Source organism: Lolium perenne, chromosome 4, assembly GCF_019359855.2.
Source record: "Lolium perenne isolate Kyuss_39 chromosome 4, Kyuss_2.0, whole genome shotgun sequence".
NCBI lineage: Eukaryota > Viridiplantae > Streptophyta > Magnoliopsida > Poales > Poaceae > Lolium > Lolium perenne.
Genome location: NC_067247.2, coordinates 357698008 through 357770096, shown reverse-complemented (window position 1 = coordinate 357770096; position 72089 = coordinate 357698008). Strand labels below are relative to the sequence as shown.

General features: G+C 44.5%; 3 protein-coding genes across 3 annotated transcripts; all 3 read right to left on the bottom strand.

The window, feature by feature from the left end:
- Positions 1-19316: 19316 nt before the first annotated feature.
- On the bottom strand, positions 19317-22113 carry LOC127296863 (protein SULFUR DEFICIENCY-INDUCED 2). The gene is made up of 3 exons (XM_051327092.2): positions 21738-22113; positions 20455-20829; positions 19317-19978 (listed from the first exon to the last, which is right to left on the bottom strand). Exons 1-3 carry the CDS (start codon positions 21855-21857, stop codon positions 19541-19543), a joined length of 933 nt encoding a protein of 310 aa, XP_051183052.1. The 5' UTR covers positions 21858-22113; the 3' UTR covers positions 19317-19540.
- A 6922-nt stretch (positions 22114-29035) lies between these two features.
- Positions 29036-32743, bottom strand: LOC127296864 (uncharacterized). The gene is made up of 8 exons (XM_051327093.2): positions 32490-32743; positions 31191-31271; positions 31028-31116; positions 30866-30940; positions 30644-30747; positions 30295-30573; positions 30015-30101; positions 29036-29389 (listed from the first exon to the last, which is right to left on the bottom strand). Exons 1-8 carry the CDS (start codon positions 32613-32615, stop codon positions 29268-29270), a joined length of 963 nt encoding a protein of 320 aa, XP_051183053.1. The 5' UTR covers positions 32616-32743; the 3' UTR covers positions 29036-29267.
- A 5113-nt stretch (positions 32744-37856) lies between these two features.
- LOC127296866 (glycerol-3-phosphate acyltransferase RAM2) lies at positions 37857-41717 on the bottom strand. The gene is made up of 2 exons (XM_051327095.2): positions 41013-41717; positions 37857-38880 (listed from the first exon to the last, which is right to left on the bottom strand). Exons 1-2 carry the CDS (start codon positions 41637-41639, stop codon positions 38002-38004), a joined length of 1506 nt encoding a protein of 501 aa, XP_051183055.1. The 5' UTR covers positions 41640-41717; the 3' UTR covers positions 37857-38001.
- Between the last annotated feature and the right edge of the window lie 30372 nt (positions 41718-72089).

Genomic DNA, 72089 nt, shown 5'->3' with positions numbered 1-72089 from the left:
CTAGTAGAGGCTCTGGCCAAGTTTTTGCTTGTAACTCCAAGAGGGAGTATTTATGCTCGATAGTGGGTTCATGCCTCCATTAAATCTGGGGGAGTGACAGCAACCTCTAAGGTTGTGGATGTGCTGTTGCCACTAGGGATAAAACATCAATGCTATGTCCAAGGATATATTTGTTGATTACATTACGCACCATACTTAATGCAATTGTCTGTTGTTTGCAACTTAATACTGGAGGGGGTTCGGATGATAACCTGAAGGTGGACTTTTTAGGCATAGATGCATGTTGGATAGCGGTCTATGTACTTTGTCGTAATGCCCAATTAAATCTCACACTACTCATCATAACATGTATGTGCATGGTCATGCCCTCTTTATTTGTCAATTGCCCAACTGTAATTTGTTCACCCAACATGCTTATTCTTATGGGAGAGACACCTCTATTGAACTGTGGACCCCGGTCCATTCTTTACATCGAATACAATCTACTGCAATACTCGTTCTACTGTTCTCTGCAAACATCATCATCCACACTATACATCTAATCCTTTGTTACAGCAAGCCGGTGAGATTGACAACCTCACTGTCACGTTGGGGCAAAGTAATTTGGTTGTGTTGTGCAGGTTCCACGTTGGCGCCGGAATCCCTGGTGTTGCGCCGCACTACACTCCGCCGCCATCAACCTTCAACGTGCTTCTTGGCTCCTACTGGTTCGATAAATCTTGGTTTCTTACTGAGGAAAAACTTGCCGCTGTACGCATCACACCTTCCTCTTGGGGTTCCCAACGGACGCGTGCTGTACGCGTATCAAGCTCTTTTTCTGGCGCTGTTGCCGGGGAGATCAAGACACGCTGCAAGGGGAGTCTCCACCTCCAATCTCTCTACTTTGTTTTTTTGTCTTGCTTTATTTTATTTAGTACTTTGTTTGCTGCATTATATCAAAACACAAAAAAAATTAGTTGTTAGCTTTACTTTATTTACTATCTTGTTTGCAATCTCCATATTAAAAACACAAAAAAAATTAGTTGCTTGCATTTACTTTATCTAGTTTGTTTTATTTACTGTTGCTAAAATGGGTACTCCTGAAAATACTAAGTTGTGTGACTTCACAACCACAAATAATAATGATTTCTTATGCACACCTATTGCTCCACCTGCTACTACAGCAGAATTCTTTGAAATTAAAACTGCTTTACTGAATCTTGTTATGAGAGAGCAATTTTCTGGTGTTAGTTCTGATGATGCTGCTGCCCATCTTAATAATTTTGTTGAACTATGTGAAATGCAAAAGTATAAGGATGTATATGGTGACATTATAAAATTAAAATTGTTTCCTTTCTCATTAAGAGGAAGAGCTAAAGATTGGTTTCTATCTCTGCCTAAGAATAGTATTGATTCATGGACTAAATGCAAGGATGCTTTTATTGGTAGATATTATCCTCCTGCTAAAATTATATCTTTGAGAAGTAGCATAATGAATTTTAAATAATTAGTTAATGAGCATGTTGCCCAAGCATGGGAAAGAATGAAATCTTTGGTTAAAAATTGCCCAACCCATGGACTGACTACTTGGATGATCATCCAAACCTTTTATGCAGGACTGAATTTTTCTTCACGGAACCTATTGGATTCAGCTGCTGGAGGTACCTTTATGTCCATCACTCTAGGCGACGCAACAAAGATTCTTGATAATATGATGATTAATTACTCTGAATGGCACACGGAAAGAGCTCCACAAGGTAAGAAGGTAAATTCTGTCGAAGAAACCTCCTCCTTGAGTGATAAGATTGATGCTATTATGTCTATGCTTGTGAATGGTAGGACAAATGTTGATCCTAATAATGTTCCGTTAGCTTCATTGGTTGCCCAAGAAGAACATGTTGATGTGAACTTCATTAAAAATAATAATTTCAACAACAATGCTTATCGGAACAATTCTAGTAACAACTATAGGCCATATCCTTATAATAATGGTAACGGTTATGGTAATTCTTATGGGAATTCTTACAACAATAATAGGAATACACCCCCTGGACTTGAAGCCATGCTTAAAGAATTTATTAGTACACAAACTGCTTTTAACAAATCTGTTGAAGAAAAGCTTGGGAAAATTGATATACTTGCTTCTAAAGTCGATAGTCTTGCTCCTGATGTTGATCTTTTAAAATCGAAAGTTATGCCTAATGAAAATAGTGATATTAAGTCATTTGCTACAGCAAACACCATCCAAGTTAGAATTAATGAGAATATAAGATTGATGGCCGAATTGCGTGCTAGGTGGGAAAGAGAAGAAAATGCTAAAGATAACAATGTAGCTAAAGTTTGGACTGTTACCACCACTAGTAATGCTAATGCTTCACATGTTGCTGCACCTCCTACTATTAATGGTAAAATAATTGGTGTTGGCAATGTTTCTACTTCTAATGCAAAGCGTGAAAAACTGCACGAAAGCTGCTAAAGCTACTGAAGCATACGTGATAAAACTGCTGAATTTTTTTCTAATGTTGGGGAGAATGATCCCATTGCTTTAGATCATAATGGTTTAGATTTTGATGATTGCCACATCTCTGAAGTTATAAAGTTCTTACAAAAAATTGCTAAGAGTCCTAATGCTAGTGCTATAAATCTGGCCTTTACAAAACATATTACAAATGCTCTCATAAAAGCTAGAGAAGAGAAATTAAATCGTGAAGCTTCTATTCCTAGGAAGTTAGAGGATGGTTGGGAGCCCATCATTAAGATGAAGGTCAATGACTTTGATTTTAATGCTTTATGTGATCTTGGTGCAAGTATTTCCGTTATGCCTAGAAAAATCTATAACATGCTTGACTTGCCACCATTGAAAAATTGTTATTTGGATGTTAATCTTGCTGATAATTCTACAAAGAAACCTTTGGGGAGGGTTGATAATGTTCGCATTACGGTTAACAATAACCTTGTCCCCGTTGATTTTGTTGTCTTGGATATTGAATGCAATGCATCTTGTCCCATTATATTGGGAAGACCTTTTCTTCGAACTGTTGGTGCTATTATTGATATGAAGGAAGGTAATCTTAAATATCAATTTCCTCTCAAGAAAGGTATGGAACACTTCCCTAGAAAGAGAATGAAGTTACCTTTTGATTCTATCATTAGAACAAATTATGATGTTGATGCTTCGTCTCTTGATAATACTTGATACACACTTTCTGCGCCTAACTGAAAGGCGTTAAAGAAAAGCGCTTATGGGAGACAACCCATGTTTTTACTACTGCACTTTTATTTTATATTTGAGTCTTGGAAGTTTTTACTACTGTAGCAACCTCTCCTTATCTTAGTTTTGTTGCATTGTTGTGCCAAGTAAAGTCTTTGATAGTAAGGTTCATACTAGATTTGGATTACTGCGCAGAAACAGATTTCTTGCTGTCATGAATCTGGGTTGACTTCTCTGTAGGTAACTCAGAAAATTCTGCCAATTTACGTGAGTGATCCTCAGATATGTACGCAACTTTCATTCAATTTGAGCATTTTCATTTGAGCAAGTCTGGAGCCTCTTAGAAATTCGTATTTACGGACTGTTCTGTTTTGACAGATTCTGCCTTTTATTTCGCATTGCCTGTTTTGCTATGCTTGATGGATTTTTCTATTCCATTAACTTTCAGTAGCTTTGTGAAATGTCCTGAAGTGTTAAGAATGATTATGTCACCTCTGAACATGTGAATTTTGATTATGCACTAACCCTCTGATGAGTTGTTTTGAGTTTAGTGTGGAGGAAGTTTTCAAGGATCAAGAGAGGAGGATGATACAATATGATCATGGAGAGTGAAAGCTCTAAGCTTGGGGATGCCCCGGTGGTTCACCCCTGCATATTTCAAGAAGACTCAAGCATCTAAGCTTGGGGATGCCCAAGGCATCCCCTTCTCCATCGACAACATTATCAGGTTCCTCTAGTGAAACTATATTTTTATCCCATCACATCTTATGCGCTTTACTTGGAGCGTCTGTTTGTTTTTGTTTTTTGTTTGTTTGAATAAAGATGGATCCTAGCATTCATTGTGTGGGAGAGAGACACGCTCCGCTGTTGCATATGGACAAATATGTCCTTAGGCTTTACTCATAATATTCATGGCGAAGGTTGAACTGCTTCGTTAAATTGTTATATGGTTGGAAACGGGAAATGCTACATGTGGTAATTGGTATAATAACTTGAATAATTTGATACTTGGAAATTTTTATGCTCATAAGGATCATGTTTAAGCTCTTGCATCATATACTTGCACTTATTAATGAAGAAATACATAGAGCTTGCTAAAATTTGGTTTGCATGATTGGTCTCTCTAAAGTCTAGATATTTTCTAGTAAGGGTCGAACAACAAGGAAGACGGTGTAGAGTCTTATAATGCTTACAATATGTCTTTTATGTGAGTTTTGCTGTACCGGTTCATACTTGTGTTTGTTTCAAATAACCTTGCTAGCCTAAGCCTTGTATTGAGAGGGAATACTTCTCATGCATCCAAAATCCTTGAGCCAAACACTATGCCACTTGTGCCCACCATACCTACCTACTACATAAGTAAATTGCTTGAGTGCTACCTTTAAAATTTCTATCCTTTATCTTTTCAATATATAGCTCATGGGACAAATAGCCTAAAAACTATTGTGGTATTGAATATGTACTTATGCATCTTATCTCTTATTAAGTTGCTTGTTGAGCGATAACCATGTTCCTGGGGACGCCATCAACTACTCTTTGTTGAATATCATGTGAGTTGCTATGCATGTTCGTCTTGTCTGAAGTAAGGGTGATTTACCATGAGTTGAATGGTTTGAGCATGCATATTGTTAGAGAAGAACATTGGGCCGCTAACTAAAGCCATGATCCATGGTGGAAGTTTCAGTTTTGGACAACTATCCTCAATCTCTTATGAGAATATTAATTGTTGCTAAATGCTTATGCATTAAAGAGGAGTCCATTATCTGTTGTCTATGTTGTTCCGGTATGGATGTCTAAGTTGAGAATAATCAAAAGCAAGAAATCCAATGCGAGCTTTCTCCTTAGACCTTTGTACAGGCGGCATAGAGGTACCCCTTTGTGATACTTGGTTAAAACATATGTATTGCGGTGATAATCCAGGTAATCCGAGCTAATTAGGACAATGTGCGGGCACTATTGGTATACTATGCATGAGGCTTGCAACTTGTAGGATATAATTTACATGATACATATGCTTTATTACTTCCGTTGACAAAATTGTTTCTTGTTTTCAAATTCAAAGCTCTAGCACAAATATAGCAATCGATGCTTCCCTCTGCGAAGGGCCATTCTTTTACTTTTATGTTGAGTCAGTTTACCCATTTCCTTCTATCTCAAGAAGCAAACACTTGTGTTAACTGTCCATTGATTCCTACATACTTGCATATTGCACTTATTATATTACTTTATGTTGACAATATCCATGAGATATACATGTTACAAGTTGAAAGCAACCGCTGAAACTTAATCTTCCTTTGTGTTGCTTCAATACCTCTACTATGAATTTATTGCTTTATGAGTTAACTCTTATGCAAGACTTATTGATGCTTGTCTTGAAAGTACTATTCATGAAAAGTCTTTGCTTTATGATTCAATTGTTTACTCATTGCATTTACATTGCTTTGGATCGCTGCATTCATTACATGTACTTACAATAGTATTGATCAAGATTATGATGGCATGTCACTTCAGAAATTATCCTTGTTATTGTTTACCTACTCGGGACGAGTAGGAACTAAGCTTGGGGATGCTGATATGTCTCCAACGTATCGATAATTTCTTATGTTCCATGCTACTTTATTGATGATACCTACATGTTTTATACATACTTTATGTCATATTTATGCATTTTCCGACACTAACCTATTAACAAGATGCCGAAGAGCCGATTCTTTGTTTTCTGCTGTTTTTGGTTTCAGAAATCCTAGTAAGGAAATATTCTCGGAATTGGACGAAATCAACGCCCAGGATCTTATTTTTCCACGAAGCTTCCAGAAGTCCGGAGAGGAAACGAAGTGGGGCGATGAGGCGGCCACACAACAGGGCGGCGCGGCCCAGCCCCTGGCCGCGCGGCCCTGGCGTGTGGGCCCCTCGTGGCGCCCCCTGACCTACCCTTCCGCCTACTTAAGCCTTCGTCGATAATAGTTCCAGTACCGAAAGCCACGATACGGAAAACCTTCCAGAGACGCCGCCGCCAATCCCATCTCGGGGGATTCAGGAGATCGCCTCCGGCACCCTACCGGAGAGGGGAATCATCTCCCGGAGGACTCTTCACCGCCATGGTCGCCTCCGGAGTGATGTGTGAGTAGTTCACCCCTGGACTATGGGTCCATAGCAGTAGCTAGATGGTTGTCTTCTCCTAATTGTGCTATCATTGTTGGATCTTGTGAGCTGCCTAACATGATCAAGATCATCTATCTGTAATGCTACATGTTGCGTTTGTTGGGATCCGATGAATAGTGAATGCTATGTTATGTTGATTATCAATCTATTATCTATGTGTTGTTTATGATCTTGCATGCTCTCCGTTGCTAGTAGAGGCTCTGGCCAAGTTTTTGCTTGTAACTCCAAGAGGGAGTATTTATGCTCGATAGTGGGTTCATGCCTCCATTAAATCTGGGGGAGTGACAACAACCTCTAAGGTTGTGGATGTGCTGTTGCCACTAGGGATAAAACATCAATGCTATGTCTAAGGATATATTTGTTGATTACATTACGCACCATACTTAATGCAATTGTCTGTTGTTTGCAACTTAATACTGGAGGGGGTTCGGATGATAACCTGAAGGTGGACTTTTTAGGCATAGATGCATGCTGGATAGCGGTCTATGTACTTTGTCGTAATGCCCAATTAAATCTCACACTACTCATCATAACATGTATGTGCATGGTCATGCCCTCTTTATTTGTCAATTGACCAACTGTAATTGGTTCACCCAACATGCTTATTCTTATGGGAGAGACACCTCTAGTGAACTGTGGACCCCGGTCCATTCTTTACATCGAATACAATCTACTGCAATACTCGTTCTACTGTTCTCTGCAAACATCATCATCCACACTATACATCTAATCCTTTGTTACAGCAAGCCGGTGAGATTGACAACCTCACTGTCACGTTGGGGCAAAGTAATTTGGTTGTGTTGTGCAGGTTCCACGTTGGCGCCGGAATCCCTGGTGTTGCGCCGCACTACACTCCGCCGCCATCAACCTTCAACGTGCTTCTTGGCTCCTACTGGTTCGATAAACCTTGGTTTCTTACTGAGGGAAAACTTGCCGCTGTACGCATCACACCTTCCTCTTGGGGTTCCCAACGGACGCGTGCTGTACGCATATCAGGCTTGCAGACAGAAGTACGACGAATCAATGAGAAAGTATATCCAGAGGTAGAACATAATCAAAAACTCGGCAGAGAACATATCTGATGAGAGAGCAATAGATGCGTTTGTCGCTGGTATTCGAAGAAGAGACTTTGTCGAGGATTTGGGAAGGACCAACCCAAAGACAATATCAGCATTGATGGAGATAGCGAATAGGTGGGCAGACGGAGAAGATGATGTTCACAATAAAAGGCATAGGTCGCCTGAGGAGGACCGCAGCCGAAACTTTCAAAATAGGCGACGATTTCATCGACAGTTTTCAAATTATGATGCTCCTGGCCAAATATCGGCTGGATTTCGAGGAAATAGCAGTGGAAACAATCGAGATGATTATCAAAAAAGTGGCGAGCAATGTAGCGACTACAAGGATGGCTCCCGTCCCAACAGACAAAATAGCGGTCCAAGGTTCCAAAGGCCATATATATCTCCCGAAGATATGATGAACGGACCATGCCAAATGCACTTTTATCTCGACAACAATGGGAAGAGGCAGTCAGGACATATACAGAAGGACTGTCGAACTTTCCAGGCGTTGAACAGATATGTAGGGCACGCTAACGCGCAGGCAGCACAGTGAAACCCTCAAGGGCCAAGGAGTGAGATCCACCTTCCACCGCCTCCCGCGATTAAGGATGAAAATCGACAACATCTGCAGATAGTGGCGGCTCCAAACCCACCTCCTTATATCGACACCAATGGCACGGTCTCGATGATTCAGGAAGCTAGGCCATCTAACAGGGCTCAGAAAGTAATCTCGCGTCAAGTGCTCATGGCAGAGAAGATGCCTCCACCAACAATCGAGTACCTGAAGTCCGGACAGGACATTGGCTTCACAATAGCGGACCACCCGCAGCAAGTTCCTCGACCAGGGCAATCAGCACTTATTTTACCAGCGGTGATCGCAAGATTCGACGTTTCTCGAGTATTCATAGATGGAGGCAGCAGTCTAAACCTTATGTATGCAGATACATTAAGGAAGATGAACATATCCCTGACGAACTTAAAACCAACTGACACACGTTTCCATGGTATCACACCAGACAAGCCAAGTTATCCGCTGGGGAAGATCAATCTCGACGTTCAGTTTGGAACCTGAGCAAACTACAAGATAGAAAAGCTAGAGTTCGAAGTTGTGGATTTCCCGTTACAATATCACGCTTTGTTGGGACGACCAGCCTATGCCAGGTTTATGGCGGTACCACACTATACATACTTGTTATGGAGGCTCCCTGGACCCAAGGGACCAATTACAGTAAAAGGCAGTTTTGCGCTAGTTGTTAAATGCGACAAGGATTTTCATCGACTGTCAGAGACTTTCGGGATGCCGGCAGAATACATGGCGTCAAGGTTAACAACTGATTATGATGTGTTGCCAGATGCAAGGAGGCCACTCAGGGAACCAACCTTCGACACTACTAAGGATTCTAAGGAGGTCCAGATTCATCCGACAGATCCCAAGAAAACGACGTCTATTTCAACAAACATGGATCTCGCATAGGAAAGCGCGCTCGTCGAGTTCCTCCGTGAGCGCTGGGAAATCTTCGTATGGTGTCCAGCTGACATGCCAGGAGTACCCAGGGAACTTGCCGAGCACCACCTTAATTTGGATCCAGTGGCGAAACCAATCAAACAACCCTTGCGGCGTTTTTCGGAACCAAACCGCAAGGCTATGCTATCAGAAATCAATCGACTCAGAGAGGCTGGCTTTATCAAAGAACTGCATACGGAGGCCACATGGGTAGCCAACCCAGTATTGGTCCCGAAGAAAAACACGAAAGTCCTTCGCATGTGCGTCGACTTCACGTGTCTCAATAAACATTGTCCAAAGGACCACTTTCCCCTCCCGAGGATAGATCAAATTATCGACTCCACGGCAGGATGTGAACGGCTTTCCTTTCTGGATGCATATTCTGGTTATAACCGGATCAGACTAAAAGAAGATGACGAGGTCAAAACAACTTTTATAACACCTTATGGTGTGTTATGCTATAGAACAATGCCTTTTGGTTTGAAAAACGCGGGAGCAACATACCAGCGGATGATGCAGAAGTGTCTTGCAACACAGATTGGTAAAAACGTACAAGTGTATATCAATGATGTCGTCATAACAACAAAGAAGGGGTCAACTTTGATCGAGGATCTGAAGGAAACTTTCGACAATCTTGATAAGTTCTGCCTTAAGTTGAACCCGACAAAGTGTTCCTTTGGTGTTCCGCGGGAGAACTTCTCGGGTTCCTAGTTTCAGCAAGAGGGATCGAGGCCAATCCAAAGAAAATCCAAGCCATTGTAACAATGAGGAAGCCAACAAAGTTGAAGGAAATACAACAGTTTACTGGGCGAGTCGCAACTTTGAGCAGATTCGTCGCCAGGTTAGGAGAAAAGGCGCTTCCGTTCTACGCTTTGATCAAGCAAGGAGAGAAGTTTCAGTGGAACGAAGAAGCAGACAGAGCTTTCGAGGATCACCTTCCAAACAGCGGTACCCGCGGTACCAAAAGCTAAGATATGGAGTATTTACAACAACAAGGAAATTGCGACACTATTTTTTGGCGCATCTGATAATAGTGGTTAATGAGGCGCCTTTATCCAATATATTAAACAATCCAGAAGCTACGGGTCGTGTCTCCCTTTGGGGAATAGAACTTTCCCCTCGGGACATCACATACGAAAAAAGAAAAGCAATAAAGTCACAGATCTTACCAGACTTCATCGCAGAATGGATGGAGCTGCAAAATACGGGACCTCCGGATTTATCGAGAACGTGGACTATGAATTTCGACGGATCCAAGAGACTAGAGGGGGCTGGAGCAGGCGTGATACTAGTATCACCTCAAGGCGACAAACTGAAATACGTACTACGGATGACGTTTCCAAACGCATCTAACAACGAAGCAGAATATGAAGCACTATACATGGGATGAAGATGGCGAAAGCCTATGGTGCAACTCGACTAAAAATCTTTGGCGACTCACAACTGGTGGCTCAACTGGTGGTGAACCAATGCGACGCAGTCAATGATAGCATGATAGCATACAAGGAAGTTTATAACGAGCTTGAGAAGCTGTTTCGACGGATGTGAAGTTAATCATATTAGCAGGCTCAGCAACGATGAAGCCGATGTTCTCGCAAACATCGGGTCGCAATGTCTCGCAATACCACCCGGCGTGTTTTGGGAAGAAATAGCTGAAAGATCAACCAAGGCGAAGAAGCAGCAGAAGAAGGAGAAGGATGAGAAAGCCTCGGTGGCTCTAGCAACACCATCGGAAGATGAGGAGGAACCGCACGTGATAATGGTTGTACAGATTCCTTGGATGCAGGCGTACATAGCATACATCTTGAGGAAAGAACTACCCGATGATCCAGTTGAAGCAAGGCGAGTTATCAGGCGTTCCAGAGCATTTACTATGGTCAAAGGAGAACTATACAAACGAAGTATTTCGGGAGTGCTACAAAGCTGCGTCACACCCGAGGAAGGAAGGCTAATTCTAAAGGATGTACATGAAGGGGTGTGCGGACATCACGCAAGTAGTCGAGCTATAGCAGCTAAGGTTTTCAGAGCAGGATTCTATTGGTTAACAGCGATTGAGGATGCAAAGGATATAGTACGTACCTGTGACGCGTGCCAGAGATTTGCTGCAAAACCTCATTCTCCGGCAGCAGAGTTGATGCCAATACCGTTGTCATGGCCCTTTGCTCAGTGGGGTCTTGATATGGTGGGAAAATTACACAAGGCTTGACCAGGAGGATACGAGTATATGCTCGTAGCTGTCGACAAGTTCACGAATTGAAGTGGATAGAAGCGAAGCCGATAAATTCACCAGATGCATCATCCACAATAAAGTTCGTGAAGAGTATCATTTTTCGATTTGGAGTCCCTCACAGCATAGTCACAGACAACGGCAACAATTTCACATCTAAGGAATTCAAGGCATATTGTGCAGAGGTAGGCATTAAACTACACTTTGCATCAGTTGCGCACCCGCAGACCAACGGTAAAGTCGAGAAAGCAAACAGCATCATCTGCAATGGTATCAAAAAACGCCTGCTAACACCATTGGAAAAAGCTTGACACACATGGCCAGAGGAGTTGCCCAGTGTGTTATGGAGTATTCGAACAACACCAAATACAGCGACGCAGGAAACTCCGTTTTTTCTGGTCCATGGAGTTGAGGCAGTGCTACCGATAGAAATAGAACATAACTCTCCGAGGGTAGCGGAGTATGACGAAGAAACTTCAAGAAAGGCATTGGAGGACGATGTCGATGCACTCGACGAAGCTCGAGACGAAGTATTGTCACGAGTTACCAAGTACCAGCAAGACCTGAAAAACTACCACAGTCGACGTTTGCGACCAAGATCCTTCCAGGTAGGCGACTTAGTTCTCCGGCTTACGCAAAATAGCCATGAGAAACTTGAGTCGCCGTGGGTTGGCCCTTACATCGTCACAGAAGTAATCGAAGGAGGAGCATACAGAATAAAGGACAAGAAGATAGGAGTCGCCGAAACAAATCCTTGGAACGTGGCGCAACTCAGGCGTTTTTACGCCTAAAGTCGAAATATAGTCTTCCTTGTAAACATACAATGTACTGAAATGCCCGCGAGTTTTCAGACGCACTCTTTTCCTTTCAGGGCACCGAGTGGGGCTGAAAGGTTTTTAATGAGGCGGGCTCGCGGTGCTGCAATATAATAAAGATATTGGTGATATACATCTTTTTCATCGATAGGCTCAGGAGCTCATAACCCGTGACAACAATATATAAACTCCCGCAAAATAGTAACTCACCATGGCGTAAAAATAGTTCGCAAACCAACAAAGATATAAGCACTAGCCAACAAAAGGCTCAGGGGCTTGATGAAAAGGAAAAACGTATCAAGATGCTTTACAATATAGATTATGTTTACAATATACATAACCTCACCATCAAGAAAAATTCGACAAGGATAAGTAAATTTTCAGTTGCCACCTAGTATATCATCTATGTTTACCCTCTCATTGCTTGCAGCACCAGTCCTATGTTCAGCATAGCTACCCCTTACGAAGAATTCGGCATCTAGCCGAAGCAGTTCGTCCATCATCTCTTCTGCTACAGGGGTCACAACATCGTTGATTTTAGCGATGTTCCTCCTCCTCTTCGCCAGCTTGGCCTGGCACTTGGCGACAATTCGAGTCATGTCTAGCTTCGGGTAGCAGACCTGTATCATAATCATGGCAAATCTTGCTCCAACAGACAGTTGGGCCCGAACAAATTCATGGATTCGAGGGGCATCCCGGAACTTATCCATCAGAGCAGGAAGAGTTTCTGGCGTTTTGTTGCGCGGAAACATGGTGTTTATAAACTAAAGACAATGTCCTTGTGCAGAAGTCGAGAAAATCGCGGACTTGACCCGCGCGATCTTGAAATCTGACGATTTGGCGGGTACGTTCAGGCATAGCCCAGAAATTAGAACCATGCTCTAGTGCAAGCTTGAGAAGCACATTAGACCGAGCTTCAACACGTTGATCTTCGGCAGCAGTATCCAAAAAAGAACCTATTTCCGCAAAAGCATCAGCGAGGAAGAGAAAACAGTAAGAAATCAAATATGGCCAAGATCAAGAAGTGTACCCGTCATATCCAAGCTGGAGTCGTTCATCAGTTGAAGCATATAATTTTCCCGTGAAGAAGCTTCGGCAGCCTCAGTAACCGCGGCTTCCTTCAGTGCCAAGGCCTCCTGAGCCTATTGAAGAGCAAATTTTTTCCCTTGAGAAGATCTTCGAGACTGTTCCATTATCACGAGAGTTTGTTTCTTCATCAACTGAAGTTGTTGTCGAAGTTCGTTCAAATCTTCATTCTATACAGCACTTGAAGAACCTTCAATAAACTCGACAACGGAGGTTTTTCTCGAGTAGGACGCGGCTGGTAACGCATCCGAGGAACGAGGCACCACGGTATAGTTGTCAAAACTCAACTGGAGAGAAATATTTCGACATCGATAACTTGATAGAAATGACATTGTATTGCTTCATTTGGATATTTACATAAGCATTACAAAGAGGGTCCCTACTGAACCAATGGTAAGCTGTCGCAAAAGCTACTACGGCAACAGTAACAAAAAAGGAAAAAGGAAAAGAGACAAGACGGTCTACTTGACCTCCGGCTTCGACGAACTAGGGGAATGAGTTGGTTTGCATTCGAAGAAGGAGAGGATCTTCTTCGAGTTAGGCTTGGCAGCCTTAATCAAAGATTGCCACCTCTTCGTCTCCATCTTCTTAGCATCGCCAACCTTAGCCCAATCGACGTTTTGTTGGCTGTCAGCAACCAACACGATGGTACCTTCAACGCAAATCTTCAAGCCCTCTTGGCGGAGGCCCAGCCCAAGATCTTCTTCGGGGATGAAGTACTTGGTCAGGGCAGCAAAAGTGTCGGGCTCCTTTTTCTTCGCGAAGAAGTAGGGAAAGAGTCACGACAGCCCCGACCTAGCATCAGCAATGCTCTGGCGAACTTCGTCTCCATGAATTTCAAGGAGAGAAAGCGCGTCCAGAAGGCGATCGTTTTCAGGTGTTTCAAGTTCAAAATCTTGGTGCGTTTTCCCTGCTGAAACAAAATCTACGAGTTGTCAAGAGGTTCCTGAAAAGCAAACGTCCACGATGAATCAAAGTGGTTAGAGCACTTACTAACAAAGCGTGCGTCGGTTCTCCGACTCCAAGCGAGCGATGATGTCTTCCTCGCGAACAGACTGTTGAGTTGTGTTTTCGCTCAAGGCATTTTCCGCGTCATGGAGTCTCTTTCGAAGACCCTCGACAGTGGCAGCATCTGATTCAGCCTTTTCGCGAGCTTTTTCACTTTGTTCAAGCTTGCGAGCAAGATCATCAGCACGCTTATTTGCCTCAGAAAGGGATTCTAGCAAAATAAAGGGTGACACATGTTACAGCAAAATAGAAGAGGTGAATCTACTTGATGAAATGCAGCAAGCAAAGAATACCTTTCAGCTCATTGGCAAGGTCACGGTACCCGATAAATTGGGTACCGAGACGAACAAATTCCTTCATCAAAGGCTGAAAAGTAACACGGAATGAGAAAAGGTTGTAGACATTCGACAACAAAAGAGTTGGAAACATTCGACAGCAAAAAGAAAACGAGAAAGGCACTTACATCGTCCATAAGAGGAGTCGCCGAGCTGTCGGTCAAGAGATTTAACTCTTTGCCCAGTTCAGTCCTTGCTCTTTTTGGCGATGGAGCACGGGGGATCACGACAGGACTGTGATGCCCGATATCCTGTTGTGGAGGCGAGGTTTCGTCCGCTTCAGGACGAGTCTCGGAAATAACTAAAGTACGGGACGTGCCCGTTCGAGCAGTCGCGTCAACAGGAGGATTTTCCTCCTCGTCGCCACTGTACATCAGGGAAAAATATAAGAAACAAAGACAGGCAAAATTATCGGATGCCAAGGAAAAAAATCGATAGAAACTTACGAGCTGACAAGGGCATCATCGTAAGGGTTGAAGGGTCTGTCCTCCTCTTCGGGTGAAGTTTCCTCCAGAGGGGACTTATTAGTTTTGGAGGTACCGGAATCTGCGACATCATCCCTTTTCCGCTTGTTCATCGGAGAAACAGCAGAGGGGAGGGAACGCGTAGACTCGGTAGCCTCAGAATCAACTTCTCTTTCAGAGGAAGCCGCGGATTTGTGAGAACCCGCGACTTCGCTCTCAGGGCGAGAAGTACCCTGGTTTTCGTCGGCAACGACGGTTCGTTCTTCAACTTCCCCTCCTTCAGGAAGAGGGGGAAGGGAAGATAAAACTTGGTGTTTCTACAAAGAAGACAACATATATCGACAATAAGTTATACTGGGGAGTCAGCAAAAAAGAAGACGACAAATGTTCAAAATAGCGGTAAGGACAATGGAAATTTACCTTCGGGAGGGTGTTGGCGCCGCTATATGGCTCCACGCGACAGGCGGATGGAACGACATCTTTCTTGCTAAGCGATGAGATTCTTCGGACAAGCTTCTCCAAGTCCTTCACTGCAAGATCTTTGGAGAGCCGGTCGACACCTTCCTCTCCAGCGTACATCCAGAGGGGATTCTTGCGAGCCTGCAGAGGCTGCACCCTAATCCTAAGGAAATACGCGGTAATTTGGATACCCGACAGCTCCTTGCCACGAGTATTTTGGAGCTCGCGGATACGGGACATCAGCGCCTCTGTTGCCTTTTTCTCTTCTTCGGTGGCCTCTGCGTCCCAGGAGCGGCGGCGAAGAATTTAGGCACCTCCATCGAAGGGGGCGATGTTATACTCCAACGAGTTAGGGCATTCCTCGTGGACGTACAACCATTTTTTACGTCACCCTTGGACGGAGTCGGGAAATTTGACGTCAAAATACTCGACATCAGGGTGAACGCAAATAACAACACCGCATATGTTGTAGGCGATGTTGTGGGAGCCATTGCAGCGGAGACAGAAGATGCGCTTCCACAGAGCCCAATTAGGATGGACTTCGAGGAAGCACTCACAAAGTGTGATGAAAATGGAGACATGAAGGATGGAGTTGGGAGTCAGCTGATGAAGCTGCAACCCGTATACGAAAAGAAGACCACGGAGAAAATCGTGGATGGGAGCAGAAAGGCCGCGGATGAGATGGTCAACAAAGCTAACCCGATATTCCATAGGAGGCGTCGGGTAGCTCTCCTCGCTGGGGAAGCGCAACGCGTCCTTCTTCTTCATCAACCCAAGCTTCTTCATTAGGTTGATGTCTTGATTGGAAATCTTGGATCTTTCTCACTCTGAGGTTCCCAGATCTTGCGCCGCCATCTTGGATTCAGGTGTGCTGTGCCGCGTGAGCTTCGACCGCGGTGGCATCAACAATGGCGCACGCGAGAGTGGGAGAGTGGTTGAGCTCAATGGGCTTTGGTTGCAATGGAGGATTTTAGGGGAGAAAGCAGAGATGCGGCGCAGCGAAGGGGAGAACAGAGGAGGAAGATGACACTTTATAGGCAACTTACAAATCGACGCACCGTTGGATGGAGCAGTAATGAACTTGATGGGTTACACGCGGCTTAATGGGTAAAGTTGTATTTTCACGAGAACGGAACTGGACAGGCGCTACAGCGCGCGTGCCAGAAAAAGTGGAGAACGTGTGTCCCCACTTGCGCAACGTGTCAAACTGCCGCATATTTTGGGTCCACCAGTCAGTGACAGGACATAGTTCGTGTTTTTCAGATATAGAGGTCGTGGCTAACGTCAGCATTGATGTCACTTTGACAACGGAAATTCTCGACAGTAATGATACAAAGACCGGTCAAAGAACACAAGTGATGATAATTTCGAGAGCCTTTGGTCAAATACAAGTTTTTAATCAAATGCTCGGGGGCTACTTTTGAAAAGGAAATTGCGGGTATGACAAAATAGAAATGGCGAGAGCCTATGATCAAATGCAAGCATTTGTCCATAGCATCGGGGGCTAGTCCCATCGGGAGCGCTGGTCGCGCACCCGATAGAAACAAAAACTCAAGAAAAGATGACAATATAGCGACATAAGGCGTTAAAGTATTGAGCCTACAACCAAGTACAAGTCCTTGGTTGTAGCCTCGGGGGCTACTCCCATCGGGAACGCTGTTTGCGTGCCCGATGAAATTATAAAAAGTATAATGAGCATATTTCGAGTTGTACAAATAACTCCCCATATACTCCCATCGGGAAGGCAAGATAAGTCATCCGTTGACTCGAATAAATGTGCTATTCCAACAGCCGAAAAAGCACTCGACAATATATTCTCAGAGCGCCTTTGTCGCAAATAAACTTTGAATGCCGCAAAACTTTGCGAAGGTAAGTCCCCGGATCCGTCCTGAGCGGCGTGGCACCATCTCTGAAGATGGTTCGCTACTTTTTTCCGTATCAACAGATACAAAGAAAAATCCTAACGGACGCGTTAGGTACCCGATAAAATATGACTGGAACTTGGCATATGGTAAGACCTTAAGCGGCACATGTCGAAGTTACGCTTGTATCCCGAGATCATGTCCAGGGACGTGATCTTGAAGTAGGTTTTTGCGGATTGCCACTAGAGCAGTTAACTAGTACCTGATCCGTCAGATGAACTAGCCCCAATCACTGTTATCCCTGTACAATATATGATCGTTCATTTAAAGATATATGATGACTCGAAGAAGTTGTATGATTAAAAAGTTGGAGATTTTCCCTGATTCTTCGATTCAAGCAAAATCTCGGGGGCTACTGACATAGGCATCCCTAATGGGCCTGCCAAAGATGGTATCCGGGATTTACTGAAGGTCCACAAGTCAAAGAATATGAAGTTAGGAAGCCCAATTAGTTGTTAAGGAAGATAGAGTTGTATTTGGAAATATAGAGACTTGTAATTCTACGGGTTGAACTCAGAGAGTCTCCCGGAATCTGTAAACTTGTGTAACACGGTACCCTCGGCTCTGCCTCCTATATAAGGGGGGGGGGGGTCGAGGGACAAAGAAAGCATCAAATCTGTTATCAACATAACCCTAGTTTCTTAATCGTCGAGTACTTTTCGGCTGAAACCTTCAAGATCTACTTGCCCTCTACTTCCAACTAAACCCTAGTCTACAATCCGTAGGCATTGATAAGTTAATCCCTTGTCAATATCTTCACAGCTTGAATTACATATCAGACAGCCTCCCAGATTCCCAATGTGTCGGTTAGCTATTACCCCTCGACATGGGATCATCGCGTGGAGCACCCTCCAACCAAAGATTTTTATTTTACTTGGGATTTCAAGACTCCAAAGCTTTTCCCAAATGTCATTGCTTGCACTCTCCGTGATATTTATGTTTCTATTATTCCGACCAAACTTGTGATCCCATTGACAGAAATAAGCTGAAGGTACAGAAAAAAGACCAAGCTTATTATGATGCCATGCCACCAAATCCTCTCTGTTTGGTGTCAAAGGAATTTGCAAAATTTTGTGAGCATCAATCGGCCAAAAAATATCTTCAATGATATCCTCATCCCATGAACCATCTATAGGATTAATCAAATCTGAAACACGTGTGAGAATATTTGTACCTCTCGGAGTCATAATCTTTAAATTGTGGCTTGAAGGAATCTAGCTATCCTCCCAGATATTAATCTGACTCTCATCCCCCACTCTCCAAATACAACCTTTCTTAAAACACTCCAGGCCTGCAATAATACTCTGCCATGTGAAAGAACTTCCCCTCTTCAAAGTTGCATTAAAGAGACGCCCATCCGGGTAATATTTTGCTCTTAGCACTCTTGCACAAAGTGGGTCAGGTTCACTCAATAACCTCCAGACTTGCTTCGCTAACAGAGAAAAATTAAAACAATGGAGATCCCTAAACCCCATACCACCACTACTCTTCGGAATACACATTTTTCACCAAGCCTTCTAGTGCATATGTTTCTGCTCCTCCTCATCGCCCCACCAGAATTGAGAGATAGCATAGAGATTTCTTTACAAATGTTTTTTCGGAATTTTGAACACCGTCATAGCAAAACTGGTATTGCTTGAGCAATAGCTTTTATAAGCACTTCTTTCTCTCCCAAACTCAACAATTTCTCCTTCCAGCCACTTATTCTGGCGATCACTCTATCCACCAAGTGTCTAAAGCACTCACTTTTATCAATTCCCACCATAGCCGGGAGTCCCAAATATATGTCATTAAGTGATTCTGTTAGAATATTCAGAATTTGACAAACTTCAGCCCTCTCTTCCACCACAGTATTCGGACTAAAAAAAATACTTGACTTGCTTTCAGAAAGTTTCTGGCCCGAATTAGCACAATACCTATCAAGAATATCCTTCAGTTTCAGACCATTTTTCCTATCAGCATTCATGAGGATCAAAGAGTCGTCAGCAAAAAGTAAATGAGAGATCATAGGTGCATCACGACATACCCGCACCCCTTCAAGTTCACCTCTCAACTCAGCTCCTTTCAACATGCTCGAAAGACCTTGAGCCACCAAAAGAAATAGACGCTTTCTTTTACTGTACATATGTACATATATGAAAATCCTACACATTTTACACATGTAACCGCCTCACACAAAAAACTACAGTACACGACTACACACATGACATATGCAACACATGTACGTACATACATGCATGAGCACGAACAGTACAGAACATCCACGGCGACACGCTCCGCTATCTTGACGCGGATGTACACAAGCTCCTACCACGCCATCTGCTGCCGGCACAGGGGCGTGATCTCCTCGAACACGGGCAGCCTCCGGTCGCTCCGCCTGTACGGCGCCGTCCACTGCCTCACAACCTCGTCCAGAAGCTCCTCCATCTCGTCGGCCTCCGCGCCGTCCTCCGAGCCGGCTTCCTCCCCACCGCCGGCGCCGCCCGTCTCCGCCCTGATCCTCTCAAGCAGCTCCTCCGCCTTCTTGACGATCTTCCCGCCGTGCTCCCTGCCGCCAGCGTTATACGCGCCGGCGATCACGTCGGCGAGCACGAGCTCCGCGTCGGCGAGCCGGCGCTGCTCGATGAGGCACAGCGCGAGGTTGCACGCCTTGTTGGCGTCCGGGTCCACCATCTGCGCCTTCCGGTACACCGCCTCCGCCGCCATGTAGTTCCGCTGCTGCATGTAGGCCCAGGCCAGGTTCCCCTGGAAGAAACATGGCATCGTGTGCTACGTCAGCTCCACCTCTTGCAGTATAGTACTATATATAATGTGCACCTTTCCCCACGACTAGGAGTCTAGGAGTATATAGTTGGTTCCTCCGGCGATTTCAGTTTTTGAAAAACATGGTCAGGAAAAGTTTGACTAACAATCTCGGTCAAAATCTAAAACTTCCACTGATAATTACTTTATTAACATAGGGTTTAGGTGACAACCGTAAGTTTGTGTTGAAGTTCTAGATTGATGAACATTTTTCATAGTTGTGAAAACTATAACACAAATCATGTATTTAGAGAACAATTGTTTATCAAATATTTTTCTTAACGAATCAAAATACTCCCTCTGGTTCAATATAGTTGCCCAAAAAAGACGTATATGGACATGTTTTATTGTGTAGATACATCTTTTTTCAAGCAATTATTTTTAACCGAAGAGAGTACTAATTTTAATTAGTTACCTACCAGGACACGAGAGGTCTCTTGTTGGACGGAGACATGGATCTTGCGGCCGTGGGAGCGGGCACGCTTGGTGGCCTTGCCTCGTGGGAAGGCCTCACCAAGGTAGATCTTTCGGAGCTTGCGCTTGAGGAGCTCAATCTCCTCCTTGGTGCGGCCGCTGGCTTTGTAGAGGTCGAGCAGGATGTTGTCGAGTGACTCTTGTGACTGCTTGCCAGGGCAGAGATGTCGCAACGATCGGATGGCATCCACAGCTTCGCTCAGGTACCCACGTTGCTTCATCACCACCGCCATGTCCTTGAGCGCGCTATCCACCTTGTCTCCGGTCTCGATCGCCTTCCAGAACCATGCAATTGACGCATCTAGGTCCTTCTCCACCAGCTTTAGTTTAACCACAAAAAATTGAAATGGTAGCATCAATTTCTTTTTCGAGAACATACATATATGTAGGGGTAGAAGTGGAGTTGATGCTTTTGCAAGTCAGCATAGTTCTTCTAGTGAGAGATCCCATATAAGGGTAAAAGACCATCCGGGAGCCATCTCACATGAGCATACTTATAATAGTAAGGTCAATAGTACGTGTATATAGAGCAAGGAAAAAAAATAGCACGCTATAACAAAATAGCGCTTGTCTTAAAATATCCTATTAGCGTGGACTCTCCAAATATGATATAGCGCGCTATTAGCGCCGACATAGCGCGCTATCCATGAATGTTACTAGACAGGCCGGAATAGAACAAACGTGTGAACAATGACATAAATCCCATACGTCCTATCTAGGCACAAAACTTGGTACTCAACTACGCACACCTCTTCTATCTATCATGATGCTACAAATCATTTTACATTCGTATGTACTTTCTATGTTCACTGATATAAGATGTTTGGGTGAACGGAGGAAAAACTATTTATTACTGAACAAATTGCTTTGCACTTTTGTACATTAGTTGCAGATTAATTCTTTGCATGTAAATAATATAGCATTCTCATATTCTCTTGAGATGCTTGAAGACGGAATGAAGCTAGAAAAGCGATGACTAGAGGCTAATAGTGCTTGCCGTTCTTTTTTTGGGGGTTTTGAAACCTATTTTCCGTTTTGATTTCAAGCAAGAGAGGTTACTAAGACGTGGCTAACCAACTTTGGATGATACAACGTTCACACGCAAGCAAGTTGATATAAATCTACTAACTAAAACGGCTACACACAATCTCCTTAAATACAGCAAATTAATGAAAACGTTCTTCGTCCAGCTATCAGCCGGAAGCAAATAGATGAAGCTTGAGTTTACCTGGTAGTGCTTGGCCCGAGCATACGGCCCGTCGCCGGAGGGGATCTTGTGCGCGACGTGCGCCGCCGCTGCTGCCGCCGCATCCGGGCTAGGCGGCTGAGCCAATCCGGCATGAACCATCTCGATCTCCACGTACAGGTACGTAGAGCTAGCTTAGACAGCTAATGATTGCGAGCGGAATTCCGTTGATGGCGCTCGCTGCTGATTCCTTCCGGCGGGTATCGATACCGTACGGCCGGTGAGTCACCAAGTCGAGGTTGGCAGGGGAGCTGTCGCTGTAATATATAGCCGGACGGCCCGATCGGATGAATCTGGCCGACCGGGAAGTGCACCTGGACAGGGAACCGTCCAGGTTCGGTGGGACGTGAGGATGGGAGTCGTTGGATGGAGCCGGCCTCGACGGGCATGTTCATCGGAGAGTGTCCATTAGCTGGTGGTATAGGTGATAGGATCGTCCGGCCCCCTTCTCGTTAGCGTGACGCAACACGTGGCCACTCACCGTGCTGGCAGAAGCAGCTCGTGTGAGACGCCAACACTCGACTCATTTTCGTTTTGTCACGGTCTGTATTTTTACATACAGAATCAACTTTTTCCCCGAAAACTATGGGCTTGGCTGGCTCCCGCCCCCTTTTTTTAACTATTTTTGGTCTCGTTTAAATCCTACAGTATCCTATCCTTTTAGTTTAAAATATTCCGATACTCCTACACAATACTTTTTACGAAAATTCTGGCAAACTATTAATAATCATAAACAACTGTACAGACAACTTAAAAAGTAGTAAAAAATTATAAATATGTACATGGACCACCTAGTGACGACTATAGACAGTAACGCTAGCCGGGCGTGCCGCTATCCTCGCCCCTCAATTGAGGGAGCTGGGCAAAGTTGTCGTAGTAGAACTTCTTGTAGTATACACTCGGGAAGTCATCGTGTTAAGCTTCCAAAGGACCAACACACTAGAGTAGCAACCATCGCCAATGATGACAACCGTAGATCGGAAGAGACTGATCTGAAACTACACCAACAAACACGAAAACCGAACGGATCTCAGATAATCCGTCGGGTGCACGACTCCACGCGCCCTCCGTCGTCGGTGCTAGATGCACCACCAAAGCGATGATAAGGTGGGGAGGACCTTATTCTGACTTCGGGATGTAGCTGATGTCTCACCATCCCGAAGAAAACAATAAACAATAAGCTAGTCCATCACCGACGAGGGGGTGAAACCCTAGATGGGTTTTACAGTCCTGCCAATAGCTTCCTCACGTACGTACTCGATTCCCTAGTTTATAACTCAATAACACAAGACTTTAATCAATAATTACTCGATCATATGTGAATTGTAAGTGGTTAAGTTTTTACCTTAAGAATTAACAATTTCCCATAAACAACTAGCTTGGCTGACTTTTTCTCGGGAAATTACTTTTAGTCACTCAAATCTCGGGAAATATTACACCTTCCATGTTGAATTATAATGTGTATTTTAGTTTACATCAAGAAAAGGATTTGATCAATAATTAAGTGCTTTGTTAGTACTCCGTTCAGCCCTAAATATTTATCGCAGATTTAACTAAAGTGTACGCTAAAAATTATGTCTACACTCATTGAACCTGCAAAGAATATTTTTGTCCAAAGCCTAGAGGAGTATACTCCCTCCGTTCCGCGAATAAATGGATGTTTTCTGTTTTTGAAAGTCAAATATTTTTAAATTTTGACTAAAATTTTACATAAAAGTAGCAATACATGTGACATCAAATTGCTATATTATTGAACTACTCATGTCAAGATGAATCTAACGATATCAATTTACTATAACTTTTTTCTAGAAAGTTGATCAAAATTAATGAAGTTTGACCTAAGTCATGTCCTAACGAACACTTATTTAAGAACGGAGGGAGTACATGCTTGTTTGTGTGAAGTATTGATTAGAGAAGGTGAGCACATGAATCCACTGTACCTTGGATACATGGGGCCATGGTACCTACACACCTACCACTTCCCTCTAGTACGACTTCTAAACGTCGGCCTTTTTCTCAAAAAATGAAACGTCTCCCTTTTCAAACTACTTTTAGTCTCACTTAAATCTCAGGATATTGTACAACTCCCGTTTTAAGGTGTAAGGTATGCTACTAGTTTATCAAGATAAGACTTTGATCAATAATTGCTCTATTAATATGTGATCTGTGTGAGTAAAGTTGGTATAGAAAAAATAAAAATAAAAATGGATAAAAGGCCAATATTGATTAGACGACGTGAGCACATGGATCCACTTACTGCCTTCGATCCATGAGCACAGCAGCCGGTCGCCTCTATACGTCTTGTAGACCTCCATTAAAATTGTCTTGGTCAACATCGGTTCAAGTTCCGTATCCTATATCAGTGCAATCAACTGCATATGGTGCTGATTTCTTCTAAACTCCACAGTCGACCAAGTTGTTGAAGATTTGACAAAATTTAAATATATCTACATACTAAGCGGTGTCTAGATACATTTATTTTTTACAAATCTAAGACAACTTGGGTAAGACAGAGGGAGTATTGCGTGTCTTGTTTGCACATCTTTTCTTGGCACAAAAGGAAGAATCAACCAAAAATCATGAGCAACAACAAAGAACCACCTAGCCTAATCCCGACGCCTAAGAAAATACTGATATCATTATCCAAGGCTTAGCGGCGCACATGAAGGTGGGGTCCGCCACAGTATTGAATGTTTGTGTGATAGTCTGAGACATCTGTTCTGGTTGGCACACTGTAAAAGCACCCCTCAAGCAGACATGTCGAAAAAGTTTGATATATTTGGTTGCTTCCAGGAGCCCTTGCTATGACACAAGCAAACACAAATGGTGAGTACTCTGACTCTAGCAATGCAGCTTCGGTATATAGTTTTTCACGAGATTATTCCACTTACCTTCATCATCTCTCTCATCTTCGTCTATCCTGATTTTTCCAGCAATGCTTCGGTTTGTGATGATATCTACATGAAAAAGAATTGCATTGATGAGGTGATTCCATTCCTGTGATCGCTTCCATTTTTCGTTGAACCATAGCTTTTTCCGTTCGTGCTTCAATAAAGAGTTCATAGACATCCGTTTTATAAAATTTGGTGTGCATGGATGATCTTGTCCAAATTATTTTGAACAATAGCTTCATCCCGTCATTCAGCGCAACTTTTACGTTGTTACTTTCAGCACAGGAGCTACCTCTACCACGACAACTCTCTTAACTATCTCCCTTGTCGTCGTCTCACTTTGATTTGGTACTTTCGGTGATCAATGAATGTACATAGTGCATATTGTTGTATTGACCTAAATTGAGGCTTCTTTCATGCTTTATATTGTTCCTACAGATACATCAAGCTATCTTGTTCCATTTCTGTTTTTTGTGTGAGCGGTTAGCCATTATTCTATATGCTTGTTGATGATTCAGAAGAGCAATGGAGAAAAATGTATGGAAATATATTCTGAATGTTCTTTAGCGATATTTTCTTACCACATGCAAGTGTATAGAATCTTTCAGCCGTGGCGATATTAATAAAAGAGGAGGTAAGTTCCACATCCTGAAAAGAGGTATACACATATGTTTAGATGCAACAAATTCGACACCAGGCATTCACATCGGTCCAGCTAAAAGGCTCTCATGCAGCCAACCAAACAGTTGAGTCTCTAAGAGCGCCCACCCCGTAAAATTCCGGCGAGATACGGGGCAGGCGCGGTTTGGGCCGTCTAGCAGGCCCCGTATTCGGGCCGGCCCGTTTCGGCGGAATACGGGGCCCAGGAAATCGGACCCTCCGCCCACTACTTATACTGGGCGCAGGTGCGAGTGAGGGGTTAACCCCTCACTCGCAACCCTAGCTCCGCCGTGCGCCGCCGCCGCCTCCACCCTGCTCCGGCGAGCAATTCCTCCCTCCCCCGCGCCGCATTCGACCCCAGCCCCGGCATGGACGCCCGCCGCCGCAGTAGCGCCTCGCCGGCGAGCGGATCGAAGCGATCCCGCTCGCCGGACAACGTGGAGGACGCGTGGCGCTTGAAATGCAAGCGCTCCGCCGCGGGGAGCCGCCGTGCAGCCTGCAAGTACGGCGGCGCGTATTACATGCCGGACTCGCTCCGGGAGTTCGCCGCCGGTGGGCGGTGGTACCGACAAGATCCGCCGCTCAAGCCGATGAGCGGCGCCGCCTTCGAGAATTGGCGCGCTGAGTGGGAGCGTGAGCGCGCGGCGAAGGCGGCATGGGCGGCGCGCATCGGCAGCACCAGCGGCGGAGGTGGCGGAGGCGAGGAGGAAGCGGAGGCCGGCGAGGAGGAAGCAGAGGAGGCAGAGGAGGACGCGGCATACTTGCGGGCGGTGGCCGAATCCGAGGTGGAGGCCGCCGAGAAGGCGCGGGCGGAGGCAGACGAACAGGCGGCGGCCATCGCCGCCGTGGCGGAATTCCAGGCGAAGGAGGCTGCCGCCAGGGCGGAGGAGGAGGCTGCCGCTAGGAGGCCTTTCGTGCCATTCATCATCCTCGAGTAGCTAGGATCGCAGTAGATCGCTATGTATATGTATGATCCAGTGTATGATCAATGAAGATGAACTATGGTTTCATTTTCCCGGGGTTTTAATTTTAAAAAATACAGGGCGAAATACGGGGTCTGCTAGACGAAATGGTTCAGCAAGACGCACTTTTGGGATACGGGGCGAAAAACTCGCGTTATACGGGGCAGAGAAATAAGGGGCCTGTTAGACATGCTCTAAGATTCACATCTCGCCTCGATCAGACCACAACGAACACAAGGCTGGGCAACCAGGTCCTAGATTGTTGTTTGAACTAGTCAAAAGCCACGGGTCGACCCATTCCAAAACAAAAGAAGTTTGCAGCATCCTTGATCCGATAGGTATCTCAGGTTGACCCAAATTTTAACCTTTATATATTTTTTGGTTGTATTTAGACTAATAAGCTAGCTAGATGGATAAGGTCGGTCACATATCCAGTTTTCTTACATGTACATCAAAGGCTCGATCAATCTTATGCTGCCCGCCGAAGGTAGGTAGGCAAGGGAAATGATCAACTTGAACGAGTTGAGAGTCCAGGGGCTGACCCTGCCGACCCAATGGGTAACTTGAGGCCAGCTCTATTGACCTATTTTCCGCATATGAAGCCAACCCGATCGGCACAACGGCCCTGCTATTTCTGTACCGGGTTGCGGGCCCGATGGGTCAACTTACAAGAGGATATGTTTTGTGTAACTATGGAGTATCTGGTATAGGGATTGTAATAGTTTCATGTGGTGATGTACAACCAAGAATGCAAATATTGTGAGTAATCCTGGTCTACATCTATTTCACAAATAATAGATGTTTTAGAAGCGTGTGTGGTTCTGGAAATTAAATTCGACTCCCAGATACTTATGCTCCCTCTGGAAAAGAAAAACATATTTTGAATGTCAAACTTTTTTGACAAAACATTCTACATGTACATCCCCACTATATATGCATATTTGTCAAGTTTTCCGAAAAATCAATATTTTTTATCTATGTAAAATAAGAGAAAAAATATTGTGTGAAAAGCCTTATTTTTACATCAAATTTTGTCTTTTTGCACACGCCAGGCAACAAGTCGAATTTTCATGAAATGACTTTGTGGAAGGGTAGCACATGAATATGTACATGTGAATTTTTTTTAATTTTTTTAATATTTTCAAATATGTGTAAGATACTTTCCTAAGTTCGACTCCTATAAGAGTACTTCGGTAACTTTATAAAATAACCGACATGTTCACCAAACTTAACATTAGAGCCTGAAATCTTACGGGAGGGCGCGTGCAAGGCAGATGTCCCGGCCACACGTACTAGACGACATCTATTTGTATCCAGCTGTCAAAGAAATTGGTAGACAGGTGTCATTTTTCAAAACTGTAAATTTTAAACCGTGCGACGAAATTACAATTCGTTTTCACTACTAAAATCCCCATGACGAGAGATTCGAAACTAGACCACATTTTCATATGTTTCGACGGTTTTTTTAACAAGCAACTTTGATGTGTGATAGAGCAACTTTGTTTTGCAGCAAAACAACTTTATTGTGCGACGAAACAACTTTGGTGTGCAACGAACATGTACACTTTTTGGTACACGAAGGCACAACTTTGGTGCCCGACAATAATTTTGGTGTCCATTAGAGAAATTTCAATGTGTGACGAAGCAACCTAAGTGCCATGCAGAGTAACTTTGGTGCCCGGCGACGCAGTTTTTGAACCCTGCAGAACAACTTTGGCGCCCGACCGAGCAATTTTTAGTGTCCTGCAGAGCAACTTTGGTACTCGAACGAGCAATTTTAGTGTCCTGCAGAGCAACATTAGGAGTTATTGCTGCAGCTGTTGTGAAGCCTACCATCGTTGTGAATCAAGTGTTTTCGTTGCACACTAAAGTTGTTTTGCCGCACACCAAAGTTGTTTTCCTGCACAACAAGTTGCTCTGTCGCCCATCAAAGTTGCTTGTTAAAAAATTCCGTCAAAACATATGAAAATGTGGTCTAGTTTCGAACTCTCATTGTTCGGATTCTAAAAGTGAAAATGGATTGTAGTTTCGCCGCACGGTTTAAAAGTTACAGTTTTTAAAAAACGACAAAGTGATATCAGCTAGCCTACAATTTCTTTAACAACTAGACACATATTTCCGTTTGTGTGAGCATATTCCATTTTAGAACGACCAACGGTCATGCAGCCGCTCGCTAGACGCGTCCATATTGGAGACCAAGCTCATGTCCTAGAGACTTCTATCAGCAGGCAAACAAAGGGACTATGAAACACTGAACTTTTTTTTATACTTTGACTTGTATGTAAAAAAGGTGTCTTACTTTTATCTAGATACAGACACCTTTTAGTTCGAGATACATTCTTATATAGATAAAGTTGAGATACCTAAAAAAAAATTAGATGAAGGTAGTACATAAAGTTGGTGTGAATGTGAATGATCTCCTTCATGAAAGAGATGGACAGTAACTCAAAAATAACCAAGAGCGAGAGCCAACTTTCTTTTTGTATTACAAGAAACCTTGAGTTCTCATCCTAAAAGCGCAAGATCTATATCACTAATTAAGAAGATATGTTGATACACAATTCTTAACAAAAAAAAAAAAAAACTAGCAGTAGCCAACGACTGTCTCGTAGCAACAAGAGCAGGCGCTACCTCGGATCCATCCGCCCCCCACCGCCGCCAGTCATCCGAGCGATACCAACGACTAATCCATTATCACATCTCAACGACTGTACAAAGATTTTTGGGTAACAGAGACCGCCCAGGCTACGCTGGAAACAGATGGAACTATTCAAAAATGCACTCTTAAATACAGCAAAGGTGTCCCAGGAGTAACAACATAACATGCTCGTCAAAATCCCACAGAATTGAAGCAATGGTACAGATACCATTGGCGATTATAGCTAAAAACTGGGAATGCTAGTTGATGGTTCACAAGGAGAAAGTGCTAAGGTTCGGTTCCAATCCACAGAACACGTTCCTTCTCTTTTTCTGGTAATAACAATACAGAGGGCGGTGATCTAATAGTTCGGGTCACCCAGCCCACGGCCAGGACCCATTCGTCCACGGCCCCTCACATAGCCCCTGCCGCCTGGGCCACCTGGTCCCCCTCCAGCTCGGCCACCACGCTCGTATCCTGGGCCTGTAATGTCAGGTTCCACAATTATATGTTTGAAGGATTGCAATGCAACATGACAGCTTAACCCACAACACTAGATGAACTGTCAAAGCAAACAGAGAACATTTACAATGGTCATCGTTTCTCTAAAGCACATGCCAGTCATATTTGCATAATGTGATTGCAATACAAGCTCTTGATAAATGATCAATACACATTACATGGTCTAAGAAGGCGGGTCGGGACTTGACACAATAAAATAAGTAAACACTGAAGAAATTATTCTTAGTTAAGCAATATGTGTATAACTCCTGTTCAGAATGTGTTCATCCCACAACGCCCATATGAGTGAGAAAGAAAGTAAAGCAAAATCAGTTAGCTCTAAAGGAGTGAAATCTTATTATCACTACCACTGACCAAACCAAAACCCTACAGTTGTATTTAGCAATCTCTTCATGAACTTGCTGACTAGCAAGTTCAAAAGAATACTATTCACCAGAGTTCTGGCCTATGAGAGGCATCAATCAGCGACACGAATTATTGTTGCTTAGATTTGTAATGAGTTGGAGCAAATGCATAAGGTAGGTGGGAACCAACGTAAAGTTTCATTTTGCGTGAATAAAATGTATGTTGCTAAGACTATACATACCGCCGTAGCCCCAGTTGCCTCTTCCTCGCCCGCCCCCGCCACCGCCACCACGGCCTCTGTTCTGGTTGTAGTTCCAGCCACCGTTGTCTGACAAGACAAGTGGTTAGAGCACAAAGTTGTATACAATCTTTGGGAAACAAGCAAGAAAGAATCCAAAAAATATCAACTGAATCAATAGAGATGCAAACTTCTTCTGTAAGTATCATCATCATAAATACTTCATGGACGGTGTTAAAACTTCAATAACAGTAGAACAAAAAATATATACGATAGAACTTACCATATCCTCCATATCCACCTTGGTCGTAACCATACCCGCCTCCATAGCCACCTTGGTTGTGGCCGTAACCTCCCTGGTTGCCATACCCACCTTGGTTGTGGCCGTAACCTCCCTGGCTGCCATACCCACCTTGGTTGTGACCATACCCTCCCTGGTTGCCATATCCACCATAACCTCCTTGGTTGTTATCATACCCACCATAACCTCCACCATACGCTCCCCTACCACCCCAGCCCCTTCCTCTCCCTCTGCCTCTTCCACGTCCACGTCCATATGAATCTTCAATATATACAGAACAAGTTAGCAATCAGTCACATAAACAAACTACATCTAGTAATTTTATGTTCACCTGTTTGAACTTGATTCTGTCTTGGCTGGTGCTGTTGTTGTTGATATTGCTGAACCTGCTGGTACCTTGGTTTATGCGGCTCTGCATGCGATGGAGCTTGATACCTACAGAAGACAATAATACCACATAAATATCTGTGTTTGAATATTCATATGATCAAGATAGTACATCTTAAGATGCTGCAAAATGAATCCTGTAAAGAAAGCAAGTCAAACAGAATACCCGGGTGAGTTCGTGTCGAGCTCCTTAGGTGACAAGGAGATTGATATCATTGAAACATGACGAGTCATCTCCAATCTGGCAGAACCCAGAAGACAACATATATAAGTAAAACAGACCAAGAGGGTAACCCAGTGATAAACAAAGTTTTGTTAAGAACTTAACGGTACAAGGCCTTCCTCAATGGGTTCCCATACATCAGTAATACTGATTGAACTGATTGTGGTATCTTGATGCAACCCAGGGATCCTTTTCTGCAGTAAGATGGACCTCGTCAGTCTTCGGAAGTCTAAGTAATGGTATAAAAAAGAGCTAAGAACAGACCAACCTTTATGATCTCAGTAATAGCCACTGTCTTGCTGATAGCTTGTCCCATAGCCTTCAGCACAATTTCTTTCACACGTTTTTCCTGTTTTGAACAACTTATAAGATTCATGCAACAGCACATATGATTCAGGTGGGAAATAATAGCTAGCCAAGTACAAATGGCATCACATATGACAGAAGAATGACCATGTCCCAGCAGAATTAGCATAGCAGGTCATGGTTGCACAAGAAAGGGTAGAACCATGATATTGATCAAGGTTGGGAACTTTATAGTGCCACCCCCCAAATTTGTGGCAATTGTTACAAACTAAACGGAATCCAGGATGTGGTACACACCTCCAAGCTAAAGAGGATTAACTTGTGGAAATGACAATGAACGGTAGCCACTGGAAAAATGCAAAACAGGATTGCCTGGTGGCAGCATTACAATGATGATATTGGCTAGGTGCATGAAAAGGGCCAGGAGGAAAACCGACTTGACACGATAGACAGGGCAGGAAACTCATTTATATGTTGGTTTCGATCTCAGTTCCTCTATTGGCCATTGGATCCACAACAAATGGTTCACACCAAGAGAATTCCAGACCTTCGCCAATTTAATGTGTTATACATCCGGACTGTGGAGTCATGTGACAGCCCAGTAGTAAAAGATTGAAGCACATACAGCTCATTAAAATGTGAGCCAAGGATTACACTGCATATGCAGTAAAAAAACAACGATTCCCAATTTGCACCCATGAGAAATGGACACAGAATTTGTTATATCGTGGACAAACAATCTGTTACCAGGATGCTGCAGATCGATAACAAAAGTCCCTTATATAATTATATCCTGTAATATCAATACACATACCAAAATTACCACCTGACATCCAAGGTATGTAAAATACTACCTCCCGCATCACTCACTGCGTTAAGACAACAGAGTACTATGCAATGTCCTTTTTTGGTCATTACCAGCTACCATAGATGCAATGTATTGCAAAGGGGGCAAATACGCTGGCCTACAAGCTAACTGGAAAAATATGGAATTGCCGCACCAAATCTGACAGACAGATAGATGCAAATTGCAAAACTATACGCCGTTGCCATATCAGATACTGTCCATAAGCAGTTCAAGGGGTACACCATGCGCCAAATCAACGATTGTGTCTGGTACAGTGTGGGGCTTAGCAGGGCATTCATCCCAAATATTGCCGTTTCTGGACGTGCCGCGGCGAGATCCAGCCAAGCCCAGGATGTCGCGCGTCTGCGAGGATGGCGCGAGCTAAGCGGGGGGCGGTGGCTACGGGGGTGGTACCTGGAGGAGGGAGGTGGCGTAGGTGACGTAGTTGCGGATGAGGCCCTGTGTGGTGATACGGATCTCGTTCTCGCTGATGGCGGCGGCCTCGGGCCGCGGCTTCTCGACCCGCTGGTACCGATCCATGGCGGCGCGGCGGCGGCGGCGGCGGCGGCGTCTGATGTGCTGGTGCTGATGGGGATGGAAACGAAGGGGAGTGCGTGCTGGCAGTGAGAAAAACCCTAGAAATAGGGGAGGTGGGAGTTAGGGTTTAACGGCATCCGGGTGTGGCGGCGCACGGATGGATGGGCGATCTCTACTTCTAGATTCGCACTTTTTTTGCTTCCTTTTTCTAACGCCTGCATATTGCTTCAGGATAATGATCTGACAGGAGGCAGAAATATAAGCTCATTTTTTACATGTTCAGGACATGTTTGCAATTTTTACATGCTCTAGAAATAACTGAATTGCTAATTATATCCTCCTATTAAACTGGATTAGATGCATTCTTCTCTCACATTTTTTACATCTATCTCATGTCTTGCATGTTTTTCTATTTTCCACGATGTGTTTTCGTTGTGATATTGGATCTAGCACCATATGTTTATATGACATGGTTTCTTATTGGATGCATACTGATGCCCATGCTCTTTCGGCACAGGTCGGCCCAACACAGAAAGTTATTTCTTTTCCTTTCCGTGTGCATTATGTTTTAGTTTTTCCCTTCCTTGTATTTCATCTTTTTTTTGTTTTCTTTTCCATCTTTCTTCTTTCATACTTTATTCTTTATTTCTATGTTTGTTTTATTTCCCATATTTCCTTCTTTTGTTGTCCTTCCTTTTTTATTGTTCTAGTTCTACATTATTTATTTATTTATTTATTTATTCTAGTCTCCTAATCCATGTCACATTATTTATATTTTTTGTTTTCCCCTTTTATTTTCTTAACATGCATGCATGACTATTTTATGGTTTATTTTTTAAAAGGAAGATGTTTCTACTAATCACAAAGTACTTTATTCAACTATATGGAATTTTCTTCTATTATGCATGAATTAGTTTCATAATAAGAAAACACGTGTTTAAATTTTATTTGATTAATATTACTTATATAACTGAAAGTTCAGAGATGGTAAACCTAGAGGGGGTGAATAGGTTTTTACAAGTTTTAATTCTTTCTTTGCAATATTAGGCTTTGCGGAATATAAAGGTGAGCCTAATCCAAACTATGTGAGGCACCCTGGATGATAATACAAGTATCTCAAGCACGAAGGCTCTCACAGGATATATAGCACAAGTAAAGAGTTTGGTTAGGGATAACCGAAAGCACGCAGAGACGAAGATGTATTCCCGTGTTCTCTTCCTTTGCAAGAAGGTACGCCACGTTTGAAGAGGTGGGGATCCCACGAAGGATTTCTCAACGCCACGAAAGCTCACCTTCTTCTCCGAGCCTATCTCACGAAGGAGTAGCTCTTTCAGTACTTGTGGTAGACTTTGAGGCAGCCTCAAAACCTTCACAATCTTGTCAGGAGCATATCCACAGCCCGGATGCTTTCGGATGCTTTTGCCCACCTAGGATTTCCAAGAAACCCTAAAGAGCAGGTATCTCAAAGAATACAAGGGGGAACAAGATTTGGCTCCGTGGAACTACAGATCAAGACCTCCTCTAGCTTTTCCCCGGAGAAATTTGAGTTGGGGTGGAGGAGGAGGGAGATCTGAGGCTTTTGGTGTTTCTAACAATGGAGATTGAGAGAGAGAGAGAGAGAGCTCACGAACAAGTTGTAGTGTAGTGCCTAACCGTTCTGAGCTAGGAGAAGGGGTATATATAGCTTCACTTGAAATCCAACCGTTGGGGACTTGTCCAACCCAGCAGTATGTCGAGGAGGCCGGTCTGCCAGGCTAGGCGCCGGACTGGCCGGTGGCACGCCCGTTGCCGCCGGGTCACAGACCGGGCCGGCCGGCAGCCGCCGGGCCTGACACCGGTCTTTCACCGAGCGGGCGTCCCAACTTACTGGAAGTGCCCCGGTGTGCATTGGCGCAGGGGTTGACATTCGCGGGGTGCTCCGGTGCACAGGCCGGCATCGCCGGGCCAGGCGCCGAGCCAGCCGGTAGAAACCGGACGCTGGAACCGGGCGTGAGGTGGTGAGTCCCTGGAGTGTGCCCGGTGTGCACCGGTGCCAGGGCCGGTCTGCACCGGACCAGTCAGGGCAGCACCCGGTGCCGCCGGACCAGGCGCCGGCCAAAGGGAAAAGCTGGTGTTCCCTTTTACATCGAAGTGGGGGTCTCCCTTCACCTTCTTGTTCCACTGATACACCATAATACCTATTAGACTAATACATGAGAATAATCTTGTAGGCATTTATTAGTCCGATTACTCTAGCTACGGTGTCGTTGTTACCAAAATAATGGATAAGGATAAAATACCCTTACAATAATTAATTTATATTTTTGCAAAGTATAAAAACTTTTATTTGTGATATTTGGCATTTTTTAAACACATCAATATTCAATTTGATATACGAGAACATTTATTTGAACAGACGCAAACAATTCTTTTCTGCAATAAGTACTTTCCTTACATATCTGAAAGTAAATAGAATTTTTGAAATTTATAAAAATGTAATTTTTTAGGCGTACCGACATGCGGGCAATGTGGAATCCCTTCAAGCCCTAGGACACTATTTCACATTGTCGGGTCAAATTCTCTCAACGGGCTCTGAATAATCCAAATGTCTTGAAATGCCTCACATAGATGATGACTGAAATGAACTTGACACTTGGTTTAACAACCGTTAATAAGCATGTTAAATCCCTAAAAAAGGTTGAAGCACTTTGCGCCTAGAGTCGTCGAAACTATTTCCAATTTTAAGACAACGAGGAGGGGTCATAGGCTAATAGGCACGGAGATATGTATGTAGATCGTCATTTACATGCATATTGTGAAAACAAAATAGTGATTACATAAGTAGGAAAAAACGTGAGTTTGGGGCTATGTTCTTTCAAATCCTAAGATTAGGAAACTTTTGGAATATGCATCCAAAATATTTGGCATAGCATGAAAAACAAAGAAATTGTAACAAATAGTTTGAGTGGATAAAAATTCTTCTCATACATGTTGCAATGAAGCCGTTTGAAAAAAACGAAAAAGGCGTATAGATAGGAAAAAAGTCCTAATATTGAACATAGAAAGAGTTCCTAACAACGTATGTAGGAAAACATGTCAATGATCAAATCTTCTAAATTCTTATGAAATTCCTTTGAGTTGAAGGAAATCAGACACACATTCTACTCACTTTTGATTAGTGTGAGCCGTGGAGTTTTTGGAGACCATTTTTTCATCAAATTTTATTTTATTCTTATTTTTTTGGGATTTATTATTTTTGCTTATTCTTGTAACTGTGATCCCTTCGCCATTCTCCGAGCCATAGTTGGAAGAAAAAAAAATATAATAAAGGCTCAATTCGTACGAGCTTGCCGACGAAAGGTCCATATGGATATGGCCCTATGTAGCATCGCGGGCTTATACGCCGATTTGGTCAGCGGGTGCCATGCCCCACACACCCCACGCGGGGTGTTGGGCCGGCCAAGTGTTTTTTTTCTTTTCCCCTGTTTCCTTCCTTTTTATTTTTGTTTCTTTGCATCTCTTTTACATTTTAACATTATTCAAATTGAACATTTTATGAATCTTATTTCTTTAAATTTGGACATTATCAAATTATGAAAAAAAACAAAATCATAGTCAAAATATTTCTTAAATATGGACATTTTCGAATATGGGAATTTTAAAATATGAATACTTTTCAAATACAATTTTTTTCAATGTCAACATTTTTCAGAATCTGAATTTTTTAAAATTTTCAGATTTTTCAAAATTAGAATAAGTATTAAATCTAAATAATTTCAAATTTAGGCATTTTGCAAATTTAGACCATCTTATTTTTTTAATCTTAATAAATAAATAAAATAAAGAACAACGAAAAAAGCACTGGCGGAGCTTAGTTAGGGCAAAACTGGGCCTTGGCCCGCCCAGTCCTGGAGTGAATTTCTTTCCTATAGCTATGCGCATGTGTAAAAAGCCCACCACTTAGGTAGCCCAGTTTACATGAGAGGCCGAGAAACACATCGTTTCCGTTTCCAGAGTGTTCACGATTCAGTTCCTCGCATAGTCGCATGGCTTCCTGTTAGTATCCTCAATTCCCCATCGATGGCGCCAGTTCCGGCGACCGAGCGGCGGGTAATAGCAGCTGGACTGCTTGTCCCAGCGACCGACGACGTGCGACCGTCCCTTCCATCAGGCCGAAGTGACGGAAAGCTAGCCAAGGTGCCCAGGTGGCCAGGTCCCAAGCCCCCAACCCTAAAAACTGATTCAGTAGCATTGTCTTTAGTAGTATGTAAATCCATGCCTTACGGTCAAACTGATTCTTAGTATGCTACTGTGCTATTTTTTGTTAGCAATTCATGCATGATAATCTGTTGAATCAAAGGTAGTACTTATTAATTATTGACTAATGTATAGTTTTGGAGCAATTCTCTGTCTTCTTTGGTTTCGCCCGCCCATGTTTTTCTTTCAAGCTCCGCCACTGGAAAAAAGGAAATAGAAAACAGAAAGCGGAAAAAAAAATAAAAAAAAATATAAATGGGCCAGGCCTTCGGCGCTTGGTATCCACCGACCAGTGCTGCATGTAGGATCGTTCCAGAGTTTTCGTGGCGGCGCCGGCGGCAGGCCGGACTGGGCTCCTCCGAGCCTTCGCGGAGCGCTGGCATATCGCGAACCGTAAAGCCATTTCGAACCAGGCCTAGCTGGGTGCGCGCTAGCGTTCGTTCGTTTGTGGCGTGCGTCTACAAGGGGTTCCTGATTTCCTATCGGGTGCGGAGGACGATCATCTGCTCTGTCTCCTCCTGTCCTCCATGTCTCTCTCAGCGTTGCATAGCACTGTATAGTGTATAGTCAGTAGACATTTTGCTTGGCTTACTGCGAAGGCGATGGAAATCGATGGTGGTGGACCGCGGGTCGGGGTCGGGGAAGACCGTGACGGCCGAGGTGCGGACCAGCCTCCGGGATGTTCGTCCCCAAGAAGCAGGTACGCGTCGCCTTCAACTTTTCAGGCGATGGAGGAAGACATGCCATGTCATTTTCTCACTGATTCGCCTCCTATTTTGCATACTTATGATCTGCCTATTCCAAGAATCGGATGAGGTTGTTGCGAGGATAGAAGTGAAGACAATGCCCGGTGCACTGAATCTGAACGAACAATGCAAACGTGTAAGCAGTTTTTTTTTTCTGCCGAAAGCTTGTCGAGCTGAGCTCATCGCCTCCACCCGCATGTCGAGCTGAGCTCATCGCCTCGTCATTTCATCATACCGTACATTTTTCATCCGAACTCTGAACTAATCATCCAAATAAAACATTTGTTCAGTGATTAATTTGATCTTCTTAAATTTTGTGTACCTTACAATTATACGCGATCTGCACATACGTACATCTCCATATCTGTGTACTGTTCGATCGACAGATCATTGCCAGATTTCTTCATTCACGTGCCCTTGTTTGGCGCGGCGACGACGCCGTCGTTGCCGGCGAGGGCCCTGTACTTGTCCTTCCTGGTGAAGCCGGTGCACTCGTAGGAGAGCGCGGAGGCGATGAGCCTCTGCACGTGGTTGGCCACCTCGTGGCTGGACTTCCCGCCGCCGCCGCAGGTGTGCTCGGCCGGCAGCTTGTCGAGGAACGTGACGGTGTACTGCGGGCTCGGGTTCATGAAGAAGAAGAAGGGGTCCATCGCCTTCCACCCCCTCGCCGTGTTGCCGTGGAACATGCTCGTCCGGCACTCCGTCGCCACGGGCACGATGTCGTCGGTGAGCTCCGCGAAGAGCGCCGAGAACCGCAGCAGGAAGGGCTCCCGGCACGTGGTGCCCTCGGGGCACACGGCGACGTCGCCCCCGGCGAGCAGGCGCTTGATGGCGGCGGCGTCGGTGGCGCGGTCGCGGGTCAGCCGGACGGTGCGGATGGGCGAGAGGATCTCGGAGAGGCGGGAGAGCGAGTAGGTGACGACGGACACGGGGCGGCGCAGCGCCACGGAGAGGAACACCGGGTCCACGAGCGTGCGGTGGGAGCAGGCGTAGAGCGCGCCCGTGCGGCCCGAGGCCAGCACCGGGCGCGGCGGGGGCGCGCCGCGCATGGTGATGCGCACGCCCAGGGCGCGGTACACTTGGTACTGCCACGGCATCGGGACGAGCGACCCCGCGGCGACGCGGACGACGGAGAGGAGGAAGCCGACGGGGAACCACGCCACGGCGATCAGCGCGGCGAGCGGGGTCGGGCGCTGGACGAGTCGCCCGTCGTGGAAGACTACCGGCTTCGGCAGCTTGTCCGCACCCACGGCGTCCACCGCCGTTCCAGGCACTAGGTACGCCTCCTGCATATATGTTGCCACGCACAGTATAGTATTCATTCAACACTGATGCAGAGTGTAGACAAGAAATGGCTACTGGTACCTGAAATCCATTTTGGTTCATGTAAAATTATTTTATAGAATCTAGCCCCCAGATTTATCTCCGTGAACCAACTTCAGCAGTTGACACATGGGTAGGAAAGAGAAAACATTCATAAATTTGTTGTCAATTTCTATCAATGTATGCCATGTGTCAACTGTTGGAGTTGGTCCATCGATATGAATTTGTAACCCGGATCTCATAAAATTATTTTCCTAGATGCATCCCCTGTCGGAAAATCCAGAAATTTATTTTGGCTCATAGACATAGATGCACCCACTGCCTTTTTTTAAAGAATATCTAAAAATTCGGAAATAAATACTAGGGTGCACTTCCAGACATTCTATGCTTGCACACGAAGTTTCGCGAAGAAATGTTATATTTTGTGGCCTGTGCAGAGAAGACCTCCGTTGCTCCAAATTAGCTTTTCATGAGATTTTTTTTTTGTCTTTCTACATAGGACACATAAAATATCTTTCTCCCTGCAAAACTTTCGTGAGCTAACATACGATGTCCGGATGTACACTGAGGATTTTTTTTCAATTTTTTAACATTTTAAAATGGATTTAAAATATATTTTACCTAATAGGTGGATCTACACCAGCGAGCCAAAACACCATGAAAAATACTAGTACATAGTCTCTTAATCCATAAATAAGTGTATATTCAGACAAATCTTAAGTCAAATTCTATTAACTTTGATCAACTTTTAGAAAAAAAGTAAAAGTATTTGTGATACTAAATTAATATTGCTAGGTTCACCTTGACATGTAGTTCAATAACGTAATAATTTAATATCTCGTATGTTGCTACTATTACATAAAAATTGGATCAAATTTAAAAAAAAATTGACTTCTAAAAAGAAACGGAGGGAGTAACCAACTTTTAATATAGCCGATAATAGTAAAAAAAGCATTGGCTAGCCCAGTTACTCGCACCCACAATGGTGAAAAGTATATAAGTGGATTTATTTCCCTCGCTATTTTACGTGTGTGGAATGTGGATCCAACCAGGGACAGAGCCAGGAATGTAGTATAAAGGGGGCAATCTTAGTATGAGAGGGCAAAACTAGCTAAAGTCATAGAAATAAGGAGCTGCCATGGCTTGTGTTCAAAGGAAAATCATGAGCATAGGGCGCAGCCCCCCCCCCCCCCCCCCTGCCTCCGTCCCTGGATCCAACCTTACACACACACCGTCGTTTTTATGCTTTTGTATGCTCTCTTCTCCTACTCCTCCTTTCCCCTGCACCATGGGCAAGCCTGACACATTTGTTTTTTGAACTCAACCAACATGTTGATCCGCTTTTCCTATCAAAAGGCCTAAGTCTCAATGCCCTACTAAGTTGTGAACCGGCTTATTTGAGGCTTTGGTTCACTTTTAACATACATTGTGCATGATTTTTTTTTAAAAAAACTATGTTTTATAAAAAGGCTAAGCATGCATGATGGATCTAGAAATTTTTCTTGCGGTGGGGCAATCAAGATAATCTTGTATATTTATTATGAGATATGTTTGTTAGTTTTTTCCTCACTGAAAAATGTGCTAGGATGAAAATGCTAGGGTGGCACATGCCTCACCATAACACTTGATGGCCCGTCACTATATATATGCGTGATGCGTGATTACATATACTCCTTCTGTCCCATGAAAATACGGCATGATATATAGGTCCAAATTTAGACTTTTTTTAATGGAAAAGTAGCAGTAATAAAGAGAAGTGTAGTTTTCGCTCTGGAGCCCATATAGACAATTGTGAACAGTAAATTGGAAAACATTAAAAAAAATTAGCTCCAAAAAAAAGCAAAACTTCAAAAAACAGAACTGACTTTCTATCTCAAGAAACATGTACGTCCAGCGCCAAACTCCCGTGAATACTTCAAATTTAGTCTTTTAAGAGCACCCGTATTTTGAAAAATATCACAGTGATCGATGACTGGTACACCAAGGTGTTAGTGAATCACTGCTTGTTAGCGTACGTACGTCGAAACTTTGGGAGTGCATGAAAACGTTAACGTACGTCAATGAGAACCGGTGATAAGTGAGTCAACTGACCGACCTTGCAGAGTCTCATGAAGGCGTAGTCAGACCTCCGGTCGCCGAGCCCGACATTCGGCACGTTACCTTCGCCGATCATCTCCCTCAGCGCCTCCACCTTCCTCTCGCCGACGAGCACGCCCCGACGTACGTCCACAAGCCCCGTCGCGCGCCCGTGCCACGTCGCGAGCTCCGTGCCGACTATGGCGTCCGCGCCGAGATGGTCCCGCAGGAACGGCTCCGCCATCACCCTCGGCGTCGCCGTCACCACCCACCTCCGGCCGCAGGCGGCGAACACGCGCCACGCTTCCGGGTGCACATCGGCCGCGTAGAACTTGGGCAGAACGGCGCGCGCCGCGGATTCGATGTCCGCCACGCGCGCGCCCGCAGTGGCCGCGAACACCAGTACCTGCACGCCGGCCGCCTCCGACACCGCGTAGTACAGCGCCGCGGCGAGCGGCGCGAGGAGCAGGAGGAGCGCCAGGCGTGGCACGCCGCCGGTATCGAAGGCGACGAGCGCGTAGTAGGGGAAGGCGCTCCGCGACCGGAGCAGCGTGCCGTTCAGGCCCGACACCACCGTGTGGTCACTGCGGTGCGACGCGTTGCACTTGTGCACCGCCGGGAACGGCTCCTCGCTGGCCACCACCATCTCACTAGCTTGAACGCCAAGGCTAACCCGTTTGCTTCGAGTCGGCTTCGTGCAGTCTGTGGCTGCGCACAAGTGTTTGTAAGGATGATTTATTTATAGCTTGTGTGGGAGAAAGGACAAAACAAGGGTTGATTGATGAGCGGTAAAATTATGGAATAATCAGTTCAGATTGTAATCCACACTTCTACATGCATGTGTGCTACTCCCGCGTAATTTGATAGTTTTTTTTCTTCAAATAGAGGCAAGAGCTTTGCTCATCTCATTAATTAAGAAGATTTTTACAAGAATAAGTGGCAAGAAAAGAAATACAACGTTGTACATAAGTCACAAGGCATGATAAAGCTCAAATGTTTAGCAGCGACCAATTCATATTTGGGGCCTCGGATTTAATGCTGCTCAAAACATGGGTCGCCATCGACTGAATATTTTTTAAAAATATTTGCATTTCATTCATTCCAAAGCTTTCAAGATACCAACATGATGAGGGGTGACATTGCCTTTCGCTTAGTGCCTTGGATATCTACGACATTAGTGCCACCAATCTTGATCGAGGCGAATTTGTGTGACTGGCTGTGAATGGTGGATCAATCGAGAGCGGCATAAGTACCATATATGTGCCCTTGATTGCTACATGTTTGCTTTGAGATTCACATATCAAAGAATCTGTTCATGTACCCGAGCCACTACAGGAATGGCCGTAGATGCCGACGGCAGCCCTTGGCGTAGCCGCGCCTGACCCTCGGTGTAGGCTACGCCGACGGCAGCCCTCGGCGTAGTCCCTCGGCGTCTAGGCCCCTCGGCGTACGGCTGGCCCTCGGCGTACGTGACCTACGCCGACGGCCAGGTGAGCCCCTCGGCGTCGCTGCCCTCGGCGTCTACTGGCGGCGCGTCGTCGCCGTTAACGGCGCATCGGCAGACGCTGACGACCGTGCCCTCGGCGTACACATACTCTCTGTTATTTTTTAATATATAGATTTAGTTTCTAGTGTTGAATTTAAAAGACCCACATCTGTTGGAATATATGGATTTGTTATTTCACAAACCACTAAATTGCAACATCATGAAGTCTAAAGTTGCCTACCTCAATGTGAAACGTGGTCTTCAAGAGTTATTGTGTAGTTACATGTTTCTGAACATTAGAAAAGGTTCAGTTAATCTTGTCTGTCAGGGCTTGGGTCCTGCGGCCCATGAACTCCACCGGATCACTCGTTATCTGATCCGGACACATACGCCCCCCGTTCTTGTCGCAGTGAGTCAGCGACGACTTGTGTCGACGTTGCTGCAGGTACACTTGGTTATCAGAAAAGGGTATGTGTCCGTCAGACACTCAGACCATCACCCTTAATTTTGCAGTACTCCTACTTTTCATCGCAGGAAAATGATACTGAAACCCGTAGGAACAAGACAGCCTGTGCTCGTAGTCGTACTAGCTAGTAGTAATTGCGTGAGGTCCAAAGCGAATCTTAGTGTTTTTATTGCTTATAATAATCTCCCCCAACTGCTCATGTCCTGTGGCGTAGTACAATCAAACTGGGACGTAATGGAAGAGGTAAGATGGAACGAGAACGAGGTAGGGTTCCATATTGGAGGCGTGGAGAAGCCGATACAGATCAAGTTGGGGCCTTTATGACAGAGTTGTTATCTCTCATAGATTCTTCCATGGTCTAGAGCATGATGAACCAATCGATCAATGAACTAGATGGTGTTGATCTGGAACCTTGAAAGACATTTGGCGGCCACGGCTAAAGATGCTCTAATTGCATCCGTGTGGTTAAGATCCGATGGAGCATGAACTCCAGCGGATCACTTCTCTCGCATGCCGGGATCAAACCCAAACTCCTACGACTGATCTGAATATGAGCCCCCACTTCGGATGGATCACTACCGCAGTAGCGAGAGAACCTATAGCAGATCCCTTAAAAATCATGCCCTTCGAAGGTTTATAAGGGAGGTTGTAAACATTTTCTACAGTCTCAAATAGGCTTTGCGAGAACAAATACCAAAAAATTGAACTACAAACCAAAAAAATCATGTTCTCTCCTTTTTCCTCTCTTCTTCCCACCTCCAGTTTACCATACGTCCCGGACGGCTCCAGGCTTGTCCACCCCCCAGCTCCACGTACACGTTCCGCCTTAAGCACCCGCCTGCCCTGCGTACCCCGATGCTCCGCCTCTCGAGCCCCTTCTGCACCGGCCGGTGCTTCGCCTCCGAAGCTCCGCCCGCTGCTCCGGTCCAGAGCCCCGCAAGCTCCACCCTAGCCACGTGTTGTTCCTGTTGTGGAGAAGACAAGCGCCACATCTGACGAGAAGATGAGCCGGCCACGCCGCCCCTAGCCCGCGGTGCTCCAAATTTATCACAGGCCAAATTCATCGCAAATAGGCTAGAAATTAGCTTATTATTTGTCGAATAGCGGCCGGAATTTAGGGCCGCGAGGTAGAATTTGATCGGACTCCTCAAGTCTAGAGGTGGAAGGCTTCAGCGCCAAAAACATCCCTTCCGCCACATGTTGACTATGTTAGAGCATCCCCAGCCGTTGGGGCTCCCCAGGCCGAAATCCGGCGTTATTTAGCGCCGGATGGATGTAGTTTTTGGCCTGGGGAGGCCCATTTTTCCAGCCGCGAGCCCATGGTCGCCTTCTGACGCGCACCCACCGCGTGCATAGTGACGGCGCAGTCATCGGGAAGGGCAATCGTCGGAGTTCCCTCGACGCATTGAACCGTCGCGAAGTGGTCTGGAGAGCCGAAACGACTCGTCGGGAACGGTCGAAGTGGCCTCGATGCGAGAACCGCCGTAATGGAGCACGAACTCCGCGGAAGAGCAACCGCCGCTCTCTTCGTCGAGAGACCTACATATACGGTTTCTGACGGCCGACGCCATTCATCTGTTCTCTCCTCACCATCCTCCGTCAACCATGAGCGATCTCTCTTGGCCATCGGACACCGACAGCGAGGGGAAGCCGCCTGGATGGCGCCATTGGTGGGATAAAGCTGCATCGTCCAGCAGCGACGATTCCCCTCCGCCGGCCAGCGAGGACGAATGGGATGACGACGAGGAGGACGAGGAGGAGGACGAAGAGGCCAAGGAGCAGGCCGAGGAAGAGGCCGAGGAAAAGGAGGAGGAAGAGGCCGAGGAAAAGGAGGAGGAGCAGCAGGAGGAGGACGACGAAGAGGCTGAGGACACTGACGAGGAGGAGGACTCAACTTCCTCCGACGAGGAGGTGACGAGCCGGAAGCGTCGCCGCCACGACGATGAGGCGGGGCCATGTAGGAAGAAGAAGTAGTTTAAGTTTGTTTTAAAGTTTTTATATGTATTTTTTTATGTTTATTCGAATTATATTCGAAATATATATAATCTATCTATGTTGCACCACTTGAGAGTTTAAAGCTTTCGTTCGACGAGGGTATTGCCGTAGATCGGGAAGACGAGGGTATTGCCGTACAAACCCAGGCCATTGTCGCCGACAAGTTGGGGCCACGCGTGCTTTCGTTCCGTCCGGACTCCCCGAGCGCTCCCCGGGGGGCCGGGGATGACGTGGGCTCGCCGGATGGATGAAGGGCCAAATCCGGACGGAAACGAGAAACCGGGGGCGCGACTGGGCCGAATTACGCCATCCGGATGGAAAAAACGCTCGCCGGGGGCCTGTTCGGGGGACGAGTGGAGATGCTCTTATAGGCACGGATAATTTTGCCTCAGAAACAGGAGACACCGGTTATTTTAACGGTTTAACCGTTTTAAAGGGGTTCTGCTACACCGACTCATTGTCCTCGTTCCGCCCGCAGCTAGTGAGTAACTTCTGTCAGCATTGGTGCAAGTACACTTGGCTATCACAAAAGGCCTGTGCCCGTCTCGCCCTAGAAATCGCAGTACACTTTGCATAGTCCAGCCTGTGCGTGTTTTTTTTTTTTTTTTTTTTTTGCGAAGAAGCCTGTGCGTGTGACACACTTGCAAACCTACTCATCTCATGTGGCGTACAATCAAACTGGAAAGCAACGGAAGAGGTAGACGGAATGAGGTAGATCTCCAAATTGAAGGCGGGGAGAAGCCGATTGATTGACTTGGGATCGATCAGTAAATCTATTCTGGAACCAAAGATGGTTCATGTATTGTACTCGTGTAAGAAGGATTGTCGGGGAATGACTTTCATTGTTTCCTGGGTCAAAGAAACAGACTTGAAATGCCCTATATACAAGTAATATTCACGTTATATATTTGTTATAAAATTAGTGGAAATTATAAAATTACATTTCTTTGCCCTGAAGTCAGTGGAAATTATTTCTTGGCCAAACACTTTTATACATGTACAATACTTGATCATCTTTGATTCTGAAAAGATTCAAAGTTTTTTATCTTATTTGAAATTACAAGAATGCCCTCGCACCCGAGGGCCAAAAATTTACATCCACCTTTCTTCTCACTCTAGTATCGCGACCAAAGGAGTGGAATGGTCAATATGATAAAAAATATTATCTTTTATGTAGTCAGTTGACGATGATATGCATATATTTTTTTGGATACATTAGGTACGAGTTTAGCCGTATTTACCGTGAGAATATTAAAATACATTGTGATTAAAGCAAGCTACTTCCCATATGGCTCTAAATGCTCCCATGTTCAGTAAATGTAGACATATTTTGCTTCATATTTTTATCTAAACCCGCGATAAATATTTAAGGTAGAAGGACATAAGAAAGCTCAGGACAAAACAATTCTGTAACTCATCTCTTTGTTATGCTAAGATAAAGAGATATCAAGTACATATATCCCTGTTACCATCCTATGTCCGCACCCGTGCCGACGAGCAATCCATTCCATTTAACGTCCAATAAAAGAGGGATATGTGCCAATATCCCATGGCACGTTGCTTGTTGAATGCTAACCACGCACTCTACCTGTTCAATGGCACTAGTACAATACTTCATGTGGATCATCATGTGCTGGTAGAAGCGTATACCAATAATAGTGTTGTTTGTTCACGGTATTTATCGCTGAAAAGAGTGAATAGACAAATTAAAATGTGTCTAATACGTACGATTCAGCCACACGTTTTATTGGTTGATGGGAAGACATCAATCACAAAGCCGCCTCCTCCTCCTCTAACCTAGCCGCCGCCTCCTCCTCTCCCCCCCCCCCCCCCCCCCGGCGGCGGCGGAGGATCTACCCGCCCCGCTCCGAGCAGCCGCCCCCGGATCGCCGCACCTCAGCCGGCGCTACTGCCGGCCTCGGCCCCGGCCCCGGCCTTGGCCTTGGCCCGGCCGGCCGGCCGGCCACAGCCCCGGCCCCGGCCTCGGCCACGGCGGCGGTGGCGGCGCCCCTTTCGTCGAACGACGAGGGGGAGGAGAGGGTTTCCACAGTGGCGTTCCATGGGAGGTGATGAAGCGCCGGTGGAGGAAGCCGGGCGGCACGGCTACTTGGCCGAGGCCTGATGCTCTCCGTCGGTAGCCGTGGAGGATTCGATGGAGCGGTGGCAGCCTCCGCCCCGGTGACGGTTCAGCGGTGGTACGCATGATCCGCGCCGCTGTCTTCTTCCCTGGTGATCCGGCATGAGGGACTGGCGGCGTGGGGGCTGCTGGTCTTGCTTTGTTTTTGGTGGCAGTCCTCGGGTTTCTCGCAAGCGAAGATGAAGATCTACCGGATGTCAGTTTGCTTTGATCTGGCTGGAGAGATGAGTTCCGGAAAGCTCTGCTGGCGAATGGAACAGTGCATATTTTGCCTGCAGTTTGCTGGATCGGGTGGTATTCGGTCGCGCGCACCCATGTTTTTATTCCGACCGTTTGGTTCCGGAGGGAGCGCCGCGAAGCTATATTCTGTGTTGACATCTGGTGACTTTTTGGTCCATTGTGAAGTCAGAAGAAGGAATATCATGAAGGCCGGATTGGTGGACTGACTAAAGGAGGTTCGAGTCAACGTGATGCTGAGGGATCTGCTTGGCGTTCCGGGCTTGCAGTAGTGGTATGCATGTGGGGGCGGCAGCACAGGAAAGTTCGGAGTCTTACCTCTCAGGGTGAAAACCCAAGGTCTGACCTTAACTGGTTGTGCCTGGCAATGTTCTTGTTGGAGGCATTGTTTTGAGAGTTGAGACTATCTTCAGGGAGAAATCCTAAGACCTTTGGTCGGGCGACGACGGCGCTGGTGCACTGTTTCCTTCTTGGAGGCGTTTCTTTTGGAGAGTTTGTACTTCAGGTGTTGTCACGGTGGTGGTTTTATTACTATTGCTAGGTCTAGAAGGTTGTTGCGGGACTTTTTTTCTTAGTTTTCTTTTCTCTTTTTTAGCTGTGTGCATCCGTACTGCCATCAGGGTGGGGCGTTGTTGCAGAGGCTGGGTGTAATTGGTATCTTTTGATATTAATATATTCCCTTTATCGAAAAAAAAGAAGTGGGACAAGTAAGATAAGTGAGACAAGAATTATTGGCTACTCTTGACTATTTTCTTCTTAAAATATCTATATATATTTAATTACCCCACTTGTACCACTTCCACGTCCCCACTGGGCGTGTACTATGTAAGTACTAGAGGATACCCCGCGCGTTGCTGCGGGAAATTAGGCATTATACTTTGAAGAGATTATATTTGACTACACATAACCAATGTCAATATGAAGAGCGGAATTATTCTTTTAGTTCGCATTGCATGATTGATAATACCCATCCAGTCTCCGCAAAATGCAGGAACATCTCATAACAATTGAAGATTGTTTGCATTGCTCTAACATTCTTTATTCATCTAAGAAAATCTTTATTATTAGATAGCGAAATCACCATGTTTATTGTGTTCAAATCATTTGCTTGACCAATAACTCATATGAATCCATTACCCTGCTTAGAAGCAAATCGATAGCAGGACATATGATGATAGAAAGAAATATTCAGCCGGAGGAATGTAAAATAGTTACGTACTGCATTTATGATATCTGAACTCTTAATAGTCTGCACCCAGACATGAACTTTTGAGAAATGCCCTGTTCAGAAGCAAATCGACAGAAGGACCAATGATGTTAGAAAGAAATATGCAGCCGGAGGAGTTCAAAATAGTTATATATATATTAGATATTTACGATAGCTGAACTCCCAATTGTACATCAATGCACAAAAGGAAATATAATTGACATAATATTAAGGTTAACCTGGAGGAATGCATCCCTACTTGAGGAATCTACAAAATGGCAACCAAGATAATAATAATATACCTCAACAATTATTTAGTCCTGAAAATAGGAAATTAATTTAAAGAAAACATTAATCAGGAGAGGTAATAGCAAGTGGCTACCCAATAAATATCAACACGATGCAATGCAAAGTTACCCGACTTCATGTCTTCACCTCCAATGCAATATCAGTACCAATGCCAACTGTTCCTGGAAAGGTTTAGGTAGCTTGTGAGACAAATATCGGGCTAAAAGAGTGGTAAATATAGCGGCACTTAAAATCCATGGACCGAGCAACAAACATCAGATATTGGTAGGGAATAATTGGTCTTAAGATATCATCTTGTAGGCTTCTTCTCCTATCGATCACTACGAGTTCAGTGGATCCCCATCATCTTACTGTACGTGATGGAGGCTGCAAAGCAGAAACTTTGTGGTCCTCGTAGAGGGAGAATGGAAACTGGTAGGAGAGGACATTAGCAGCAGCGTGGCAGGAGAGTCTTGGCGGTGATGTGTAGACCACAACCAGGTGGAGAAGGCAGTCACCTCATGAGGAGGGGAATGGGAATCGGTCTAGAAGAGTACGAAATGATACTAAGAGGAAGTATGGGGAAAGAGACACTGACTAGTAGATTCATATATACATATGAGATTGAGGGGTAGAAGAATTCAAAAAGATTAGAAGGCATCAATGCATAGCGTCAGTGGAGAAGATGGAACGTGAAGAGATTCCCAGAAGATGAGCTCTCTATGAAAAGAAGAATTAACTGATAAGCCACTCGGTGGAAAAGTATGCATGTATGAATAAATTACATGGACCAATTAGAGGTTTGCTAATGTAGATGAATAAATAACATGAACCAATTAGAAGCTTGCTGATGTGGCATGCTTGCATGTTGAGAGAAATCAACTTAGTGGGTTGCTCCTATTTAGATATTATAGATTACCGGTTTGCTCTTAAATTTATGCCGCATCCCTCCGCCCACGTGCTAAATGTTGACGAGGGAGTTTCACAACCTCCACAAAAAGGATTTTATGAAATGGTCGCCGCTGAATGGGCATCTGTGCCAAGGGGATCTCACCGATACAAACATGGCAACAAAAAATCAGACATTTAAGGCGCTATTTGAGAGGTTGGGCAAAAAATATGAGTGGAAAATAAAAAGGAAAAAAGAACGTATGTTAAGTATTATTGATAGTTTGGATATACAAGCTGAGTCTATTCCACTGTCAACTTTACAAAGGGAAAATCTGAAGCTAGCACATGATTGTTTAAATAAACTTCGTCGTGATGAGGAGCAAAAATGGGCTCAACGGGCGAAAGTTAAACATGTCCAAGAAGGGGGCAATAACACGAAGTATTTTCACCTAGTTGCGAATGGTAGATAGAAAGAAAAAAAATCCAGTTGGAACAAGATGAAGGAACTATTGTAGGCGATGAAAATTTGAAAACCTACATAACCGAATTCTACAAGAAATTGTTTGGGGACCCTGAGCCTAACTCCTTCTCCTTGATGGAGGAGAGTGTGACGGATATCCCACAATTAACGCAAGAGGAGAATGATCTACTAATAGCACCTTTTACTGAGGAGGAAGTTTTTGAGGCAACCTCCCAGATGGAGCATAATAAATCTCCGGGACCTGATGGTTTTCCAGCAGAATTTTATCATTACTTTTGGAATGTGATTAAATATGATCTGATGGCTTTGTTCACAGAATTCCATAAGGGTGACCTTCTCTTTATAAACTAAATTTTGGAGTTGTTACTTTGCTACCAAAGAAAGAAAATGCAGTTCAAATCCAGCAATACCGACCAATTTGCTTACTCAATGTGAGTTTCCATTTTTTTACTAAAGTTGCGACTATTCGAACTTCTGGTCTAATTCATAAGATTATTAAACCAACACAAACAGCCTTCATGCCAGGCCGCCATATTCTAGAGGGGGTAGTGGTGTTACATGAAGCTATTCACGAAATCAACCGAAAAAATGGGTGAGGTTCTTTTTAAGATAGATTTTGAAAAGGCTTATGATAAAGTTAAATGGCCATTCCTCCAACAAGTGTTGCGGATGAAATGGTTTGATCCCAAGTGCTGTGAGTTTATCAAACAGTTCGTCCAACGGGGAAGTGTTAGAATTAGGGTCATTGATGACATTGGTCATAATTTCCAAACAAGAAAAGGGTTGAGATAAGGTGATCCTTTCTCTCCCATTCTGTTTAATATAGTGGCTGATGTGTTAGCGATCATGATAGCACGCGCAAAAGAGGAGGGTCAAGTAGGAGGCCTTATCCCTCACTTGGTTGATGGGGGAGTTTCGATTCTCCAATACACCGATGATACAATCCTGTTTTTAGAAAATGACATTGAAAAGGCTATTAATATGAAACTAATACTCTCTATGTTTGAACAACTATCTGGTCTGAAAATAAATTTCCATAAGAGTGAGATCTTCTATTTTGGGAAGGCTAAAGATAAGGAGCATGAATATAGACGGATCTTTGGTTGTGTGGTTGACCAATTAGATATCTGGGGATACCACTTCATCATCGGAAGCTTAAAAATGCCGAGTGGAATCTCGTAGAAATTCGCTTTGGTGCTAAACTAGGTTGTTGGTGTAGCAAACTACTTTCTTATGGTGTTCGATTAGTGTTAATCAACTCCATTTTAACAAGTCTTCCAATGTTTATGCTCTCTTTTCTTGAAATACCGGTGAGAGTGAGAAAGCGTTTGGATTTTATCATTCCTGCTTCTTTTGGCAAACAGATGACACAAAGAAAAAGTATAGACTTACAAAATGGAATATGGTTTGTAGATCCAAAGACCAAGAAGGACTAGGTATTGAGATCCTTGAATTAAAAAAAAAGTGCCTGCTAAGTAAATGGTTGTTCAAAATTCTCATTGTGGAGGGAATGTGCCAACAAATTTTATCTAATAAATATTTGAAAAATCAAACGTTGGCACGAGCAAAGAGTAAACCTACTGACTCCCCTTTTTGCAAAGGTCTGATGAAAGTTAAGAATGATTTTTTCAACAGATGCTTTTTCAAAGTTGGTACTGGGGATTTAGTCCGGTTTTGGGAAGACATTTGGTTAGGTAACACTTCTTTGGCCCAACAATATCCGTATTTATATAATATAGTGCAGCGAAAAAATGTGTCGGTGGCTACTGTGTTAGCACAAACTCCTATTTATATATCTTCCTGAAGAAATCTAAATGATAAAAAATGGAGTCAATGGCTGCACATCTGCCAACGCCTCATGCGAGTGCAATTATCAAATAATCCGGATAAGTTTGTGTGGAAACTTAATAATTCTGGTATTTTTTCAGTTAAATCAATGTACCTTGACTTGATGCAGGGACATACAATCTTTCTACGGAAATATTTGTGGAAGTTAAATATCCCATTAAAAATCAAAATCTTCATGTGGTTTCTCAATAGCAAAGTGTTACTTACTAAGGATAACTTGATTAAAAAGAATTGGAAAGGATGTACAAAGTGCTGTTTATGTAATGAATCAGAAACTGTACAACACCTTTTTATCGATTGTCCCTTCGCTAAGATTATTTGGTGTATGATCTATTTAACTTATAATTTTCCTCCTCCGGCTAATGTTACCAATATGTTTGGAAATTGGCTTAATGGAGTTAATAAACAGGATAAAGCAAGAATACGGATTGGAATTTTAGCCGTATGTTGGTCTATCTGGATAACTAGAAATAACATTATTTTTAACAGATAAACGGGAACTAATTTTTTGCAGGTGATCCGACGTGCAACTCACTAGATTCAGCAATGGGTGTTGCTTCTACCGGAAGATCAGCGGGAGAATATGGCTACTGGGTGCAACCGCCTGCTAACGGTTACTCGGGACTTTTTTTTCCAGGCTACTGGGTGGCGGCACACTAGTAGATTACGAGATGCTTAAGATGATACTGTTTTTTCCTTTTTAGATGGTTGATACTTGTCTCAACCTTATCCGATCCGTGATGTAAAACTGCTATACTACTGAACTTCGCAATAATAATAAAGGCCGTATGCATTGTTTCGATGTAGAGGTTGGGCTTTGCCCCTTTTCGAAAAAAACCCACTCTCGCTAGCTTTCCTTGCCGCGAGTGAGTGACGGAGTGATGACATGTGTCAGGGTTGATGCTTTTTTTCTTGGGATCAATATCAGCAATGTAGTTCATCCAACGATAAACAAAATTCCAACTATAGAACTATGACACAATCAAACCCGAACGAACAAAATGTTGAATTGAATCGTAAAGTAAAGTTGGGTATATATACCTAGGCATCCTATGGGTTGGGCCAAAGAAAGCCCGGCGATTTAGGTCTAGGCCCGGCCTAGCCCGGCCAAAATAGACCGAAAGCACGTTAGGCTGGCGCGATGGGCCTCTTTTTTTGCGACTTCGCACTATCCAGGCCCGGCCCGGCCATCGGGCTAACATATTTATGCCCAGGCCTGGGAATTTTGGGTTGGTCTGCTGCCCATGCCAGGTATACTTACTTGGGTATCAGAAAAATAGTTTCAGTACTTTTCACAGAAATACTATGAAAAAGAATAACTCGCAGGAAACAAGTACTCTTGCCTACTATTTCCAGCTTGTCTATATTCTCTAAGCCGTAATTATTAGTAAACTCGTGAGATATGGAAATGAAATCTGAAGAGGTCCGAACTGAAGGCGCTGAGAAGCCGATGATAGAGTTGGAACAGTTTTGTATCACACACAGATTCTTGGTGTGGACTGTGGAGCCTGATGAACCGGAGACTGTACGGTACAGACAGCTGAGCGTATACTTGCTGTGCGCGCGGCGGGTGATTAACGAAGGATGCGTTGGCATGCTAGTATGCTACTAATTACTCCCGATCGATTCGCTGGCATGGCATGCGTGTGATGATCAGATTCCAAAAAGCACTGTCGAAACGGCGTGCGCTGCCGGGCGAAGTCGATCGTCGGCCGGCGTAAATGATGTTCTCATCCGGTAGGCAGCGCAGCCCGGCAGTACGGCGTGCGTGCGCTGGATATTCGGATTCTCTTCGTCGATCGTGGCTGCCATGCCAACAATGGGCGCCCGACGGCGCGCGTGCCTGCATGGACCATGGGCGACCGTGATCGGCGGTGGCGCGGAACGCGGGCCGGTGGCGGGTTGTTCTCTCGCCATTTATTGGGATGGCCGAGATCATCAATTCATCATTCAGGGGTCGCGAGGCTCATATCGTTTTCTGTGGAAGCTGGCTAGGTCGCGCTTGCGGGCTTCTTTTTCTTCTTGATCCAAGAGAAAAACAGGAGAGGGTGACGATTGTGGCCGGCACCGGTACACGTCGCGACTCACTCTGTTTTCCGTAGGTCGTATGCTATGACGATCGTGGACATCGTCGACGAGAAAAGAATAGGGTCGTGCCCTGCGATCTGTTGGCCTGCGTGGTGGATGACAGGATGAGTCGTTATGCCGTGCAGCGTTATATGTCAAGAAACAAAAAAGGTATAGCATGGTTATAAGGGATGGGCCTGAGAGTTCAGAGGATATGGTGATGGGCTTTGCCTGGACCGGACGGGTATGGTCCATCTGTCCGTGGGTTACTAACGGGCTTAACACCATTTTGGACCGGGCTGTATCGGGGGTTAATCTTATTTCAGGGTTCTGTATTTTGTTTTATCTTTTTTCCTTGTCTTTTTCTTAAAAAATGTATTTTTTCCTTGTCTGATGAATCACTCGGACCAACAACAAACTTCGCCGGAACACTTTCTTCTCACTCTCAACATCTCCACTAGTAGCTGTTATATCAGGTAAGATAGCAGATTCATTCAAGACAACATTTCTGCTAATTAAAACCTTACTTCATGATTCACAACTTATATCCTTTGACACCTCATTTGTAACTAAGAAAGATGCACCTAACAACTCTGGTAGCCTCTAATTTTCGACCTTCAAAAAGATGTTGATGGTAATAAGTATATAGTTAAATAGATGTTTCGCATTGCTTGCTCCTCTTTACCTGAATAGGGCTATATGCCTTAGTGAATCTAAAGGTAAAGTAGCCGAGGTATGACCTTAGGAAGAAACAAAGATCGGTGTTCTCTACTGACGCAAGACGTGGAATCTTGTTGAGTTTTTCGATCGGTTCAACCTGTGCGGCCAGGACGTTGGAGGTTCTATCCCACTTTCAAGAAAACAGCGCATCCAAGCGGGAAATGAGCCGTGTAAAAGTGAACCTTGGTCCTACATTTTCGAGGAGCCAAGTATAAAATTGAGGCACCAGCCATCTCAACTAAAAGCCTGAACTGATTGAAATGAGCTAGGCAATATATTTATCTCAACACTTTGAGGTACCATATAGAATCGATGCACTAGCCAACTCCACCAAAAATCCAAACCAATAGAAAGAGACTACGCACTATATTTATCTCAAAACTCTGCCTCACTTCTAAGTTATTTTAGTCCTTAGTGCGGAGTAGGTGATAATTTCTTTCAAATAAAGGAAAAAACATTTGCCTTAATTCATTGAGTAAGAAGAAGTTTAGAGTACATCATGAAGGTTACAAGCCACCACACGACACCACACAACATAAACGGAGGCCTACTGTCCCGACATAAGGTGACCCAAGCGCTTAGAGCATCTCCAGCCGCGTCCCCCAAACGGCGCTGCATCGAGTGTTTTGGGGGACGTGTTTCGTTTGTGTCGCGTTTAGGGGACGTCGCTCCCCAGCCGCGTCCCCCAAACGCCACCCCCCAAAATTGAAATACTCTTTTTTTTGCATTTTTATTTCAATGGAGAGAAGAAACATTCCACAAACTAATACATAATTCAGAACATGGTTTACACAAACTAAGACATAGTTTGAAACATGGTTTCCACAAACTAATACATAGTTTGAACCATGGTTGACACAAATTAAAACATTGCAAAATAACGAAACCTAACTAGTGTTGGCATCGCAGATTTCGTGTGTTCGCTGCCAAGAAAGAACACTCTCAGGCACTCCTAGTCATCCAAACTGGAAATCCAGCTAGTGATGATAGCTCTGTTGGTCCTTTCGAGGAAGAACATCCAGAAACCTCCGTGCCTATTTTCGCTGCGAAGAAACAACACTCAGTCGTCCTCTTCATCGGTGTCGCCATGGTAGTGCTGGCGGCAGCGCGTCTCGCCGAACACCTTGACGCTCATATCGGCCTCGCCAAGGTAGGAGAATGTGAGCACACAGCCGGCTTCGAGGTCGTGGTAGCGCGCGAACTTCTCCCAGCCGGTGTGGAGGTACATCTTGCCGCGTCCGTCGAAGAGCACGTCCACCGGCCACCGGCAGCAGTCACAGCCAGCGTCCCGCAGATGCAGCGCGGCCAGCTCGTTGCCGGTGACGAAGTCAGCGAACTTGTCCGGTAGCATCCGGATGCCGAGTGGGTCGCCCTTGAGGATGACGACGAACTTGAACTCCACTTCCTGCTCCTCCTCCTACAGGTCTGACGATGAAGACGACGGCGTCGCAAGCGACGACGAGCTTGCAGCTCTGCCGCAGCCATGACCATGACCACTACCATGGCGATGACCTCGGCCTCTGCCTCTACCAGCCATGACGTCGACTCTTGAGATGGTGGCGGCTAGGGTTGGGGAGAGAGGCGCTAGGGTTTGGTAGTGAGGGACAATGAGAGAGCACCCCTTTTTATAGGCCGGAGGGAGGCGCGGAAGCAGTGGCGCTCATTAACGCGGCATGCAGAGCTAGGCGCGACGAGACGCTTCGCTACGCCGCTGCGGGAACTACACCGTCGCTGCACGCCAATAACTTTTGTCGCGAGGTAGGCGACGGTTAGGTTAGACTTCAATGTACCGCTAACGTGTTGGCCCTGCCACTCCTCGCCTCGCTTTTCGTTGTGTCCGGCGTGCCCGGAGCGTCCCCTGTGTAGCGGGGATGGGCTCAGGGCGCCGGACACCGTATTGGGCCGCGCCGGACGGAAAGAGGCTTTGAGACGCGCGGCTGGGAATAATTTTTTATCCGGCACGCTCCAAATCCCTTTGGGGGACGCGGCTGGAGATGCTCTTAGCTCCCACGAGATCCCAAGCTCTCCGTCTTGATTTTTTTTTGCCATTACAACGTTTGGCATGGAGCTCACATTTTTAAAGATCCTAGCATTCCTCTCATTCCAAAATTCCCACACGACAAGCATGACAAGAGATATCATGGCCTTCTTCCTCCCGTCGTTGGCAATGATTAGGCTATTCGAACAAGACTCAACATCATCATAGTAAATCCAACCCGTGGAGTTGAATTTTTGTAGACCAAGCCAATTCTTAATCATATTCCATATGCGGATGGAGTAGCTGCAACATTTGTATAAAAAGTGGGAGGCCATCTACCAAACAGGGGAAAACTACCATTGGGCCACCCTCTTCACTCAAGCCGGTCCGCCATCCACAGCCGATTTTGGATAATAAGACATGAGAAAAATTTACATTTTGGAGGTGTCCAATTCTTTCACACTAATGCACCCTAGTGGAACGGATAGACTAGGCGAGCTGAGCCTTGTAGGCCAAGGATCAAGTGTAGGCGCCAGAGTTAGTAAGGTTCCATATGATAGAGTTTCGCGTATCATCTGTTGTGTTGCTCAATATCAATTAAGTTGATATTTGGAGAGAATAATAACTCGTACTGATTTGATAGATTACATGAGATTATATAGCACATGAGCCGGAACCTTTAGGGTTTGGATACTAGCCGGAACCTTTACATGACATATGTCTAATACCCCCACCCCCCCCCCCCCCCCTCCCGCGACAGTGTCAACGTCAAGCTACAAGACATTGAGACTGGACCTAATGTCGGTAAAGGATGATGTTGGTAGTCCCTTGGTGAAGATATCCGCGAACTATGCGCAAGTGGGGATATGAAAAACTCTAACTTCGCCAAGAGCAATTTTCTCTCGAACAAAATGAATGTCAATCTCAATATGCTTGGTGCAGTGATGTTGGACTGGATTCGATGCCATGTAAACAGCAGAAATATTGTCACAGTAGACAATGTTGGCACGCTCAAGTGGTCGATGAAGCTCCACAAGAAGTTTGACGTAGCCAAACCAGCTCTGCAATAGCTCTGTACACGGCTTCAGCTAAAGACCTAGAAACTGTAACCTGCCTTTTAGAAGACCAAGAAACAAGATTATCATCCAAATTAACACAAAAGCTGGATGTGGATCGTCAAGTATCCGGACAACCTGCCTAGTCTGCATCAAAATAAACTGTCAAGCTTGTAGGAGAATAAGAATTAAGAAGTAAGCCATGATTGAGAGTGCCTTGAAGATACCGTAGAATGTGTTTGACATGAGCAAGATGAGGTACACGGGGATCATGCATGTATAAACAGACATATGATGTATCTTCGACTAGGCTGGCAATCCATCATACCAAGCACGAGATAGTAAATAAAAAATGTGTTGTCGTTGAGAAAGAATAGAGTTGTGGAGGTGCGAGATGTAGTGACATGAGGAAAATGCCCCAAATCACTCATAGAAAATTCACGACCGAGGGAAGAGATGATATGTTGTAAGAATGAATCAGAAGAAACAGTGAGGATAATATCATCAACATAAAGGAGAAGATAGGCAGTGTGAGCAGAAGAGCGAAAAATATAAAAAGGGATGAGTTAGATTTGGAGGGAAGGAAACCGATAGACTGAATAAATGTAGCAAAGCGATGGAACCAAGCATGAGGAGCATGTTTAAGGCCGTATAAGGATTTGTGAAGAAGAAAAATAGAATCAAGAGAATAAGGATTTTCAAACCCAGAAGGTTGTTGACAATAGAATGTCTCGTTGAGAGTACCATGAAGAAAGACATTTTCAATGTCCAGTTGATGGATTGGCCATGATGAAGAAACAACGAGACTAAGCACACCACGAATTGTACTTGGTTTAACAATAGGGGAAAGGTCTCATCAAAATCAATCCCATGCTGTTGTGAGAAACCCAACGTTCCTTGTAATGAGAGAGTGTGCCATTAGAGTTATATTTGTGGTGAAAAACCCGTTTACCAGAAACAACATTGGCACCCGATGGTTTTGGAACAAGAGTCCAAATGTTGTTTTGAAGAAGAGCATCAAATTCATCGCGCATTGCGGAGTGCCATAGAGGATCTAGAAGATCTCATTTATAAGTGGTGGGAATAGGAGAAATAGTGGTAGGGGTGGCGGAGAGGTTAAGACGACGGCGAGAAATATGAAAGCCACGTTTGCCACGAGTGCACATGACATGATCGTTTCGAGGAATAGGTATAGGAACTGCATGGGGAGGAATATGTGGTGGGGAAGACATGCGAGTGGATGACGATGCATTGGAAGTGGGAGGATGGTTGCAGCAGATGGTGGAGAAGCGGTAGGCGTAATATCTGTTGTGGCAGAAGGATCGGCAGAGCTGGATGGAGGCGAGGAGGCTGCCGCGGCGCGGCAGGGGATTGATCCGTGACAGACTGGCGAGGGCTCCCGACAGGGGAGGTGGATGGCGCGGTAGACGTTTCACCAAGAGGTACCAAGGATATGAGTGGTTGGTGCAGAGGAGTGGATGGTCTAGGTGGTGTTGATGGAGGAGAGGGGGTAGCGGCAGCATAGGGAAATGTTGTTTCACGAAAAGTGACATGACGAGATATAAGAACATGGCCTGGAGATGGATCAAAGCACCAATATCCCTTATGATCATCAGAGGGTCCAATGTAAATGAAAGGGAGGGTGCGAGGTGTGAGCTTGTGAGGAGCAGTGGAGATGATGTTGGGAAAGCATAGACATCCAAAAACACGTAACAGTGAATAATCAGAATGATGAAGAAATAGCGATTGAAAAGGTGTGTAGAGAGGGCACTTTTCGTGGGATGAATGTTGAGAAGAAAGGTGGCGACACAGAGAGCTTCAACCCAAAAACGCGGAGGTAGAGAGGCCTGGATGAGCAAGGTGCGAATAATATCATCGAGAGAGCAAAGAGAACGTTTAGCTTTGCCATTTTGTTGAGATATGTAGAGACAAGAGAAACGAAGTAAAATACCGTGAGAGATAAAGAAGTCGTGGTTTTTGGTGTTGTCAAATTCACGGGCATTGTCACATTGTATAAAGCGAATAGGTAGACTGGAGTGAGTATAGACATATTGGCGAAAGTTCAGAAAAATTGTGTGAACATCAGACTTGGGGAAAATTCCAAACATAATGTGAGTAATCATCAAGAATAACAAGATAATATTTAAAACCAGAGACATTAGAAACCGAAGATATCTAGAGACCACGATGCAATAATTCAAAAGGAAATGAGCTATATGTTGATGGAGTGCTGAAAGGTAATCTAGTATTTTTGCCGCATGGATATGCATTACAAAGCGAGGGGTCATGAGAGGAGCTAGAGCTATCACTAGGTGACAAGGGATTAACTTATCAATACCTACGGATTATAGACTAGGGTTTTAGTCAGAAGTAGAGGGCAAGTAGATCTCGAAGGTTTCAGCCGAAAAGTGCTCGACGATTATGAAAACTAGGGTTGCGTGAAATAATGAATCGATGCTCTCTTTGTCCCTCGACTCCTCCTTATATAGGAGGCGGAGCCGAGGGATTCGTAATACATAAGTTACAGAGTCGGGGAGGGTTTCCAACCCGTCCCGTAAAATTACAAGTATGTATTTCCTAATACAACTCTAGCTTTCCCTAGTATCAACTTGGGCTTCCAAACTTCATATTCATCGAGTCGTGGGCCTTCAGTAAACCCCGGGTACTATCTTTGGCAGACCCATTGGGGATGCCTATGTCAGTAGCCCCCGAGATTTTGCTTGAATCGAAGAATCAGAGAAAATCTCCAACTTTATAATCATTCAATAACTTTATCACATATCTTTGGATATGCAATTATATATTGTACAGGGATAAAGGTAGTTGGGGCTAGTTCATCTGACGGATTAGGTACTAGTTAACTGCTCTAGTGGCAATCCGCAAAAACCTACTTCAAGATCACGTCCCTGGACATGATCTCGGGATACTGGTGTTAACTCGACAGGTGCCATTTAAGGTCTTACCATCTGTCGAGTCCCAGTCATATTTTATCGGATACCTAACGCGTCCGTTAGGATTTTTCTTCGTATCTGTTGATACGGAAAAAAGTAGCAAACCGACGTCAGAGACGGTGCCACGCCGCTCAGAACGGATCTGGGGTCTTACCTTCGCAAAGTTTTGCGGCATTCAGAGATTATTCGCAACTTTGGCGCTCTGAGAATATATTGTCGAGTGCTTTTTCGGCTGTTGGAATAGCACATTTTATTGAGTCAACGGATGACTTATCTTGCCTTCCCGATGGGAGTATATGTAGAGTTATTTGTATAACTCGAAATATGCTCACTTCTTTTTATAATTTCATCGGGCACGCGAACAGCGTTCCCGATGGGAGTAGCCCCCTGATACGTCCCCGACGTATCCATAATTTCTGTCGTTCCATGCTTGTTTTATGACAATACTTACATGTTTTGCTTGCACTTTATGATGATTTCATGCATTTTCTGGAACTAACCTATTAACGAGATGCCACAGTGCCAGTTCCTGTTTTCTGCTGTTTTTGGTTCCAGAAAGGCTGTTCGGGCAATATTCTCAGAATTGGACGAAATCAACGCCAAACCTCCTATTTTTTCCGGAAGCATCCAGAACACCGAAGGGGAGTCGGAGAGGGGCCAGAGGGCCACCAGACCATAAGGCGGCGCGGCCTGGCCTGGGCCCGCGCCACCCTATGGTGTGGAGCCCCCAGGCACCCTCCTGCGCCGCCTCTTCGCCCATAAAACCCCTTTCGACCTAAAAACACCGTACCAATTGACGAAACTCCAGAAAAGTTACTGTGGCGCCGCCGCCATCGCAAAACTCCAATTCGGGGGACAGAAGTCTCTGTCCCGGCACCCTGCCGGGACGGGGAAGTGCCCCCGGAAGCCATCTCCATCGACGCCACCGCCTCCATCATGCTCCGTGAGTAGTTCCCCCATGGACTACGGGTTCTAGCTGTAGCTAGTTGGTATTCTCTCCCTCCATGTACTTCAATACAATGATCTCATGAGCTGCCTTACATGATTGAGATTCATCTGATGTAATCGGTGTTGTGTTTGTTGGGATCCGATGGATGATACATTATGATTAGTCTATCTATAAAGTTTGTGAAGTTATTGTTGCTGCAATCTTGTTATGCTTAATGCTTGTCACTAGGGCCCGAGTGGCATGATCTTAGATTTGAGCTCTATAATTATTGTTTAGATTGTATCTACAAGTTGTATGCACATGTCACTGTCCGGAACCAATGGCCCCGAAGTGACAGAAATCGGGACAACCGGAGGGGATGGTAGTGATATGAGGATCACATGTTTTCACGGTGTGTTAATGCTTTGCTCCGGTACTCTATTAAAAGGAGTACCTTAATATCCAGTAGTTTCCCTTGAGGCCCGGCTGCCACCGGCTGGTAGGACAATAGATGTTGTGCAAGTTTCTCATTGCGAGCACGTACGACTATATATGGAAAACATGCCTACATGATTAATGAATTGATGTTCTTTCTTAATGCTTTATCAATCCTATCAATTGCCCAACTGTAATTTGTTCACCCAACACTTGTCACTTGTTATTGGAGAGTTACCACTAGTGTAGATCGCTGAGAACCCCGTGTCAACGCCCGGATTTTTAAGTCCAGATGCCTATTATGCCATACATCGCAATCCCAGGAATATTGTTGTTGCGAGACATAATAGTTGAATATCATAGAGTCATTATTTATTACAACACATCATCGTCTTACAAGGGTAGATCACATGATCCAATATTACAATAGTAGTTGATCTATTGATCATCGAACATCACAAATAGCGGAAGCGAAGTAGTAGTGGCTATCTAATCCACAGGCCAACGCTTGACGTCAGGAGTAGTCCTAGTTGTCGTAGACGTCCTGCTGTCCATCTTCCTCGTACTGCTGTTCACCTTCATAGTCTGGCCATTTGAATAGCCAGGGACAAAGCCATGAGTACTTTTAAAGTACTCGCAAACTAATACTAGTGTAAGCACTATCAATTTTTAGTAAGGGGATACTAAGCTCTAGGTTTATTTGCATAAAGCCAAGTTTATTTCATAAACATTTAGAAAAGACTCTTTATTTGCTAAACTAACTCAAGTGGGAACATTAGTGTCATTCCCACAACTCTGTTGTGATTCAATTCACAGTCACCATTCACCCCTTTTTAATTCAAGTCCCACATCATATGTCACATTTTTGAAAATGGTCTGATGACGGAACAGTATGGCCTTTCCAACCGTCCATAACCGTGGACACGGCTATTCGAATAGTTCTACACTCTGCAGAGGTCGTACACTTGTGCCACAACATTTGCAATAATCCGTCAGGGTTAACTGGCCCTGATTTATCATACTCCGTATGCGGACTACCAACCATAACCCTTCACTTACATACTCTAGTATGAGCACCTCTCCCCATGAGCTTGGCCTCCCGGTGAAAACCGCAGTCAACCCGGGAACTGCACAGGGCTTGGGCCGGACATTCACCTCATATTAACATCATTTCTCATCAGTTCTTTTGTTGTAGAGGCAGCCTCCAGCCTAACCCCGATGACGCTTGTTTAGAGGGAACCCATACTAAAGCACATAAATTTCTAGTTAAGCCCTTACCCATGTTGGGTATTGTGGGGGTACTTTCAAATTGGAATGGTATCGCATCCGAACCCAACCATCAGTTTTCGTAAAATTCACCAAGCCATTCACCAGTCATATTCACCTTCAAAATCTTTCAATAGAATGACTCATCATTCCAAGGTTTTCAAAGTCATTGGTTTTCACAAGTTCCCATCTCTAGTAGTCAATTTTAGTTTAGCACTAGCAACTACTTATGAGGGATGCTAAGTATCTTGGATTTCTCTAGGCTAAGTTTGATACTCTTGCACTACTCCATAACTAGACTAAGTGAGTCAGGAATCAAAAAGATACTTTGATAAACAAAATTTAGTAAAGCTTGTAAAGTAAAAACTTGGGATAGGAGCATTAAGCATAAAATAAAAAAATAATGGTGCCTTGCTCTTGTAGAGCTTGGCACAAGGGAACCTTGCAAGAGTGTTAGCTTGCCTTGATTGGTGAGGTGATCAAAGTTTTCTGGCTCTTCCACCTGGTAGAATACCTCCTCCTCTTGGTAGTCTCCGGTACTAGCGTCTATAGATGAATACGAGGTACACAATCACCAAACAATACTTACAATACGAGGTCAACCTTTCATATCTATTATGAGGGAGTAATAATTTAAATGGGGTGCTACACCTCATACATCTTAATACTAGTATGGAAATAATTTAATGTCTCTAAGTAACCAAGCATGAGGCTTATTAGACCAAGGTCAGTACCTCTATTTGAATTACTTAGGATCACAATTTAAATGAGAGAGGAGCTCTCATACTATTTAATTAAGTTTGTGTGTATGTGTTAAATGGACTAGAAATGGCTCCATAGCCATTATTTGAATCTAGTCCATGATCATGTATAGAACATATATCATATTTTTATATTATAAATTAGATTTTGTTAAATGTGAAATATTGCAATTGGATTCACTTCAAAATTCAAATTGGTTGATTTTTAAGATTTATTTGAATACTGAAAAGTCTCTGTTTTGTCATTTTTGCTATTCAAAATCTACACAACATATGGGGTTGAAACCAGTGAGGTTAGCTATATAATTTCATAAGCTTTCTGGAACATTTTGAATCACTCAAATTGGATTTGTAGATTTTGAACTATTCAATTTTGAGTTAGGCATCAGCAGGGAAATTGGAATTAACAGAAATTCGGTTTTTGAATTTAATGGGCTTGGCGGGAACGCGAAATGGGCTAAACGGGCGAAAAGACTTGGGCCGGCCCAGCAGTGTGACTCGCACACGCGGGCCGCCTGACGATGCGGGCTCCACCCGTCAGTGCGAAGCGGTACGCGCGCTGAGAGGCGTTGGATTAGAGGATGGATCGACGGCTCACAGAGGCCGTCGTCTCCGGCGGGATTCCGACGAGCTCACAGCGAGCCTAGGGGGTCAGAGGGTATACCGAGGTTCCCGCGGGGTTCTGCTGGGTGCTGGTCGACGTTGTCGATGGTGCTGAAGCTCCTGGTAGCAGTGGCGAGGCGCGGGGAAGCGTCAATCGTCGGCGGTGATCTGCGGGCTCCGGCGGGCTTCGTCTTGCAATTGGTGGTGCTCCGGCGAAATACTGTCAAATTGACTGGTGTAGAAGAAGCAGGGATGGGAGTAGAACGAGTTGGTGTGAAGAGTTGGAGCTCGGGGCGTCTCTATTTATAGCGGGGGAGGTGGCCGACGGGTGCTGTGAGAGGGTGTCCATGGCGCGGCCGCTCCGGTGTGCGAAAGGGCGTGGCGAGGACAGTATCTTGTAGGCGACGTCTAGGCGATGCTCAAGGTACAGCTAGAGCGTCCAGGGCGTGATAGAGTGGCTCGGGCGCATGCGAGTTCTGCCACGGCGTGCGCGGTATAAATCCGACGAGGACGACGGTGACGAGGCGGCCGCAGCTCCTCGAGTGTGTCTAGGCGATAGAGGGTGTGGAGTGGATGCTAGTTCCAGGCATAGGGATGCAGGGGGAGGACGGCGTCGCTCGAGTGCCCGCCGTACTGGCGCGCTCCAGAGCGCGGTGACTGCGTGCACAGGCGTGCACTGGCGTGCACTGGCACGGTCTGGGCATGCCTCGCCTGGCCAATGCCGTGCATGGGTGAGCCAGGGCTTGGTACTGGCAGTGTCCTTGTGTGTTAGAGATGCTCGGGGACATGGTGAAAGAGAGAGGGAGAGCCAGAGAGAGAGTGACCAAAGGTGGCCGGGTGTGCATGGCATGGTGCCTTTCTGCCCATCTCTCCACTTTAATCGACCAAGGTGGTACAAGTAGAGATGCAGGAGGGGTAGGGGAGAGATGATCATCACTGATAAAGCAGGGTTTAGGCCAAAATCTGCTGGACAATAGCATGTATTGCAAAATCCAGATGCTGCCTGCAAGGTGCTCGACACAATGGCCGCATGAAACTTTTTGTGGAATTTTGCAATTCTTTTTGGTGGAGCTCAAACATGTAATTAAAGTGAAAGAATGGTGGTGGTGGTATTCATTTTGGTGAAGTTTTGCAACAATTCAAAAGGTGGGTCATCTTCACATAGTTTCAAAGTCCCTACTTGTCTCCTCTATTCTGGTCAACCTAGTCAACTTCAGCAGTGGTGGTCAACAGAGAAAGTGTTCACCTTGACTTGGTCTTGGATGACATGGCTTTGTTTGACCAAGTTTAGTTTAGGATTTGAGAGATAAAGAGGTGCAAAGTAAGGAAGAAACTAAAATTGGGACATATGACCATTATCACATGTATGTGAGTTTTGAATTTTCCTTTGATTTGATTTTGGTTTCTTTGATGCATTTGTGTTTGTTTATCATATGTAAGCCTTTTACAAGCAAGGGATCAAGCAAAGGTGGCCTTTGGTTAAAGATTTGCAAATTTGGCTAAGTGTATGTGAGTGAATTTTGGGGATTTTCTCACTATGTTATTTCTCTCCATTTGATTTGACTTTTATTGACTCTAATGTGATTCTTATGGGTTTAGAAACATGTTCAAACCATTGAACCCATTTCAAATGGTCTTGTTCAAAGATTTGCAATTTTGGCCTTAATTCATAAGAGATGAGGTGTCAAATTTTACTAAACTTGTAAATGGTTGATCTTGCTTTACTTGGACATGGGTTAGGGTCAATTTAGTGTTATATTATGTTGAGAGATGGTTTCCCATCCTTTGGTCAAGGTTTAAAGTCATAAGGCAAAAATTGGTGAAATGGCTATGTGCCACATATGCCTCTATGCATATGTTGCATTTGAATTTTAATTTGACTTGGCTTGACCCAAATGGTGTGGTTGAGTGTTGAAATGGTATATGGAAGTGATCCAACCATTCACAACAAGTATTAGGGTCAATATTCTTAAATTCACATATTTGCTATTTTACTCTCATATGCCTCTATGGCATTTTTAGTTTCTTTTTATTTTCTTTGGAAACCACTTGGATTTGGTTTGATAAGTACTAGGTAAGGTGTGTGAAGGTTTTCCCAACCTCTAAACAAAGTAGAAAGGTCTAGGGTAAGGTTTTATAAATATAGCCATAGGCACATATGCCTTTTTCTTATTTAATATTCTTTTATTTTATTTTCACTAGGGTGGTGAAAAGAGGGGTGAGTTTTAGGGTTTAAGATCATTTTAAATACTAATAACAAGCAATCATGGCAATTGCACAAGAATTAAGCAAGATCACTATGCATGCCTCAGACTTAATTCAATAAATGTTTTTGTTGGTTCCAAAATTTGGAACTAGGGAAATTCATTGGTTTTGTTTTTGAAATTTTTGGGATGTTACAAACCCTTCCCCCTTAAACAAATCTCGTCCCGAGATTTTAAGAAAAGTTAGGTTCCTAAGAGAGATTGAGCATTTTGATTAACAGGAAGACATACTTGTCATGGTCTGGGGTGCTTCCTGAGCTTCAGTGGCAGTCATGTGGTAGAGGCGGCCGTTGTTGTTGTTCTGGTTCCTTCTACCGGCGAAGCGACGCTGTTGCTGGGCAGGTGCAGCAGTGTTGGCGGCAATCTTGGCAAGCTTCTTGGGGCACTCATTGGAGTAGTGGCCCACAACTCCACATTCATAGCAGTTGATGGTGGACTTGTCCTTCGGGGTGACGGGAGCAGTGTTGCTTCCAGTCCTCGGGGCAGTGTTTGTGTTGTTGTTGTTCCCATTGTTGCTGTTGCTGTTGGGGTTGTTATTGTGGTGGCTGTTGTTGTTGTTATTGGGGCGATAAGTCTGAGCAAGGGGCTTGCTGTATCTTGGGGTGAATCCTCCAGAGTGGTTGTTGCGGTGTTTCTGGGCATTGTGGGGCCCATTCTGGTTCATCATTCTGCGCTTGCGGTTCTCATTGGCCTGATGCAGCTTTCCTTCCATCTGTATGGCTGAGTCTACGAGGGCTTCGAGGTCAGCGAACGGAATATTCACTAACACAGTTTGCATCTCGTCATGCAGTCCGTTCAGAAATCTTTCCTTTCTCTTCTCATTGGTGTCGGTCTCATCCGGGGCGTACCTTGATAGAGTGAGAAACCTGTCGCGGTATTCCACCACCGACATCCTTCCTTGCTTGAGTTCACGAAACTCGTCTCTCATCTTCTTGATCAGTCCTTGGGGCACATGGTACTTGCTGAACTTCAGCTTGAAGTCTTCCCATGTCATCATCTGTCCCGCATACATTGCACGGGCACTCGTCCACCAGGCTCTGGCAGGTCCTGACAGGTAGTGGGTGGCAAACAGTACTTTTTCTGTGGCTTCAACTCCCGCAACTTCGAGGTTATTCTCCATGGTCTGGAGCCAGCCATCAGCATCTAGGGGCTCTTCAGTCTTGTTGAACATCGGTGGGTTGGTGTTCTAAAAATTCTTCAGCTTTGACCCAGGGTGATCATGGTTTCCATGGCCTTGATTGTTCTGAGCTATCTGTTGCAGTGCAGCAAGGTTTGCTTGGCGTTCAGCTCTTTCGGCTTCTTGGTCTGCCATCATTGTCTGCAACAGTTGCATCATGGCATCCTGGGTGGCGTTGCGGGTTGGTGGGGCCATCTGAACATTGAGGTAGCTGATAAGATAAGAGGGAATTTTCTAGGGTTTGTTTTGTTAAAATTTAAGAAGTTCATAAATTGAAAACGTGAGTAGTGTTGCGGGGGTAAAAACCAACAACACTTTTTCATTCATACCAAACATCATATATTACAAAGCTAACACACCATTGGTTTGAAGAACCATTCATCGTTCTACGATACAAGGGGATCCTGATACAACTCACACCTACTATAGTGCTTTAATGGTACTACCCTTCAGGGTGGATTCTTCGTCTTCACGGGTGATGTGCTTGGCGAGAGGCGAGGGCGTTGTCCAAATCCCTGCGGGTTTTGTACAACCTGAAGTCCTGATGTGCTACATAGGGGTTCATCTCCGCGTGCGGGGGCATGGTCATCGGTCTTCCCATGGGGTCATGTCTTGGGTAGTAGATGAAGCGAGTGTTCTTGATCTTGTCCTCATTTTGTCCGCACAGACGGAAAATTGCTGCATAGCTCTGACAAGTCCTTCCTTCCAGGTGTTTCCCGTTACAGAAAACCATATGGTTTCCCATACCGGGGCATCATGCCTTCTTCTTAGATCAGTAGAAACGTCCCACCGAGGTGGTTCTCCTAACTGAGTTTTGAGGGGTATTCCGAAGAACTCGGGATACGGGTGGCCTAGGTATTCCACTAGTTGCTTCAAATCCTTTTCGAACCCTAGGTCGCCTCCGCGACCAAGCTGATAGAACTCCCATTGGTACTCCATCTGTGAGCAATGAGGATGAGTAGGTTAATGAATTGATCAAGTGTGCAAAATTTTAGGTACAATTACCAAGAAAAGTAGAGCATGGATTTATTCTTTTGAAAAGATCTTAAGATAAGGGTGAGAATAAGTTTTCAGAAATATTCACTTTCTTTGTTTTGAAACTAAGTTTTTCGGACGTCCATTCTAACTAGGGTCTCCTAAGGTCAAACAATGGCTCTGATACCAACTTGTCAACGCCCGGATTTTTAAGTCCAGATGCCTATTATGCCATACATCGCAATCCCAGGAATATTGTTGTTGCGAGACATAATAGTTGAATATCATAGAGTCATTATTTATTACAACACATCATCGTCTTACAAGGGTAGATCACATGATCCAATATTACAATAGTAGTTGATCTATTGATCATCGAACATCACAAATAGCGGAAGCGAAGTAGTAGTGGCTATCTAATCCACAGGCCAATGCTTGACGTCAGGAGTAGTCCTAGTTGTCGTAGACGTCCTGCTGTCCATCTTCCTCGTACTGCTGTTCACCTTCATAGTCTGGCCATTTGAATAGCCAGGGACAAAGCCATGAGTACTTTTAAAGTACTCGCAAACTAATACTAGTGTAAGCACTATCAATTTTTAGTAAGGGGATACTAAGCTCTAGGTTTATTTGCATAAAGCCAAGTTTATTTCATAAACATTTAGAAAAGACTCTTTATTTGCTAAACTAACTCAAGTGGGAACATTAGTGTCATTCCCACAACTCTGTTGTGATTCAATTCACAGTCACCATTCACCCCTTTTTAATTCAAGTCCCACATCATATGTCACATTTTTGAAAATGGTCTGATGACGGAACAGTATGGCCTTTCCAACCGTCCATAACCGTGGACACGGCTATTCGAATAGTTCTACACTCTGCAGAGGTCGTACACTTGTGCCACAACATTTGCAATAATCCGTCAGGGTTAACTGGCCCTGATTTATCATACTCCGTATGCGGACTACCAACCATAACCCTTCACTTACATACTCTAGTATGAACTCCTCTCCCCATGAGCTTGGCCTCCCGGTGAAAACCGCAGTCAACCCGGGAACTGCACAGGGCTTGGGCCGGACATTCACCTCATATTAACATCATTTCTCATCAGTTCTTTTGTTGTAGAGGCAGCCTCCAGCCTAACCCCGATGACGCTTGTTTAGAGGGAACCCATACTAAAGCACATAAATTTGTAGTTAAGCCCTTACCCATGTTGGGTATTGTGGGGGTACTTTCAAATTGGAATGGTATCGCATCCGAACCCAACCATCAGTTTTTGTAAAATTCACCAAGCCATTCACCAGTCATATTCACCTTCAAAATCTTTCAATAGAATGACTCATCATTCCAAGGTTTTCAAAGTCATTGGTTTTCACAAGTTCCCATCTCTAGTAGTCAATTTTAGTTTAGCACTAGCAACTACTTATGAGGGATGCTAAGTATCTTGGATTGCTCTAGGCTAAGTTTGATACTCTTGCACTACTCCATAACTAGACTAAGTGAGTCAGGAATCAAAAAGATACTTTGATAAACAAAATTTAGTAAAGCTTGTAAAGTAAAAACTTGGGATAGGAGCATTAAGCATAAAATAAAAAAATAATGGTGCCTTGCTCTTGTAGAGCTTGGCACAAGGGAACCTTGCAAGAGTGTTAGCTTGCCTTGATTGGTGAGGTGATCAAAGTTTTCTGGCTCTTCCTCCTGGTAGAATACCTCCTCCTCTTGGTAGTCTCCGGTACTAGCGTCTATAGATGAATATGAGGTACACAATCACCAAACAATACTTACATGCTAGCCTAAAACACACAAGAGGGTTCACACAACTTATTCTAATATCAATTCAAGCATGGTATGGTGAGTTACTTGGTTTGTTCTTATTTAAGAGAAAAATAATTTCCTCTCATTAGGGGCATTTATTTGATTTGCTATTTAAGTCTTTGGAGAAAATAATTTCCTCTCATTAAATCATATCAAGATTTAATCTCCACAAATAATAATAAGGTATGAAATATAAGTTGACCAAGGTCAACCTTTCATATCTATTATGAGGGAGTAATAATTTAAATGGGGTGCTACACCTCATACATCTTAATACTAGTATGGAAATAATTTAATGTCTCTAAGTAACCAAGCATGAGGCTTATTAGACCAAGGTCAGTACCTCTATTTGAATTACTTAGGATCACAATTTAAATGAGAGAGGAGCTCTCATACTATTTAATTAAGTTTGTGTGTATGTGTTAAATGGACTAGAAATGGCTCCATAGCCATTATTTGAATCTAGTCCATGATCATGTACAGAACATATATCATATTTTTATATTATAAATTAGATTTTGTTAAATGTGAAATATTGCAATTGGATTCACTTCAAAATTCAAATTGGTTGATTTTTAAGATTTATTTGAATACTGAAAAGTCTCTGTTTTGTCATTTTTGCTATTCAAAATCTACACAACATATGGGGTTGAAACCAGTGAGGTTAGCTATATAATTTCATAAGCTTTCTGGAACATTTTGAATCACTCAAATTGGATTTGTAGATTTTGAACTATTCAATTTTGAGTTAGGCATCAGCAGGGAAATTGGAATTAACAGAAATTCGGTTTTTGAATTTAATGGGCTTGGCGGGAACGCGAAATGGGCTAAACGGGCGAAAAGACTTGGGCCGGCCCAGCAGTGTGACTCGCACACGCGGGCCGCCTGACGATGCGGGCTCCACCCGTCAGTGACCCTTTAAAAGCCGAAGCGGTACGCGCGCTGAGAGGCGTTGGATTAGAGGATGGATCGACGGCTCACAGAGGCCGTCGTCTCCGGCGGGATTCCGACGAGCTCACAGCGAGCCTAGGGGGTCGGAGGGTTTACCGAGGTTCCCGCGGGGTTCTG

What these genes read in the sequence shown, in the direction of transcription:
- LOC127296863 (XM_051327092.2), bottom strand. Translation starts at nt 21,857, where the DNA reads ATGGTTCATGCCGGATTGGCTCAGCCGCCTAGCCCGGATGCGGCGGCA. An exon ending in CTCGGGCCAAGCACTACCAG is followed by an intron (nt 20,830 to 21,737) that starts GTAAACTCAAGC and finishes GTTAAACTAAAG; the next exon opens with CTGGTGGAGAAGGACCTAGA. An exon ending in AAGAGACCTCTCGTGTCCTG is followed by an intron (nt 19,979 to 20,454) that starts GTAGGTAACTAA and finishes TGTTTCTTCCAG; the next exon opens with GGGAACCTGGCCTGGGCCTA.
- LOC127296866 (XM_051327095.2), bottom strand. Translation starts at nt 41,639, where the DNA reads ATGGTGGTGGCCAGCGAGGAGCCGTTCCCGGCGGTGCACAAGTGCAAC. An exon ending in CCTTCATGAGACTCTGCAAG is followed by an intron (nt 38,881 to 41,012) that starts GTCGGTCAGTTG and finishes ACATATATGCAG; the next exon opens with GAGGCGTACCTAGTGCCTGG.
- LOC127296864 (XM_051327093.2), bottom strand. Translation starts at nt 32,615, where the DNA reads ATGGATCGGTACCAGCGGGTCGAGAAGCCGCGGCCCGAGGCCGCCGCC. An exon ending in ACGCCACCTCCCTCCTCCAG is followed by an intron (nt 31,272 to 32,489) that starts GTACCACCCCCG and finishes TGTTCAAAACAG; the next exon opens with GAAAAACGTGTGAAAGAAAT. An exon ending in CTATTACTGAGATCATAAAG is followed by an intron (nt 31,117 to 31,190) that starts GTTGGTCTGTTC and finishes ATCTTACTGCAG; the next exon opens with AAAAGGATCCCTGGGTTGCA.